This window comes from Heterodontus francisci, chromosome 4 (assembly GCF_036365525.1).
Source record: "Heterodontus francisci isolate sHetFra1 chromosome 4, sHetFra1.hap1, whole genome shotgun sequence".
Lineage (NCBI taxonomy): Eukaryota > Metazoa > Chordata > Chondrichthyes > Heterodontiformes > Heterodontidae > Heterodontus > Heterodontus francisci.
Window position 1 is genome coordinate 172,449,914 of NC_090374.1, and position 71,740 is coordinate 172,521,653.

The 71,740-nt window shown below is 43.6% G+C and overlaps 1 protein-coding gene across 2 annotated transcripts; it reads right to left on the reverse strand.

The window, feature by feature from the left end:
• Window positions 1-15,370: 15,370 nt before the first annotated feature.
• On the reverse strand, window positions 15,371-45,051 carry hemgn (hemogen). 2 transcript variants are annotated; one of them, XM_068030544.1, is made up of 4 exons: window positions 44,771-45,051; window positions 35,234-35,312; window positions 19,367-19,602; window positions 15,371-18,749 (listed from the first exon to the last, which is right to left on the reverse strand). In XM_068030544.1, the coding sequence occupies exons 1-4, from the start codon at window positions 44,817-44,819 to the stop codon at window positions 18,631-18,633; spliced, it is 483 nt and encodes a 160-aa protein (XP_067886645.1). In that variant the 5' UTR covers window positions 44,820-45,051; the 3' UTR covers window positions 15,371-18,630. The 2 variants fall into 2 exon arrangements, with proteins under 2 accessions (XP_067886645.1, XP_067886644.1); XM_068030543.1 differs by having other exon boundaries at window positions 35,222-35,312; window positions 44,771-45,050.
• Window positions 45,052-71,740: the final 26,689 nt, after the last annotated feature.

Below are 71,740 nucleotides of genomic sequence, written 5' to 3' on the forward strand. Positions count from 1 at the left end.
TATTTATGTCCTTGGAGTTCAATGTGGAGACTTTAGTTGCCAGTAAGTCCTGCTATTCGTTGGGGCCCACGCTTCAACTTGTTTTGATGTCGGAGTCTTTTCTCTCTTGAGGTGTATGTGTCTTCCCTGGGTCCAGTGACTTAGGAGAAGGCAAGAGAGAGAGAGTCAGGAAAGAGGCTTCCTTGTTCCAGCTTCAGTTGCAAAATATTCTTCTGAATTCTTTTCTGTGTGGCACAAATAAAAACCCAAGTTTGCCAGCAGGTCAGTCATGCGACTAACTGGCTTAACCACTTCAGTGTATGTGGATTGTATTGTATTAGCAGGCCCTGGAAAGCACTTCCTTACTCCTTCAATGTCTGCTGATCAAAATCTACATAATATTCAATGTCTGTCTTATTTTGAGTAAGCCCCTTGTACAAAATCTCACCTAAAATATTTGACAAATAAAAATCCAAATTTACTACCGCCACAAAAGTCAGTGTTTCTGCAGCTAAAGTACTTTTAACAACCCTTTTTATTTTCTTAACTTCCCAAGCTGTAGGACAACATTGCCCATTTTCACCCATCAAAAATATTATGAAACCAGCTGCATTCAAATACCCGTCAGCAAGATTAGCATGTGAAGCATCACTAATCTAATTTTATTAATACCACATTTTTCAAATTCTATTGTACCACTCCATAATGAATATAGGAACATAGGAATTTGGTTCCAGTTTGGAGCTTGGTGGTGGTAGGGTTATTCAGAAACCAAATTCAACAACAAAAGCTGGTGGTGGAAAATATTATCAAAGTTAAAGCAGTCCCTACATTTTTTTCCTCCACAGGATTTAAATAGGTAAATTTTCCTCTTTACTTCATTTTTAATAGTTTCAGGCCAGGCTCATTTAGTCTAAGCTTGCTTATTCTAGGTGTATATTTGTTTTGCATGCTCAACTTTATGTCTTTAAATGTATCCCACTTGCCCCCTGCTAAGTATTGTTGAACAATTGTTTCCAAGCTACTACATATCCATATTTACATCTTTCAAATCGATCAAGTGACTAACATCTGAAAGTGTTGCTGAGTTAAATGAAATGGATGCTCATACAGTTTCTCCAGGGTTTCTGCTGAATGATGGGTGATCGGGAGAACCAACACAGAAACTCCAGGTGATAATCATTGGTAAGATGGGTTTAGGTTTATATCACAGTCACAATTAGAATAAGTACACGCTGTGAACCTGAGCTATGGGGTTTATCTGCACTTTTTAAAAGCATAAATTATTGCAAAATTGAAATGAGATTTGTTTTCTTTTGAAATTACAGAACTAAATATGTAAGTATTTTATTGGTGCAACCTTAATATGAAGCTGGCGGGGAAATCAGGAGAGCAGGGGTAATTTCTCTGTTGTGACGACTGACCGCTCCTGTCAAAGCCCCCAATCTAAGTATACAATTCTGATTGTGGTGGGACCAACGCACTGATGATTCAATCCCGTCGCTCCACAGATCACCTAACATATCATTTAAAACTTTCCAAATTAAAGACCCAGCCAAATTCTACCATCTAATAACCCCCAAATGAGGCTAACCAAACTAGGTGTCTTTAAAGGAATAAATTAACTCTTTAATTAGAAGAACTAAATTCTTAAACACTATGAAGATAGAAACAACATTTAAAATAGAAAAAATTAGAGTCCTTGCAAATTTACAGTCTAATGTTGCTTGACGTCCTCACAGGATATTGCTCAAAGTCTTCACAGGATGTTGCTCGAAGTCCTCACAGAATGTTGCTTTCCTTCTCCAGCAAATTTCAACAGTGAATGACTTGCAAACACTTTCACCAGAATCAATCTGACTTTAGAGTATTTGAGGGATAAAAGATTGTCACAGTCTAACTTCCCTTCCTTCAGTTTAAATTACCAGAGATCCCTGTCTTGCCTTGATGTTTTAGAATTTTGAGAGATAATAATTAAACAGACTAAATTCCTATTCCTTCAGTTTAAATGGTTGAGAGCTCTTTTTCCAAGTGCTGACACCACAGCTGTGTCTTCTGTGTCTCTGTCAGCGTGTGTCTGTTAGAACAACTGTCTTCCACTAACAGCCAGTTCAAAACTGAATTGTAACAAATGTATCGCATGAAATTCACTCCCAGTGGCTGTTTCCATGGTATCGAGAATGGACCCTTTGAATCCCAGTCTCCAAATGGCTGTTTCTAAGGTAATGAAAATGCACCTTCCTATAATTCCTGAGGCTTGCTGATTATTACAGCAATACTGATCCCTTGCAAGCCTGAAAGGCAAACCACATATTCCAAAAAAAAACTACAGGACCATGACATCTCCACCCCTAGTGGAATGAAACTCCATTCCTGAAATGCATTTCATTACAACGGGTAAAAAAATACAAATTGAAAAAACGCTAACATTTTTTTCAGCATTTACAGATATACACATTTCTAAAAAAAATGTTTCGACTACAGCAACAAGTTCCACCAGAACATTTCAGCTTTAAATTTTCAAACAGTTGTTCCAGTAACCTATTTTCAATTTCCAAGCAGTCTTCCAATTGTTTTGTGTTTTCCATCCAAGTGTTCTTATTGTCCATCACCTCAGCCAGGTGAGCTACACAGCTAGGAGCACTGACCACTACTGGGTTCACTATTCTCTGAGACGTTTCTCGAGTACCCCTTAACCTATGTAGCATCACTTGACACTGGAAAACCCTGTCCAATGTAAGAGAAGCTGATTTCTTCTTACCCTGGGGTATCAAAGGAATTTTACAGTATCCTTCCAACACATCTGTCTCTTTAAGACACATTGTGTTGCCCACTCTGTCCATACAGTTCTTTAAATGAGAATTTGGGTAGGAATCTGCCTTTTTTACCACAGTGGCTTTTCTAGAATCTATGCAAATTTGAGTCATTCCACCAGGTTTAGTCATCAAGACCATCTGCGAATTCCAGCTGTCCTAACTAGGTTCATCTAAGCTGCCCTTCAGCATGCATTGTACCTCTGCTTCCACTTGGGCCTGTCTGTCTGGACCCAAGCAACAAGGATGTTGTTTTAAAGGAATGGCTCCTCCTTTTCCCACATCATGTGTGGCTAAGGTTGTACATCCTGGTTTATCCCTACAAACTTTTTGAAACATTGTGAAAACCCTAGTTAGGACTTCACACTGTTTTGCCTCTAAGTGTAAAAGCCTATTGTTTAATTTTCCTAGCCATTCTGCATTCACTAATGGGATAGTCGGAGGTTCAATCTGAAAATTTCCTAGGCCTACTTCTGCCTCATCCTCACTATCCTTTTCCTTCTTCACAGTCCCAATTACCTGACATACCTGTACTGGCTTACCCTCCTCCCTGCGGTAATATGTTTTGAGCAAATTAATGTGACACAATCAGTTCTTCATCTGGCGATCAGGGGTGTCAATCAAGTAATTTACCTTACCCCCTCTTCTGATCACTCTATATGGGCCACTGAACAATGCTTTCACTGGTTCTCTCTGTGATGGTAATAACAGTGCCGCAGTGGCTAGCTCTGCAGCCTCACAGCTCCAGCGACCCGGGTTCAGTTCTAGGTAATGCCTGTGCGGAGTTTGCAAGTTCCTCCTGTGACTGCACAGGTTTCCTCCAGGTGCTCTGGTTTCCTCCTACATGCCAAAGACTTGCAGGTTGACAGGTAAATTGGCCATTGTAAAAAATTGCCCCTAGTGTAGGTAGGTGGTAGGAGAATTGAGGGAAGGTGGAGATGTGAGAGGGAAATATGGGATTAGTATAAATGGGTGGTTGATGGTCAGCACAGACTTGGTGGGCCGAAGGGCCTGTTTCGGTGCTGTATTTCTCTATGACTCTAACACTGATACCTCATCCCCTGGTTTTATGGCAGCTTGTGGTTTTCCCACCATTTGACAGGTGTGGCATGCCCTATAAAATTGTCTCACATCCTTTGTGAGACCTGGTCATAAATAATGTTTGCTTATGCGTGATTTGGTCTTCTGAATTCCCCTATGTCCTGAAAAGGGAATGTCGTGTGCTAACCTTAATAATCCTTGTCGATATTTAGGTGGTACCACTATCTGTTCAACAACTGTCCAGTCTTCGTCGGCAGGTCTATGAGGCAGTCTCCATTTCCTCCTCAAAACCCCGTTTGCCATATAATAGCCTTCTGGAACTCCTTTCACCTCAGCTTCTGACAGAGCCATCTGTGCTGTTTGGTAGATCTCTGGATCAGCTTGCTGTGCTGCAATGATAGACGATCTGTTAAACATATAATTTGGATTATCTAAATCCCCAAATAAGATTTCAGATGCCTGATTATCTATTTGTAGTGCCCCTTTTATCTCCGACAATGGATCCTGTTTAGCCATTACTCGGGTAACTAAACACGCAGGAAATATTCTCGGAACTTGCTTCTGTAATTGCTCCGTTTCCTTAATTTCACATGGTTCCTCTGTAACCATAGGAGAGACTGATATTTTTGATCCTGCCAAATAATTTCCTAAGAGTAAATCAATTCCTTTTACTGGTAAACTGTGGACAACACCTACAGTTACTACCCCAGTTATTAAGTCACTCTCTTGGCGTACTTTATATAAAGGTATGGGTATACACACCCCGCCAATTACATTAACTAAAACTTTAGCGTTCAAGGCGCTCTCTGGTGGAAACCTCATATCTTTCCCCAGCAAGACTGTTTGGGTTGCTCCTGTGTCCCTGAGTAAAATGATAGGTTTTCCTGCCTCACTTACAGGATACGGAGTTACTCTCCCCTTTAACAAAAAATCATTATAACTGTCAGGTATTTTATTCTTAACCTCTATGCTCCTCTTAGTTTTAGTATCTGGTTTCACATTCAAAGCTGTCATTAAAGCTATAGCCTGGTCTGCTATACTCGCAGTCAGAGTCTTTTCCTCTGCACTAACTTTGCATACCCCAACAAGTCCTATGGGTTTACCTTGCAATTTCCAGCATTCTGAACGAAGATGACTCATTTTGTTGCAATAATAACACTTTGGCTTGCGAACCTCACCTCTACCCTCAACACCTTCCTTTCTGACCTGAGGAGGTGATCCTGGGGCATTCCCAGCTGTTCCTTCTTGTCCCCGGCTACTTGCCTTCCTTTCACTCTCCTACTTTCTATCCTTCTCGGGTTTATGGGGGTGACAGACAAAATAGGTTGGCTTATTCACAAGCTCAAAATCATCAGCAATCTCTGCTGCTTGACTAACTTTCAAAACTTTCAGTTTATCTATATGAGTTCTCACTACTGAAGGAATGGAGTTTTTAAACTCTTCTAAGAGAATCAATTCTCAAAGGTTCTCATATGTGGTTTCTATGTTTAATGCCTGTATCCAACAGTCAAAATTCATTTGCTTCACCCTCTCAAATTCTAAATATGTCTGCCCAGTCAATCTCTGTAAGTTCCTAAACTTCTGACGGTAAGCTTCAGGGACTAACTCATACGCGGAGAGAATAGCCTTTTTTGCCATCTCATAATCTGCAGAAGCCTCTTCAGAAAGCATGGCATAAGCTTCATGAACTCTGCCTACCAGTCTGCCCTGCATGAGCAATGTCCAGCTTTCTTTCGGCCATTTCATCTATTTGGCTATTTTTTCAAAAGATATGAAAAATGCCTCTACGTCCCTTTCCTCGAACTTAGGAAGAGCCTGTATAAATTTAAACAACTTCTTGTTGGGTCCTGATCTAAATTCAGATTCTTCCTGACCCGAATTTTCCCTGGATTTAAGACTACCCCTTTGTCTTAGTTCCATCTCTTTTAACTTAAATTCCCTCTCTTCTCTTTCACTCTCTCTCTGACGTTCAAGTTTCCTTATTTCTAACTGAATCCTAGCCAATACCATTGCATCACTCTCGGACCTACTACTTTCATGTCTTTCGTATTTGCTTTCTTGTTCCCCGTATTGTCCCTCATCTGTATTACCACCATCATCTTCTTCCACCAATTCCAGATGTTCGGCTATTATTTCAATTATCTCTGCTTTTTTGGCACCTGATTTCAATTCCAACCCCAATTCTGCTGCCAATTCTTTTAATTTGTTCTTAGTTAGTTATCAAGTCACTCAGGGAAACATTCTGCTAAACCAACAACTCTGCTACAACCACGAATGCCATTACAATGGTATAGATTGTACCTTATTATACAAGACACCTGGTTCTTTTAATTTCTTTGTAATTGGTGTCAGATTTAGATCTCATCAAGTTTCCAATTGATAAGATTCCAGACTTGAGAGCAGTTAATCTGATGCCAAATGCAAGACCCCAATTTAAATATGTTATCCCAGAGACAAGTAATTACTATGATTCCAAATGTAAGCCCTCCAAATTTGTCTGATTCTGACCCCAGATGCGAGGCACCGAATTAAATATGATTCAACTGCAAGCGAGCCCCCAATTAAGATATGATTCAAATCCAGAAACCCAATTAATATGTGATTCAAATCTTGAGTGAGCCCCCAATTAATATGTTATTCAAATCCCGGACGAGTCCCCAATAAATATGAAGTGTGAGGTGATGCATTTTGGGAGGACTAACAAGGCAAGGGAATATACAATGGATGGTAGGACCCTAGGCAGTACAGAAGGCCAGAGGGACCTTGGTGTACTTGTCCATAGATCACTGAAGGCAGCAGCACAGGCAGATAAGGTGGTTAGGAAGGCATATGGGATACTTGCCTTTATTAGCCGAGGCATAGAATATAAGAGCAAGGAGGTTATTATGGAGCTGTATAAAACGCTAGTTAGGCCACAGCTGGGGTACTGTGTACAGTTCTGGGCACCACACTATAGGAAGGATGTGATTGCACTGGAGAGGGTGCAGTGACGATTCACCAGGATGTTGCCTGGGCTGGAGCGTTTCAGCTATGAAGAGAAACTGTAAAGGCTAGACTTGTTTTCCTTAGAGCAGAGAAGGCTGAGGGGGGACATGATTGAGATATACAAAATTATGAGGGGCATTGAAAGATTAGATAGGAAGAAACTTTTTCCCTTAGCGGAGGTTTTTAGTTTTAGTTTTAGAGATACAGCACTGAAACAGGCCCTTCGGCCCACCGAGTCTGTGCCGAACATCAACCACCCATTTATACTAATCCTACACGAATCCCATATTCCAATAACATCCCCACCGGTCCCTATATATTTCCCTACCACCTACCTATACTAGGGGCAATTTATAATGGCCAATTAACCTATCAACCTGCAAGTCTTTGGCATGTGGGAGGAAACCGGAGCACCCGGAGGAAACCCACGCAGACACAGGGAGAACTTGCAAACTCCGCACAGGCAGAACCCAGAATCGAACCCGGGTCCCTGGAGCTGTGAGGCTGCAGTGCTAACCACTGTGCCACTGTGTCGCCCAAGTCAATAACCAGGGTGCATAGATTTAAGGTAAGGGGCAGGAGGTTTAGAGGGGATTTGAAGAAAAATCTTTTCACCCAAAGGGTGTTTGGAATCTGGAATGCACTGCCTGAAGAGGTGGTCGAGGCAGGAACCATCACAACATTTAAGAAATATTTAGATGAGCACTTGAAACGCCATAGCATACAAGGCTATGGGCCAAGTGCTAGAAAATGGGATTAGAATAGTTAGGTGCTTGATGGCTGGCACATACACGATGGGCTGAAGGGCCAGTTTCTGTGCTGTATGATATGAACCATTTCTGTCAAAGCCCCCAATCTAAGTATATGATTCTGATTGTGGTAGGAGAGAGACACTGATGATTCAATCACGTCGCTCCACAGATCACCTAACATATCATTTAAAACTTTCCAAATTAAAGAAAGACCCAGCCAAATTGTACCATCTATTAACCCCCGAATGAGGCTTATCAATCCAGGTGTATTTCAATCAATAAATTAACTCTTTAATTAGAAGAACTAAATTCTTAAACACTATGAAAATATAAACAACATTTAAAATAGAAAAAATTTGAGTTCTTGCAAATTTACAGTCCAATGTTGCACATTGGATGTTGCACAGGATGTTGCTTGAAGTCCTCACAGAACGTTGCTTTCCTTCTCCAGCAAATTTCAACAGTTAACGACTTTCAAACACTTTCAACAGAATCAATCTGACTTTAGAGTATTTGAGGGATAAAAGATTGTCACAGTCTAACTTCCCTTCCTTCAGTTTAAATTACCAGAGATCTGTTTGGTTTGATGTTTTAGAATTTTGAGAGATAATAATTAAACAGACTAAATTCCTATTCCTTCAGTTTAAATGGTTGAGAGCTCTTTTTCCAGGAGCTGACACCACAGCTGTGTCTTCTGTGTTTCTCGAACAAACTGTCTTCCACTAACAGCCAGTTCAAAACTGAATTGTAACAAATGTATCGCATGAAATTCACTCTCAGTGGCTGTTTCCATGGTATCGAGAATGTACCCTTTGAATCCCAGTCTCCAAATGGCTGTTTCTAAGGCAATGAAAGTGCAACTTTCTATAACTCGTGAGGCTTGCTGGTTCTTAGAGCAATACTGATCCCTTGCAAACCTTAAAGGCAAACCGCATATTCCGAAAAAAAACTACAGGACCATGACACTATCTCAAGGTGATAAAGGCCGGGGTTAGGATTTTCATACCAGTGTGGAGAGATGAGGAAGGGGGAATGAACAATATTTCAGTAGTCGGGTGTGAGTTTTTGCAAGCTATAGATAGCATCACAGCCAAGGCTTTGTTCTCTCCTGATGTCTATGCATGTGCGTTTCAAGCAGTGGTCACTGTTGGCGATTTTTCTATCCCCAATCCAGGAGGATTGAGCCAAACACGAGTGCTCCTTCTGCCATACCAGCCAACAGTAACCAACTCAGCATCCTGGGGATCAAATCTGGTTTTTTTCTGGGCTGTCTTGGCTATTCTTTGCTAAGGCATCAAGAAGCACTTTTAAAATATTTAAATAGCTGATTATGGTTTATTAACCGTTTAAATCTTTCTTTTGGAAAGCATAATAGAACTGAATTGACATGGCTAATTGAAATGACAAGCTTGCTTAAGCACCCAAAGTTAACTGTTGCCACCTGCACAGATTCTCTCTCTTCTTTCAGTTCAGTATTACTGTATTCGCTGCTCACTATACAGCCTCCTCTACACTGGAGAGACCAATTGCAGATCTGATGATCACATGGCTGAACAGCTCTGTTCAGTCTGCAAGCATGACCCTGAGCTTCTGGTCGCCTGTCATTTTAATTCTCCCCACTCCAAACCAACTCTGACATCTCTGTCCGTGGTGTCCTGCACAATTCCAAAGAAGCTCAAAGTAAGCTCCAGAAACAGCACCAACTATTTCCATTCAGCGCTTTACAACTTTCTGGACTCAACATTGAGTTCAACAATTTCAGATCATAACTACCGCTCCCATTTTTTTGGACTGCAGCTGTTGATAATGGTTCTGCTATTGTCATTTACACCTCCACTAGACCATCTTTTCTTTCTTGGCCCATTACCACCCACTTTTTGCACCATCATCCCTTTTGTCATTTAATCACTCCTGCATTCCACCCTATTACAGACCTTCCTTTTTTTTTTAACTCTCCTCCCTTTCCCTGCCTCTGTATATCTAAAACCTTTTATACCTCTAACGTTTGCCAGGTTTGACGATAGATTATCAACCTGAAACAGTAACTCTGTTTCTCTCTCCACAGCTGCTGCCTAACCTGCTGAGTATCTTCCAGTATTTTCTTGTTTTATTTCAGCTCCTTTACCTTGTCAGACTCAGAACTCCTTCAAGGTAGCACTTTCTCAATAATGTTAGTATGCACAGACTAAACATAAATATTAAAATAATCAATGTAAAAGCAGACATAATTAAAGTATGTTAAATGTAATTATAATTCTTTGTATTGTTGGATCTTTTTAAAGGTACTAATGGTGAGAATCCCATTTATGGGGCTGAACTTTACAAATGCACCACCAATCTTGCCGTCCGCTTTAAAGATGGCGGTACACATGCGCAGACTGCCTTTCGTGGAGCCTCCATGATATTTAGCGCGGCAGCTCATTTTAATAGACAAGGCACGCCACCACCCCCCCCCCCACCCCCCCACCCCCCAAACCCCAAATGACGTGGAGGGGGCGGGATTTCCAGCACCGGTATCGGTGTTGGGTCAGGTGAGCATCAAGTGCTGGTGCCCTATTTAAAGGGCAGCTAGCAAATGATTGATGCTTCCACTGCCAGAACAGAGCTACTGAGAGAGCTCCTTGTCTGCAGAAGACTGATCTATGTGTGGACATCCCAAAAGTTTGAAGATTGTGTCAGAGGGGTGCTCCAGGGTGGCCCCATGGTTCAGTAATGCCTCCATGCTCACTCTGCTCCAGGCTGTGCAGGCAAGGTGGGAGGTCCTCTTCCCCAGCGATGGCAAGAAGAGGCCCACTTGCCTGACCAAAGCATCCTGGCTGGAGGTGGTAAAGGAGGTCAGCAGCCGTGGGGCCATTAGGCACGATTGGGTCCAGTGCCGAAAGAGGATGAATGATCTGCTGCGCTCCGCAAAGGTAAATGGCACTTTAGATCAGGGCTCCACTGAACCTGGGTGTGCCAACAGAGAGTGGCATATGTGTGCCACTGACAAGCCAAAGACATGGCAGTTGGGCAGGAAGGAGTGACAAGAATGGAAGAATGTATGATAGAACTTACCCTTGCCTGCTGCTCAGAGAATGGCATCTACGTGAGTGGCTCAGTCAGTAGTGCACACCAAGAATCTCCCACCTTTGTGTCCAGCATCCCTCTTGTGACCTGTGTCGTGCTGTTGATTTGCCATTCTTAATATCTGCCTCCTTGCTCCTCCAGGCGAAGAGGGCACACAATGCAAGGGAGGCCATTCATACCAGTGGAGGCATGCCAAACATCAGAAGGCTCACAGACGCTGAGAAGGAGGCCATGGAGACATTGGCTAGCCATGTGGAATGCTCATTCGGTGACACAAACCTCGGGGTCCTGGGTGAACATACATCCATCTGATATAAACAATGATCACCGTGAAATTGTTGTTGTGTGATACAATGCTGTTATAATTGTGAGATGTGCAACATCAAGACTGACAGTGTGCTCTTCCCATTGTATCTTCCAGTTCAATGTTCTAACCCAACCCAGATGGCCCACAACACCTCCCACACCTCGGAGGAAGAGACATCTTCCGAGGAAGCAGCGTCCCATGACACTAACCCACCTTGCACCAACGCAGATACTGTCACCTCGGTAGGTATCCGTTTGACCTTAGAGTCCGGGTCAAAGCTGGTGAGAGCACTGCACACGTGCCTGAGCAACTGACTGAGGCTGAGAAAGCCGATGCCCCTGAGTGGCCAGGCCCATGCTGAGCACCAGGCTACTGATGATCCTCTATTGTCGACAGCACAGGGCATGCCGGAGCTTCTGCAGCAGTCTTAGCAACATCTAGCGGAGATGCTACAGGCCGTGCACAGCCTTGAGCAGACGATTGGGGAGTCCATCCAGGCCATGACAGTTGCCATGTCCCAGGCGTATGAGTGCATGGCTTCATCCATTGAGATGGCAGCGGCCCTCTTGGTGAGCCAGATTCCAGTAATACGTGCTGACCTGCAATCCCTTACCGCAGTCATGACATCCGATCAGCAATGGCAAGGCGAGAGATGGACCAGGGGCATGGAGACTGTCCTTGTCCCTGGTCCTTTCTGAGAGAGGAGAGGGGTCCAGATGAGCCCTGAAATGGAGGAGGCGAGCCTACGCACCATATCTGGCCTCCCCCTCCACGTGATGCTAATGTAAATGCCCGTCCATCAGCCGATGAGTCAAGCTCCAGCAGCCACAACGTCTGAGGAGAATTCTGCGCTGACACAGGATTGCCCCAGCCAGCCGAGCCCTCCAGGCCTTGTGCGCACAGAGGATGACTGGCAAAGTCATCCACAGCCAGAGGGCAATCAGATCAGCAGCCTTCCTCCAGTCAGGTTGCTAGCACAGAGGTGACACCGTGAAGGAACACCTACAAGCGTTTAAAAAAAACAGACACATGGGAATGCATGGGTGGCACAACAATGTAAATAAGTATATCATTAAATGTTCTTCACTAACATGTGTGTCGTTTTTACTGTGTGAATGTGTGTGCCAGCATGTCTCATCCCTTTATATCATTGGCATTTCAGAACTGCCAATATATGGAATAATATCTTCGCCATGCCACCATTACTCATCTGCGTATCCACGGATGCAGTAACATGGACAATGGCTCAGTCTGCTGCTATCTCTAATGGTTGAGACAAAGATGGAGCAGATGTGAACTGCTGCACAACGGGTGAGTGAGGGTGCTGTGTGACTTTCAGAGCTCATGGTGCTTCCTATGGAGTGGAGAACCTTTGATCAATAAGACGCTAACGTGCATCCCTAGCTCACTGCTCAACCTGTATGCGGTGCCTGGATGCTTTCTGTCCTCCCATGTGTCTTTCATGCTGTAACTCCTCAGCATCCTCATCATCTGAGGAGGAGTCCTGCTGATGTCTCTCCTCATCTTGCAAGGCCTCACCCATGTTGAGTGCGTAGTTGTGCAGAGCACAGCAAACAGTAACAATACAAGCTACCCTTTCTGGCTTGTACTGCAGGGCACCACCCGATATATCCAGGCATCAGAAGCGTATTTTCAGCATGCCGATCACCTGCTCAATGGTGGCTGTGGCTCTGTGGCTGGTGTTGTATCTCTCTTCTGCAGCAGTGGTGGGGTGTCTCACTGATGTCAGGAGCCATGTCTGCAAGGGGTTGCCCTTGTCTCCAAGAAGCCACCACTCCAGCTGAGCCAGTTAAGTGAACAGCAATGACACCTGGGATTGGCACAGGATGAAGGCGTCATGGCAGCTGCCTGGAAAGCAGGCACAGATCTGCATGAAGCACTTCCGATGATCACATACCAGCTGTATGTTGATTGAGTGGAATCCCTTATGGTTTATGTATTTAGCTGGTCGCCCGGCGGGAGCCTTGATGGCCACATGGGTGCAGTCTATGACCCCTTGTACCCGTGGGAATCCTGCGATGGAGCTGAAACCGATGGCCCTCTGGGCCTGGCTCTCAGGGTCCATCATGAGGCCAACATAGTCACCAGCCCTCCAGAACAGGGTATCCCACACTTCAAAAGGCCATTTCCCGCCCTCCGGTGGGTGCCTGAAATGATGCAGAGGTGTAGAAACTGAGAGCCGCTGTTACTTTGAGGGCCACAGGCATAGGATGCCCATTGAATCCCATGGGCTTCAGGTCATCGTTGAGCAGGGCACAGAGATGTGTCACCGCGCTCTTGACACCCGCAGTCGCGTCTGACACTGGCGCACTGACATCTGCAGGTATGTCATGCAAGACCTGTAGATGCGTGGCGATCTGTAGTGGCGAGCTCTCCTTGGGGGCTGTTGCTGCTCACAACTGGGGGCCTGCACGTGGGCTGCACCTGCCTGTTGGTTTTGTCTGTCGTGCATATGGATCCTCACGACAAGCAAAACAACAAATATAGAGTGAAACATCTCCATCTGCAAGTTGCAATTGCACTCGGTTCCTTCACTTCTTCGAAAGTACCTAACAGGGCAGAGATTGATGTTGACTGGTACATCAGGTGCTTTCATGCAGCAACTATGTGGCATGGCATGGCATGGCATTGCCCGTCTTAGCTCCCAATAAGAGTGGCACAGCATGACCACATTCAGTTGTAACAGCTGCATCGATTGGCCCACCAGCCAGATAACCTTTACAGGCCTACCGTTTCTGGCACTCTCCCCACATACATGTAACTGGAGTGCCTTGCTCCTTCACTCACACAATCAATGGTACAGAGCGGACAACCTTTACGGAGGATGGGTACCCAGTACCTCCCTACACATCTGCAGAGTCGTGCACCCGGTAATACCACTCACGCCCCACCTCCCTTCATGCTTGCAGAGCTGCGCCCCCTGTAATACTATCTCCCCTCCCACCTCCGTGAAAACGTTTGAAGAGTTGTGACCCATCTCGCAACACTTAACTGCAAAGGCTCTGTTGACTGCAACCGCTGTCCCGCCGGTTTTTATAAGTCGGGAATGAGACGGCATGTGAGAAACGCCCGTTCACTGGAAGATGCTGAACAGAGATGTTAGAGGCAGCAGGATACATAATGAGGTGAGGTAAGTAGCACTTTGAATATCTAAATTGGGGTACCACCACCGAGCGGTGGGGGGGCCGTTCTGAGGTCCTGCCACCATCAGGAAATGGGGCGGCGCCTTCCCGGCGTCAGGGAACGTGGCGGGTCTCTACCGGAAGTATTTTCCAGGCCCTCCTGCAATGGCCGCTGACATCATGGGGGGCTGGTAAAATTCAGCCCATGATTTTTGGTTCTGTGTTCTATACGACTTCACATTGATAAATGCACTTTCGCAACAGCTGTGGTAATTTTTGGAGCTGATGTACAGTATGACTGCAACATGAAGCTTCCATTCATAGGCGTAGAATATATCAGTTATATCACCAATAAAGATACCTTTCCAGACATTTCAAAATTATAAAGGGAAGTAGCTATCTTGTCTGATCAAGAAAAGTCAATGGGCTGAATTTTATTTCCCTGCCGCCAAGAGCAGCGGCGGGCAAAAAAAAAGCGGCCCGCACACATGGGCTGTGCGCTGCCACACCACCACGATCTAGCATACGGCGGCTCATTTAAATACGCAGGGCGGCGGTCCGCCACCACGTGGCAGGGCTGTCTCGGCGATGCCGTGAATGGCGTCGTCTGCCTCTGCGCAGGTGCTGGCGCCATTTTTAAAGGGCTGCCAGACTGCATAGTCGAACCCTGTACCCTCCCTACCCACTACACTGTAAATAAATTTCTGACCCGTACCCCGCAATACAATGAAAGTAAATGATTGTCCCATTAACCCCCCCCCCACCCCACCCCCACCACTTCTCCCCCCACAACTGCACAAAGTGCAGAGGTCACCCCTTCCCCCACCACACTAGAAATGCAGAGTTGACCCCGTTCCCCCCACCACTACCTTAAAGATCCTAAGTTCTCCCCTTCCCCACCTCGGTAGTGCCAGCTTTCCCTGGACGGGAAAGTAAAGGTGCGTGAGTCCTGCCCATCGCGCGCAGGATCGCTGGTAAGATCGCAGTGAATGGTATTTAAATTTATTCATATCATTTATTATGATATTTAAAGTTGAGTTCCGTCGCTGAGCAGTGGGGGATGGTGGGCCGCCATGGAGCTTCGCCGCCACTAGGAGGATCGGGCCCAGCAATCCCGGCTTCGGGTTCCGTGGTGGGCTGCTGTGAGCTTCCGGCACCCACCACCCACCCCCCCACCCCCCCACCCACCCACAGAGCCTGACGTCGGGAGCTCAACAAAATCCCGGCCTATGTGTGAAGTTTTTCTGTGGGATAATCTTCCAACAATCCATTGAAACACAGAGGTAAATAATTTTTTTATTTTCCTGAACTGTTTCACATAATTTCAAAGATTGTCTTCCTTTCTTTTCATGACCATTACACAGTACAAAAACTAACATATTGTCTTGCGGGACACAAATCATTTGGTGAAACTGAATTACTTCAATGGGGAATGCCTTGTAACATCTAGAAAGTTAGCAGGAAATCTCAGTTGCCAATTAAGCATTATTGACAATCCCGGAATGTTAACATAGAGAGACACTCACAGTTGCTGATAGAATTATTACTCCTCAGTTCTATATTTTCTAGCAAGGGAGTCATCATAAGAATTCTACACCCTTCCGACAGTTTTGTAATTGGGCTCTATCTAGGAAGTTCAAACTAATTCTATCTAACTTGCACAAAGTCCCGTTCATCTATCACCCCTGTGCTCGCTGACATTGGCTCCCAGTCAAGAATATCTTGATTTTTAAAATTCTCATCCTTGTTTTCAAATCCCTCCATGGCCTCACCTCTCCCTATCTCTGTAATCTCCTCCAGCCTGACAACATTCCGAGATATCTGCGCTCCTCGAATTCTGGCCTCTTGAGCATTCCCATTTTTAATTCCTCCACCATTGGTGGCTATGCCTTCTGCTTCCTAGGCCCCAAGCTCTGGAATTCCCTCCCTAAACCTCTCCACCTCTCTTTCTCCCTTTAAAACACTCCTTAAAAGCTACCTCTTTGACCAAGTTTTTGGTCATTGGACCTAATAACTCCTTATGTGGCTTGGTGTCATTTTTCTAATGTAATGCTTCTGTGAAGTGCCTTGGGATGTTTTATTGCATTAAAGATGCTATATAGATATAAATTGTTGTTATTGAAGTTAAACTGTCAGTATCATTTCAAACTGGGTCATGCATCCAAACTGATCATACTTCCTTGAGGGAGAAAAGTAACTAAAGTTTCAGTATCTATTGATGAATCGGGGAATTTTTGGATAAAACCAAAAATTTAGGAATATTTCTATTTAATAAAGCCTTGTATGCTGGACATACACATGCATAAATAGAATCAGGTATGGTGAGAGTAAATGTAAGTATTTGCAGGTGAACTTTCCCAACAGGTGAAGATTGTTGACAAGTGCATTGTGTCATGCAGACCCCCACCTGCCAAGAATGAGGCATATTAATTTTGTCATATGAATATTGATTTTAAATTGTTGCTGGAGTGAGGAAATGACTTGTTAAACAGATCAGCCGTGGCTGGAAAACACATTTACATACTAAACACAATGCTTGTGCAGACAAAGGACCATTCCCTGACACATTCAACCTGACTTTCATCACCAGACCTCGAAGGTGAGGAAGCTCACATTCCAGGATGACTGCTAAGATGGCCAAATCCATAAAGAGACGTGGTCAAACCAGCTAGTCACATGATTAACCTGCTGGACAACCTTTTTTTTAACTCAGAGAGACTGTTTGCTCCTGGACTGAGAAGACCTCTCCTGCCTGCTCCCATCTCTTTCTCACAAGCCTCTGGACTCACTGAGGACACATGAACCGCTAGAGAGAAAGGTCTCCTATATCAAACAAGGTTTAAGAAGAATACTGGGCCCCAATGAAAAGCAAGACCTACCTACAATCAAGGACTCTACAGTGAGCTCTAAGAACCACAACCAAAACCATCTTCAGATATTGCCTCAAACTTTTCCACTTTATTTCTTCTGCTCTTTTCTGTCTCTATCTGCATGCGTGTATCGTGTATGCATGCTAGCGTGGGCGTGTCATGTATCCATAGGCGTTAACTGAATTCGGGTTAAGTTTAATAAAGTTCAACCATTTTTCTTTAAACCTAAGAAAATCTGTTTGGCCAGTTTCTTTGCCTTACAATTGGAAAGCAGTGAACAAGGATTCACTAAGGGGCAGCTAAAAACACACTGTGTTTAAAATTAAACCTTGTTACAGTAAGACCAGGTAAAGGCTGAGAGGGAACCCTAGACCCCTTCTCACCTGGTCATAACAATTGGAAAAAGAAAAGTATAAAGCAGAGCTGTCTGCATTTGTTCTCTACTTATCCCGCTCACTAATAAATCCAATATGAAATTCAGGAGAAACCTCTTGGCTAAAAAAATGTGGAACTTGCTACCAAAGGAAATAGCTGAGGTGGTACACTGAAGGTTCACTGGATTGGTTCCTGGGACAAGAGGGTTGTCCTATGATGAGAGGCTGAGTAAATTGGGCCCATACTCTCTGGAGTTTAGAAGAATGAGAGGTGATTTCATTGAAACATATAAAATTCTGAAGTAGCTTGACAGGGTAGACACTGAGTGGTTGTTTCCCCTGGTTGGGGAATCTAGAACAACAGGGACACAGTCTCAGGATAAAAGGCCAATCATTTAGAACTGAGATGAGGAAACATTTCTTCACTCAGAGGGTTGTGAATCTTTGGAATTCTCTATCCCAGAGGGCTGTTGATTCTCCATCGTTGAGCATATTCATGGTTAAGATAGACAGACTTTGGATCTCTCAGGGAATCAAGGGATATGGGGAGCAGGTAGGAAAGTGCAGTTAAGGCAGAAGATCAACCATGATCGTGTTGAACGGTGGAGCAGGCACGAAGGGCAGTATAGTCTCCTACTCCTACTCCTTATGTTCTTATTTAAGGGAATCTAAATAAGTACATGAAGGAGAAAAAAATAGGATACACTGATAGGGTAATATGAAATAAGAATGAGCTTTTTTTGTGAATCAAAGGTATTCTCAGAGATATTGGGGGGATGGGGCAAAAGCATGTGTATGGAGTTAGGCCACAGATCAGCTATGATCTCATTCAATGGCAGAACAGGCTTGAGGGGCTAAATAGTCTTATGTTCCTATGACGGAAGAGGCTTGCGTTGAGCATAAACACCAGCATAAACTAGTTGGGCCGAATGGTCTGTTTCTGTGCTGTACATTCTATGTAATTCTTTGAAACTTTCTGGTCTGCAGGGAGAGTTTCCCTCTTACTTTAAAAATGCTCTTTCCCCTTTCTTGGGTTTCCCTGTATTATGCTTCATTAATGAGTGGGAGATTGCAGGGGTTCAATTTCACATCCTGCCACTATATGGCACATTGCTACATCAAGAAAAACAAAGCAAGACGTCAATGTGTATTGAAGCTCTGATGTGTTGTACCATATACTGACAGGACGTGAGTTTACACCTGCAATAATGAGTGCTTTGGCCTGATAAGGGTACTATCATTATCTTTCCTGTGTAATAACAACTTAAAGAATTCTATGAACTTCAAATGCGTTGATATTTTACAAGTGCAGAACCATTTGTTGTTCGAATGCTGCATTTTCCCCGGGCACATCTTCTGCTTGGAGTTGCAGAATCTCTGGTATTTCCACACCAGCTGGCTTTGATTCTCCAGGTTCATCTAGAATAAGGGGGAATAAATGCAGTATTTTAATCTCATTGCCAAGGTACAGTACAATAAGCTACCTCCTGAGGAATGTTATAGGAATTTCAAATGCTTTTGTTGATTCTTGTAAGAAAGTGCCGTAATTATTTCAGGAGCTGTACAGTCCACCACATTGGATTCCTATGGGTTTTATTCTGTAAATTTTACCGAGTGATCCTAAAGGGTTCACAGACCTGTAAGTATGCAAGAACATAAAAAATAGGAGCTGCAGTAGGCCATTTGGCCCTTCGAGCCTGCTGCACCGTTCAACAAGATCATGGCTGATCTTCTACATCATATCCATCTTCCCGCACTGTCCCCTTATCTCTTGACTCTCTTGGTACATAAAAATCTATCGACTGCTGACTTGAATATACTCAATGACTGAGCATTCACAGCTCTCTAGGGTAGACAATTCCAAAAAACAAGATAAGTACTCAGACATTCACATTTGGCACACTTTACTCGAAGTGCAATGACTGCTGTCTGATTGGACTAATTATGTTGAGTGTTGGTTGAGCATGCCCTGAAATAAAGTAGACGGAATCTTTGACAGTAAGCTGATCAACTCATAGCTGAACATATTGGAATACCTGTTGAAGTAGTGGGAGTCTCCCCAATTAATGAAAGCTTTGCACTTTCCTCCAGAGGTGCAGGCCTCTCACTTTCAGGATCAGGATGAGCTGGTTTGTCTTTGATGTCCTCTTTGTGTTCTTGTGTAAGCACTGGTTTTGGGCTAGGTTCAGGCTTGGCTTCTGGCTTTGGAGTATGCTTGTTACTTGTTCCACCAGCCTTTGCCTTTCCTCCTCTTTTTCCCTTTGATTCTGCCCTGTGAATCAGTGTGATATGGAATACAAAAAGGACATTTTTACTTTTTTTTGAAGCTGGTGAAATCTTGATGTATATAACAACACTCAGAAGTTTTTTTAAAAATAACAAACTTAAGGAAAGATTTGTTATCAACAATTGGTTGAGATCTTAGGAGAAATAGAGGTAGAAATTTATTTAAGGCGGAGGCACAAAACAGGCAGTATCGGATTGGTGGCCCATTATACAGAGCGCTTGATATTAAGTTCCATTGCGGTCAATGGAATTTACAATGTTGAGGTCACTTGAGGGGTAGAGATTTTAGTGTTAGAGGGAAATTCAGTGAAACTAAATCTTAGTAAAATGGGAGCAGTAAAACATGAAACAAAGATCTTAATATTCTGACAGAAAGGCGAGGACTCATGCCTCAGATGTTGAACAATGCAGACTAATTTGGTAAAAAACGCAAAATACTACAGATGCTAGAAATCTGAAATAAAAACAGAAAATACTGAAATATCATCAGGTCAGGCACCATCTCTGGAGAGAGAAACAGAGTTAACCTTTCAGGTCAATGACTAGAACTCATTCCAACGAAAGATCAACAACCTGAAACAGTTAACTGTTTCTCTTGCCATAGATGCTGCCTGACCTGTTGAGTATTTCCAGATTAACTTGGTACCTTTACCATATGTAAGATATTTGACTTACATTAAGTTAATTAATTAATAAATAAAACACAGGATTGGTTCCTTTTAACTAATTGTTGCTCCAAAAATATCTCAGGTGAAGAACCTTAGCTAAGGATTCACTGCAGAAGAAAATTAATGTTAATTGACTGGAGATCATTTCACCCTCTTGGTACATTACACACTCTGTAGTGAGCTTTTCCTTCTTCTGAAGACTTGAACGCATGTGAGAGCAGCAGGGAGAAGAAGATCCCAAACAGTGTAGGTGCGAGAACACAGCCCTGTTTCACGCCACTCAGGATAGGAAAGGGGTCTGATGAGGCGCCGCTATGCTGAATTGTACCTTTCATATTCTCATGGAATGAGGTGATGATACTTAGTAGCTTTGGTGGACATCCGATCTTTTGCAGTAGTCTGAAGAGATCACGTCTGCTGACGAGGTCAAAGGCTTTGGTGAGATCAATGAAAGCAACGTAGAGGGGCATCTGTTGTTCACGGCATTTCTCCTGTAGCTGGCGAAGGGAGAACAGCATGTTAATGGTCGATCTCTCTGCTCGAAAGCCACACTGTGCCTCAGGGTAGACACGCTTAGCCAGCTTCTGGAGCCTGTTTAAAGCGACTTGAGCGAAGACTTTCCCCACTATGCTGAGCAGGGAGATTCCACGGTAGTTGTTGCAGTCACCGTGGTCACCCTTGTTCTTATAGAAGGTGATGATATTGGCACCGCGTATGTCCTGAGGTACTGCTCCCTCATCCCAGCACAGGCAAAGCAGTTCGTAGAGTGCTGAAAGTATAGCAGGCTTGGCACTCTTGATTATTTCAGGGGTAATGCCGTCCTTCCCAGGCGCTTTTCCGCTGACTAGAGAATCAATGGCATCACTGAGTTCCGATTTTGTTGGCTGTACATCCAGCTCGTCCATGACTGGCAGAGACTGGGCTGCATTGAGGGCGGTCTCAGTGACAACATTTTCCCTGGAGTACAGTTCTAGATGGTGTTCCACCCAGCGGTCCATTTGCTTGCGTTGGTCAGTGATTGTGTCCCCTGATTTAGATTTGAGGGGGGCGATCTTCTTGATGGTTGGCCCAAAAGCTCTCTTAATGCCATCATACATTCCTCTGATGTTTCCGGTGTCAGAGGCCAGCTGAATATGACTGCATAGGTGTTGCCAGTAGTCATTTGCACAGCGCCTGGCTGTTCTTTGTGCAGCGCTTCTGGCTGCTTTAAGTGCTACGGATGTTAACTCACTGGGGGCTTTCTTGTAGTTCAGCAGTGCAATGCGCTTAGCGGCGATGACAGGTTCCAGCTCTTCAAAGTGAGACTGAAACCAGTCTGCATTCTGCTTCACACGTTTGCCAAAGGTGGTTATTGCTGAGTCATAGATGGCGTCTCTGATGTGGGCCCACTTGGTCTCTGCATCCCCTGTGGGAGTGTTTTGAAGGGCTTTTTCAAGTGAATTTAGAAACTTATATAACAGCTGTGGATGAGAAATTCTGTTAGTGTTGATGCGCGGGTGGCCCTTCTGCTTGGAGTGATGCAGCTTCTTTGGTTTGAGTCTAACCTTGCTGCACACCAGGGAGTGGTCGGTGTCGCAGTCCACACTGTGGAAACTGCGTGTGATTTGAACGCTTTTTAAAGAGGCTCGCCTTGTGACGATGAGGTCCAGCTGGTGCCAACGACGTGATCTTGGGTGCCTCCAAGAAACCTGACAGGGTTTAGTGTGAAAGAACGAGTTGGTGATGCAGAGGTTATGATAGGTACACAACTCAAGCAGTCTCTGTCCATTCTCATTCATTCTTCCAATGCCATAGCACCCAAGGCAGGAGGGCCATGAGTCATGGTCGGCCCCAACCCTGGCATTAAAGTCCCCCAGCAGGAACAGGTGTTCGGTATTGGGGATGCTACTAATGATATTATGGAGTTCCTCGTAGAACTGGTCTTTAGCTTCATGTGGGGAGCAGAGTGTTGGTGCATAGATGCTGAGTAGGTGTACTGGACCAGAGGCGGTGAACAGTCGGATGGACAGTATGCGTTCTGAGCCATTTGAAGGTGGCTCTATCATGCTGAGCAAAGAGTTTCTGATGGCGAAGCCCACTCCATGCTGTCTTGGTTCTTCAGGATCCCTACCCTGCTAGAAGAAGGTGTAGTCTTGCTCTCTTAGAGACCCACTCGCAGGGAGGCGTGTCTCCTGAAGTGCTGCAATGTCCACATTGAGTCTGCTGAGCTCGTTGTTAATGATGGCGGTCTTCTGAGAATCGTTGATTTGTGTAAGGTCTTCCAACAGGCCAGGATACATAGTTCTGATGTTCCAGCTTGCAAAATGAAGGGCTGGTACTTTCTTTCCTTTTTTTGTCGTGCTGTTTGGTGCGGTGTTACAGTCCATTTGTCGGGCAATGACCCTGAGCTCCAAACACCCATTGAAGCAGGTGGACTGTGGCGGGACCTTACTGACCAGGGGCTGTCTGGTTTGAGGCGGGCGGTAGCTGTCCAGTGAGATGCGATGACGTCTCCCACCGACAAAGGCAACCCGTGGCGCCCAATCTCTACGCCAATTGAGCTGGACTTATAACCCATAACTGCTGCCTTCCGTGTTGTTTTGGTCGCTGTGAGGCGACTATGGAGTGACCTCTCCATGGTGCATGCCTGGGCGGATGTATGGAGGTTGTGAGTTGCCCAAGCGTCAAAACCCCTCGCTCGGCCTTTCTGGTACCAAAATACGGAAAGTCCTCATCAGGGAACTCCTCTTTGCTGACGATGCTGCATTAACATCTCACACTGAACAGTGTCTGCAGAAACTCATCAACAGGATTGCGGCTGCCTGCAACGACTTTGGCCTAACCATCAGCCTCAAGAAAACGAACATCATGCGACAGGACGTCAGAAATGCTCCATCCGCCCTTGTTCGGTGGAGAGAAACATCTGTTGACTTTTTTTATTAAAATAAAACCACACAGTTTGTATATGCTCTGGAAGTGGTTCAAGAGTTCACCTACCTAGGCTCAACTATCACCAGTAACCTGTCTCTCGATGCAGAAATCAACAAGCGCATGGGAAAACCTTCCACTGCTATGTCCAGACTGGCCAAGAGAGTGTGGGAAAATGGTGCACTGACACGGAACACAAAAGTCCGAGTGTATCAAGCCTGTGCCCTCAGTACCTTGCTCTATGGCAGCGAGGCCTGGACAATGTATGTCAGCCAAGAGCGACGTCTCAATTCATTCCATCTTCGCTGCCTCCGGAGAATCCTTGGCATCAGGTGGCAGGACCGTATCTCCAACACAGAAGTCCTCGAGGCGACCAACATCCCCAGCATATACACCCTACTGAGCCAGTGGCGCTTGAGATGGCTTGGCCATGTGAGCCGCATCGAAGATGGCAGGATTCCCAAGGACACATTGTACAGCGAGCTCGTCACTGGTATCAGACCCACCGGCCGTCCATGTCTCCGCTTTAAAGATGTCTGCAAATGCAACATGAAGTGCTGTGACATTGATCACAAGTCATGGGAGTCAGTTGCCAGTGATCGCCAGAGCTGGCGGGCAGCCATAAAGGCGGGGCTAAAGTGTGGCGAGTCAAAGAGACTTAGCAGTTGGCAGGAAAAAAGACAGAAGCGCAAGGGGAGAGCCAACTGTGTAACAGCCCCGACAACCAATTTTATCTGCAGCACCTGTGGAAGAGTCTGTCACTCTAGAATTGGCCTTTCTAGCCACTCCAGGCGCTGCTTCACAAACCACAGACCACCTCCAGGCGCTTACCCATTGTCTCTCGAGACAAGGAGGCCAAAGAAGAAGAAGGAGTGAGCTTTTAATTGGATGATAGAAAGGTAATCAAAACACAGTAGGAAAAATGCAAACAAACTAAAATAAATATTTATTCAGATTAAATGTGTCTGGTTTGTATTCTGCATATTTAATTGTGTAATGTATTTGACTCTACCATATCACTAAACACAAAAAGTAGTGATGCAGGTTATTCTTACTTACTTATGCAACTACTCACCAATAACCTGCTCACCGATGCTCAGTTTGGGTTTTGCCAAGGCCACTCAACTCCAGACCTCATTGCAGGGTTGGTCCAAACAGGGACAAAAGAGCTGAATTCCCAAGGTGAGGTGAGAGTGACTGCTCTTGACATCAAGGCAGCATTTGACATAGTGTGGCATCAAGGAGCCTTAACAAAATTCAAGTTAATGGAAACTGGGGGAAAACTCTCCACTGGTTGGAGTCATACCTAGCACAAAGGAAGATGGTTGTGGTTGCTTGAGGCCAATCATCTCGGCCCCAGGACATTGCTGCAAGAGTTCCTCAGGATAGTACTCTGGGCCCAAACCTTCACCTGCTTCATCAGTGACCTTCCCTCCAACATTGTTCTATTCCAGAAAGCCAGTTGGTGAAGGATGATACTGGAGCCAATCTTTACTCAGTCTTACATTTATTTGCAGTGTGAAACATTACAAGCATATACCTCCTACTCAAACACACCACAGTTTCAGTAAGTGACTCTTTAAATGCGCTCAAGTGAAATCCCAATTAATGTCCTCCACCTGCATATAATTAAACACAATTGATATACAATTAATAAACATAAGGTCAGAAGTGGAGATGTTTACTGATTATTGCACAGTGTTCAGCACCATTCACAACTCTTCAGATACTGAAACAGTCCATGCCCACATGGAGCAAGAGCTGGATAACATTCAGGCTTGGGCTGTTAAATGGCAGGTAACATTCGCACCACGCAAGTGCCAGGGAATGACCATCTCCAACAAGAGAGAATCTAACCATCTCCCCTTGACATTCAATGGCATTACCATCGCTGAATCCCGCACTATCAACATCCTGGGGGTTACCACTGACCAGAAACTGAACTGGAGGAGCTATATAAATATCGTGGCTACAAGAGCAGGTCAGAGGCTAGGAATTCTGCAGCCTGACCTCTTGACTCCCCAAAGCCTGTCCACTATCTACAAGACACAAGTCAGAAGTGTGTTGGAATGCTCTCCACTTGCCTGGATGAGTGCAGCTCCAGCAACACTCAAAAAGCTTGGAACCATGCTTTATTAGCAGCCCATCCACCACCTTAAATATTCACTCCCTCCACCATCAGTGCACAATGGCAGAAGTGTGTACCATCTACAAGATGCATTTCAGAAACTTGCCAAGGCACCTTCGACAGCACCTTTCCAAACCCGCGACCTCTACCACCTAGAAGAACAAGGGCAACAGACAAAGGGAACACCATCACCTGCAAGTTCCCCTCCAAGTTACAAAACATCCTGACTTGGAACTATACTGCTGTTCCTTCACTGTCGCTGGGTCAAAATCCTGGAACTCCCTCCCGCACCGCACTGTGGGTGTACCTACACCACATGCACTGCAGCAGTTGAAGAAGGCAGTTCACCACCACCTTCTCAAGGGCAATTAGGGCCAGGCAATAAATGCTGACCTTGCCAACGACGCTCACATCCCATGGATTAATTTTAAAAAAGTCGCAAGCCCCATTTGGAGCACTGCATGCAATTCTGGTTGCCATGTTAAGAAAAGGATTTCGAGACACTGGAGAAGGCGTAAAAATATTTACAGAGGTGATACCAGAACTGTGAGGTTATACGTATCAGGAAAGGAAGAACAGTGACTGGGACCCTTTTCTCTTGAAAAGAGAAGTCTAAAGGATGACCTAATCGGGGACTCACAAAATTATGAAAGGTTTTGACAGAGTTGACACAGAGTGGGTGTTTCTACTTGTGCGGAAGAGCAAAACTACAGGCAATCAATATGATAGTCACCAAGAAATCAAATAGGGAATTCAGGAGGAATTTTATGACCCAGAGAGTGGTGAGAATATGGAACTCGCTAACACATGGAGTGATTGAGCCAAATAGCATAGATGCACTTAAGGGGAAGCTAGATAAGCATTTGAGGGAGAAGGGAATAGAGGTTTATGCTGATAGATTTAGATGAGGAAGGATGGGAGGAGGCTCGAGTGAAGCATAAATGCCAACATGGACTAGTTAGGCTGAATGGCCATTTTTTGTGCTCTATATTCTATGCAATTTTATGTTATATGATATCTTTGTAGACTTTGGGTTACAAAGTATTTAAGGGTCCTTGATGTAGTATAAGGATCTGAAAGGATTAATGTTGAGAGAGTCTAAAGAATACCTCCTACCATGATGATGTAAGAGATCACATGTGAGAGAGACTCAAAGATAGATGCAGTGTGGCTTTGGAGGAGTCACACAGACTGGTGTGAATTGTAAATAGTTATAATGCAATAAAGGTTAATGTTCTAACAACTCCAGCTTAAAAACCTCTCTCGCTAGACTAACTAAGGTGGCAGCATACCGAACAAGCATATAATATGGTGATCAGTGGCGAGATCGAGAACAACAGTAGTTCTTATCATCCTGCACCCTGAAGAAGAATTTGAAGCAACTAACTGAAAAAGGGCTGCCCCGAAAAAAGCGCAAAAATAAAACTGCAGAACCTGAGAAGAGCCTGTGGAAGACTCCAGACACGGGAATCAGGGAATCGGTGGTTAGAAACCTGGTCCAGCGTTCTCAGGTTTCCAGTCAGAGAACCAAGCAACATTCCAGGATCTGGTGAGAAACCCTGAAAGAAAGTAAAAGATTTTGTCCCTAATGGCATTAGTCAGGCATCACCAGGAAAGTCCTTAGCGAGGGCTGATCCGAGATTGGTGCCATTACATGTGGCATCTGGAGCGAGAGAAATAAAAATCAAGCAACAAGGCTGCAAATACTTGATTCTCCATGAGAAGGGAGTTAAAGGAGTATAGCAGTAACGCTATACAACTGAGTTTAATACAAGGAGCAAATTAATCCTTAGTCTAGTGGCGAGATTTCAAAGGCTGAAAAATTGGCTATAGTGGGAATCAACGCAGAGCTGAAAAAGCGTGGGAAACTTCCACTACTGGAGGGAAAAGCTCAAAAGTGAAAGCAGAATAAATTGAAGCAATGAAGCTTACATTCTCAATTCCAGATCGATTAGGATACATGGAAGGGCCAAATCAAACTCAAAATTGGTCGCTCTGGCTAAAAGGTTTTCTCAGATACTGAATTGCTTCGAAGTTAGACAGCCAGTCTAAGCAGAGCAAGTGACGACATTGTTGTACTCTATTGGGGCTATAGCAGATGATGTGATTGCAAGACAAGGTATGAATGAGATATCTGCCAAATTCAAGGAAGTTTTAAAAGCTTTTAATTCTTATTTCAACTTGCAGAGGAATAAAATTCTACAAAGACCAAGATTCAACAAAAGGGTCCAGAAGCCAGGAGAAACAGTCGATAATTTTATCACTGCCCTTCACAGGCTAGCTGAAGGATGTGAATATGGAGTCCATAAAGCTGAATTGATAAGAGATCACTGTGAGAACAAAATAAAGCTACAGTCGGACTTCGTCTCTCTTTGTGCAACTAATGGGATCCAACAGTCGCATTGTTGTGGGTATTGCTGATGAATCTCTAATTCAATTTATTATAATTAATGAAGATCTCACCCTGGACAAAGCTATTCAGCTGGTGAGACAAGCAGAGGGCCAGAGGAACAACAGAGCAATCTTGCGAGGTGAAGAAAGAAGCTTGGTTCAGGAAACCTCCGGCAATCGTACAGTTCCTTAAGAAGCGGGCTGAAAAAGAGGTACCATGAGAAAAGGTACACTGGGGGGGGTGGGGGGTGGGAGGGGGGAGGAAGTGGGTGGGGAAGCAAAAAACATCATTAAACCCTGCCAGCGATGTGGTGCCTAAAGTACCCACAGGTGCAAACAGTGTCCCGCCAATAGAGAAGAATGCTTCCACTGTAGGAAAATAGGGCATTTTGGTAAAATCTCGACTCCCTCAAATTTTAAAGAAAAAGTATTCAAGAACAGAGTGATTAACAAATTTAAACAACTTCCTTCAGGAGAGCAATCGAAACACTTTCTTGGTGAGATCAATGATCCGAATCAGACATTTTGGTCTGCAGATATATATGTCACTAATTTAAAACTCGACACCAGAGCAAGTGTAACAGTCTTATCAGACAAAGAGCTGTGGTTATCAACACACTTTCTGCAACCTACAGAAACTCAGATACATGGCTCAGGAGGGGTTGCACTTGAAGTAAAATGTAAGTTACAGGTAACACTTCAGTACAAGGGAAAGCAGATATTAGAAACACTGTATGTCCTAAGAAATCAGGAGTTCTCTCTCTTAAGTCGAAGAGCTTGTATTGACCTTCATCTTATAAAGAAAGTAGAAGAAGTTAAGCAACAAGAATCGGGGAGTCACTTCCAAGAGGAATTCCTGAAATTGTTTGCTGGTCTAGGGAGACTGAAGACCAAATATAGTATTAATTTCAGAGAGATGCTAAATCAGTTTGTCTTTTCATGCCTAGGAAGATTTGGAGCAAGTCCAACATCAAATAGAAGACATGGCCAGGATGGGAGTCATTTATCCTATTACTGAACCTACAGAATGATGTTCGGGAATGGTTCCAGTTCCTAAACCTAACCATGATCTTCACGCTTGTGTAAACTTAACTCAATAAGGCTGTGACATGAGAAGCCCATCCAATGTCCTCAGTGGACGTAAGTTTGGCAAAGTTACCCAAAAGTACTGTCTTCATGAAGCTTGATGCGAATAGTGCAAGTGCAAATTGGCAAGTTCCATTCAATATGAAGTCAGGATTATTGACTATCTTCATTACTCCATTTGAAAGATATTGTTTAACTGTCTTCCATTTGGCATCATATCAGCACTGGAAATATTACAGAACTATGTTGAATATTCTACAGGGCCTTGAAGGTGAAATCTGCCATATGAACGACATCTTAGTTCATGGGGAGTCCATTGAAGAACATAACATAAGGGGTAGAGTGGTTTTGATTCATCTGCAGGATGAGAAGTGTGAGTTTTCAAAAATGTCCATTCGTTTTTTAGGACATTTCATCAGCAATAGTGGCATAATGGCAGACCTGCAAAAGACAAGAGCCATTAGCGAATTCCCACTTCCAACTTCTGTCCATGATCTTCAACAGTTTATTGGCATGGTCAATAAGTTGGCAAAATTCCTACCTAATTTAGCACAAGTTACTGAGTTTTTATGACAACTATAAAGGAAAGTTCAAGCATGGTGCTGGGATGCACATCAGAAACAAGCATTTCAAAGGATCAAGGAGATGCTGATTTCGCCGGATGTTTAGCTCATTATAACCCTTCACTTCCAACCAAAACAGCAGCTGATGCTTCATCCACATGGATTGGGGCAGTCCTTTTCCAAGAATAGCCAGATGGAAATCGAAGACCTGTTTATTATGCGTCACGAGCATTGTCTGACACGGAGATGAGAGACGCTATGATAGAGAAATAAGCTCTCGCAGTCACCTGGGCTTGTGAGAAGTTTTCAAACTACATTATCGGCTTAAAGGTTATTATAGAGACAGACCACAAACCTCTAGTTTCCTTACTCGATGAAAAGGAACTCGCTGGGATGCCACCACGGAATCCAGAGATTCCGGTTGAGGTTAATGAGGTTCATGTACGAAACGGGATACATACAGGGTAAGCAACAAATGACAGCAGGTGCATTGTCCAGAGCTATGGTCAACTATCCTACTTAACAGGATGTCAACTTTATTAACGAAATTGAGTCATGTTCCCAGGTCACTGCATCACAATGACCAGCAAGTTCAAATAGACTCCAACAAATAGACTCAATAGGCGCAGAGGCAAGATGAAGAATGTATCTATATCCACCAGTATTGCAAGCAAGATTGGCCACAAGAGTCCCAAGGGGAAGAGAATGAAAATCTTCTTCGAACACAGAAAACAGTTTACCTTAGTGGATGATTTGCTGGTATATGACGAGAGATTGATGATTCCACAGTCACTGCAGGAAGATATCTTGGAGAAAACACACCAGGGTCATATGGGCATAACTAAATGTAGAGCACGGGCTCAGGCGTCTATGTGGTGGCCAAGAATATCGAAAGATATAGAAGAAATGATCTCAAATTGTGATGTATATGCATTTCACAGACAAGATCAGAGAGAACTCTTACTTTGACCCAATTCCCAACTGGATCGTGAGAACGGTTGGAGATGGATTTATTCTTCTTTGATGGAAAATCCTATCTAATTATAGTCGATTACTTTTCAAGGTGGATTGAGGATAAACGTATGTACACAACAAAAATTGAAGAAGTCATCAGAGTTTTCCAGGAAATTTTCACAGCACAAGGTTTACCTGATCAGATAGTATCTGATAATGGACCAGAATTTGCAAACGATTACTTTATGCACTTTGCAGAAAACTGTGGATTTGTACATCTAACAAATTTCCCTAGATAGCCACAATCTAATGGAAAGCTGAGCAAGGAGTCAGAGCTATTGTGTTAAGGAAAAATCTAAATTTTCAAACAGCACTTCTGAACTACAGAATTACTCAATTGTTATGCAGATTAGCACCATCCGAACTGTTAATGGGAAGAAAACATAGAACACAACTTCCAATCCTACCCAATAAGTTACTTCCAGGATTACAAAGCAAGGATTATCAAAGAGTTCAAGACAAAGAAAAGTCTTACCGAAAGAGACAAACTCATAATTATAACAGGAAATACCGTACCAGGAACCTACCAAAGTTGTCAGAAGGGCAAAAGGTATGGGTACGAAACCAAAGCAGAGAAGGAGCAATTCTCCAATGAGAGGAAAATCAAGAGCGATCTTATTTATTAAGAACTTCAGAAGGTACTATAAGAAGAAACAGGAGCAATCTTATTCCTATTCATCAAAGACATCAATCGGTCATGCATTTGGACGAGTCAGATGTTGAAACTGAAATTCAGAAAGCGCCGGATACTACAAACTTCAATGATAGCCTTCCAAGTCAAGAGACACAAAATCAGAGAAAGATTACTAATCTGTGGTGTCAAATGGGATGCTGATTCACTATTACTGGTTTCTGTACTATTGGTGCTAACTGATTTCATCCCCCTTCTATCCTGATGGTGGTTGATGAAATTGAGGGCTGAATTTTACACCCCCCCACCCCCCCGCAAAGAGCGGGATGGTGGTGGGGGTGTAAAATGGAGTGGGAGGCTCTGGGGGCCCCTCCTGACCCACTCCCACCTCCACCGCCACTTTACACAGGGCGGCGGTGGCGAAAAATGGCCTGCCTGCCCCAGGCCAATCAAGACCCTTAAGTGGCCACTTAACATCCACTTAAGGGCCATCGCCCGCCTCCATGGGGATTTTATGCGTGGCAAGCGGGCATCCTAGACCCGAGAAAAGCCACCTGACAAAAGCAGACGACTTTCTGACGGCCTGGGGGGGACCCTCATGATCGAGCACCCTGTGCCTGACACAGGGTCACCCCCAATGCCCCAACCACCCAACACACCCCCGCCCTGCCCCGTCCCCCCATCAACCACCTTTGCCTCGCCGGGGCCCGAGTGATCACCCCGGCGAGGCAACCAAAACTTACCTGGGCCCCAACATCTTCTTCACAATGCTGGGTGCAGTCCCAGCAGTGGCCACTGCTACCGGTGGCACTGTTGGGACAGAGAGCTGCTGGCCCGCTGATTGGCTGGCAGCTCTATTAGGCAGGACTTCCTACCTCAAGCAGGTGGCAGTCCCACCTCAGACCAATTAAAGCCCAGGGACCCGCAAAATACAGGTCAGATCCCCAGGCCAGGCAGAAGCGGGTTCACCACCGACCTTCAGTTGGTGGACGGTTCCCATCTGCCTAGTGTAAAATCCTGGCCTGAGATACGGTTACATGGATACCAGTAGCTTGCAGTTAAATGACCCACATAAAAGGCTGGTTAACAAAATGGAATAGGAGGGTCAGTGTCCGATTGGATAAAAAATTGACTTCAGGATAGAAAACAGTGAGTTGTCGTAAATGGTTGTTTTTCAGACTGGAGGATGGTCGACAGTGGTGCTCCCCAATGATCAGTGCTGGGACCACAGCTTTTTTTTCTAAATATAAATGACTTGGATCTTGGAATACAGAGTAGAATCTCAAAATTTGCTGATGACACCAAACTTGGAGGCAAGGCAAACAGTGAGGATGATATGAACCACCTGCAACAGAACATAGATAGGCTCGCAGAATGGGCAGAGAGGTGGCAGATGGAATTTAATACTGACAAATGTGAGGTGATGCATTTTGGCAGAAGGAATAGGCAGAGGCAATATATACTTCATGGCATAGGTCTAAAGAGTGTGTAGGAAGAGAGGGGCCTGAGGGTGCTTGTGAATCGATCTTTGAAGATTTGGGACATATTGAGAGAGGGGTTAGTAAAGCATATGGGATCTTGTGCTTTATAAATAGAGGCATTGAGTACAAAAGCAGGGAGGTTATGCTGAACCTTCATAAAGCTCTGGTTAGGCCCCAACCGGAGTATTGCATTGGTTAGGCCCCAACCGAAATATTGTATCCAGTTCTGGTCACCACACTTCAGGAAGGATGTGAGGGCCCTTGAGAAGGTACAGAGGAGATTTACCAGAATGGTTCCAGGGATGGAGGATTTTAGTTACAAGGTTAGGTTGGAAAAGCTGGGTTTGTTCTCCTTAGAACAAAGGAGATTGAGGGGACATTTAATAGAACTATACAAGAACTATACTAGATAAGTAAGACAAGGAATAACTGCTCCCATTAACAAATAGTGCAAGGATTAGGGGACACAGATTGAAAGTTTTGGGTAAAATATGCAAGGGGAATATGAGGAAGCACTTTTCTGCACAGCAGGTGGTATTGACCTGGAACTCGCTGCCCACAAGGGTGGTGGAAGCGGAGGCGATCAATGACTTCAAGAGGAAGTTGGATGGCTACCTGAGAGAAATAGACTTGCAGTTCTATGGGGATTGAATGGGGGAGTGGGACAGACTGCATAACTCCATGAAGAGCCGGAATGAACTCAAAGGGCCGAATGGCCTTCTTCGGTCCTGTAAATGACTCTATGACTCTTCTGCATCTGACAACAACAAGATCAGGTTGAGTTGTGAAGCTTCCTGACAGAGTGAATCTATGAATTCAGAGACTTGGGGGGAGATGGAGTAGTATGGAAATAAAAAAGTGAATGTATGTAAGGATCTGAAAGGGTTAATGTTGAGACAATGTAAAGAATACCTCCTATCACAATGATGTAAGAGATCACATGTGAGAGAGACTTGAAGATAGATGCAGCGTGGCTTTGGAGCAGTCATACAGACTGGTGTGAAGTGTAAATAGTTATCATGCAAAAAAGGTTAATCTTCTAACTACTCCAGACTAAAGAATCTCTCTAGCTAGACTAAGGTGGCAGCATGCTGAACAAACATATAACACCTGATATTTTTATATATATTGCCAAGATATGTAATCTCCCTTTCCTGGTCACTTCAGAAAAATAGTTCAACGGTCATGAATTATTTTCATACGAGTCTGTAATATGTCAAGGGAAAGACATTAAATTGGATATCAATGTAACTATCTTTCAATGGAATATCTTCAGAATTCTGATAAAACAATTTCAACATATTTTCCCCAAGTGTCATAAATAAAATATTTCTGCCCTTGCTTAAAAAACATAGGGGGGGATTTTTATCCTGGTGGCAGGGGTCTCGACATCTGTAGATCTTTGCGTCACCTGTTCGAAGAAGGCCTGCTGAATTTAGTGACAATCAGACACATAAGTGGACAGCAGGGGGCCTTCCACGGGATCAAGGACCCCGTCGCTGGAAGTCCCACACTTGCAGAGCTGCCAGCCAATCAGAGGCTTTCACAGGCCTTCCCGCCCCAGACTAAATTTTGGCAGAGGCAGGATGGTGGTGGGAACAGCCCCCTCGCACCACCCCCCCCCCCACCCAACCCCACCATCCCACCCAATTTTATGCTGTCCCCGCCTCCAAACCCCCCATAGATGCTGTAAATACAGCTCTTGAAAATCAGCAACAACTTTCAAAAACTATAACTTAAGAAAAGAATTAATAGCATGTTTTTAAAAACCAGGACTTCTGAAAGCATGCCCTAATTTCAAATAGTTTGTAAATTTACTTTTATAGCTGCATATACTCAAGACTGAACCTAGAATCTAAGTCTGCGCATTCTTCTATTTGTGAATCAAACCCCTTTATTGTCCCTTTATACCACTGGCTGGTTCAGCCAGCATGAAGAAATAAAATATGGATATGGGAATGGTAGCACAGGAATTATGTTCCTAGACTAGTAATCTGAATGCATGGACGAATGAACAAGAGATGTGCATTCAAATCCCACCACGGTAGCTGGGGGATTTAAGCTCAGTTATTAAATAAATCTGGTATGGAAAGCTAGTATCAGTAATGATGACCATGAAGCTACTGGATTGTCATAAAAACCCATCTGGTTCACTAATATCCTTTAGGGAAGGAAATCTTCTGTACTTACCTGGTCTGGGCTATAGGTGACTCCAGCCCCACTGCAACACTCTTAACTACCAAATGAAATGGCCTGGCAAGCCACTCAGTTGTATTCAAGAAGGTGGCTCACCACCACCCTCTCAAGGGCAATTAGAGATGGGCAATAAATGCTGTTAGTGATGCCCACAACCCATGAACAAATAAAAAAAAGTTTTCAAAAATCTCCTGTTACTTGCCCTCCTTTTTAAGTGGAAGGCTATTTGCATGCATTGGTTCAAGAGAAAAAAATACTCTTTTCACCCTCCTTTCACCTTCCTGAGGAAAGAAGCAGGTTGAATGAATACAAACAGCTATGAGATCAGCATGCCTACAATTTTTCCCATAAAAAATTCATCCATGAATCTCACTTTGGGACTGATTTTGGGCTGTGAGCTCACACTCATCAGGAATTGGCTGACATTTGTTTCACATGGGACGCTTCCAGCCATCAGAGAGTGTAGACTTTCATCTGGTTAACTCAGATGGCTGTAAATCATCTTTCTTCATATCTCATGGTTAGTACATCACGCCTTACTTAATCACCCACTGTGAGGTTTTCTTCTCTTGAGCTTCCAGCTTCCTTTTCCTGAGCTTTTCACGGTCTCTCAAACGATGTGGAAGAACTCCTAGTGGGAAAAGAAATAAACTTTTCATGTGCTGTAAATTTTCTTATTCACATAACTTCTTGTTTCATGTGCTGTATTTTTCTCCGATATAGTCTTACATTTGGAGAGTGGGAACTCGTGTAATAAAAAATTACTCAATACCATTATGTTATCTTGCTAGCTTACCATTATAAATTGAATAATCTACCCTACTTTTTATGAAACTCCATCGTAATGCTTGATTTTGTATATAGTTTTGTGTGTAATTTTCTGATGTTGGTTACAAACTAAAATTGTCAATGCTTCAATACACCCATGAAATTCTGTTTTCTAGAAGCTGCTTGAGTATGATATAAATGCTTTGTTATTATTGTGTTCCATTCAAAATATGTATGAAGTCAAGTAGTACAGGACCAGAATATGATATCCCAAAGAAACAAAGGCTTGGATTTCACAGTCAGTGGCAAAATGACGGTGCTTGCCAATGACCTTGAAGAAAACTGCCCACAAAGATTTAGTAACAATTTCATTCTTTCATGATGTTAATTTCATTCTGGCATCTGCTATAGGGGATCTTTGGAGTCCAGTAAGAGTGATGTCATCAAAAAGGCTAAGCAGCCAATCACATTGAAGAATTCTCACAGACAGCAAGCCAGGAAATAGCAAGCAGGTTTTAGCATTCACTTTTTATAATTTTACAAAAAACGAATTAAAGGTTAGAACATACACATGGGATCAAAGTAGCAGTTAAAATATCATAAATAAACTTTAAAAAAAATTATTACTTTAAAAAGCGAAGGAAATTTTATCATGGAACGGAAAATTTGACATTTCACAAATATAAAATTAGATTTTCAGGACTTGAGAGGTTGTTCAGCAGTGGTTATGACTTTGTACACCATTAAAAACCTGGTTACACCTCATACAACAAGGCGTAAGTTTTTAGAAGGTTTTTGTAGTGAGACTACGAGTGTAATAGGTGGAAGTTCACGTCAATTCAGTGATTTCTAATTGATTTCCCTTTGCAAGAATGTGACAGTGCATCCTGTGGAGGAGTGGGGAATACTGACAGCAAAGTCTGGATTTCTGCGTTTAACTGCATGTGCGTATGCCAGAAGTTGCTGTCAGTTTCACAGCGTATTGACGGTGAATGTTGACTGTTTTGCCATATTTGCAACTGCAAAATCCAGGCCTCTGAAAACATCTGTTGCATATTAGAAGAGCTTGTGCTGCTCATTTCTTCTTGAGTGCAGGGAGAAAGCGTTAAACAATATGCTAAGTGAATGCTAATATGTAGATATTTAGATGCTTCACTGTATGGTCCAAATGGTAGTTAGCATTAAATTCCTAACACTTTGGGCCGAATTTTACCAGCCCCTCAACGCCGTGTCATGGCGCGGGAGCTGGTAAAGTTCTGCGGGGAGAGACCTGCCTCGAGAAGGGCCCACCGCATATTTCCGGCAGTGGGAGGATCACGGTGCGACCACACCTTCCCCCCCCACCCCCCCACCCCCACTGTTGCATGGCGGCAGGCCCTTCATCTAAATATGTAAATGAAGAATAATGTACTTACTGGCAGGCGGTAGCTGTCCCACACCGATTTTACGGCTGCCATTCATGCTCCATGCGCCTTCGGAACTCCATGCGGAGTTCCGAGGCAAGAACTTGGTGGGGAGGGGGAGTAATAAAATTTTCAGGGTGGGACGGGTGGAGGAGTGGGGAAATCAATTTTTATTGGATGAGGGGATGGAGGGAAGGGGTTACAGGCCAAATGTTAGACGTTTGGGGGGGTAAAGTTCGGGAAGGGAATAAAGTTTTTTCCGACATTAAGTGCCACTTAAATGACCATTGGGGGGATTTGGGAGGGGCCATCCACATCTATTATTTTTTAATAAAAATGTAACAATCCTGCACCTTTAAAAATTAAAAATAATTGTAAGGGCTTAAAGCCCTTTAAAAATGGTGCTGTCGCCTGTGTGGTGGCGCCGGACGCCGTTGCCTGGGACGCGGTGGTTGCACTCAACACGTCATTGGGGGCTGCCGCTCTGTCCCCTCTATTTAAATGAGACCCCGCGCGTTATATCCTGGTGGCTCCTCGGCGGCACTTCCGTGTCGGAAGGCAAGGGATTTGGGGAGTCAGGAGGTGAGTTACTCACCGCAGGATTCCTAGCCTCTGACCTGCTCTTGTAGCCATGGTATTCATATGGCTACTCCAGTTCAGTTTCTGGTTAATGGTAACCCCCAGGATGTTGATAGTGGGGGATTCAGCAATCGTAATGCCATTGAATGTCAAGAGGAGATGATTAGATTCTCCCTTGTTGGAGATGGTCATTGCCTGGCACTTGTGTGGCGCAAATGTTACTTGCCACCTATTAGCCTAAGCCTGGATATTGTCCAGCTCTTGCTGCATTTCTACACGGACTGCTTCAGTATTGGAGGAGTCCTGAATGGTGCTGAACATTGTGCAATCGTCAGCAAACATCTCCACTTCTGACCTTATGATTGAAGGAAGGTCATTGGTGAAGCAGCTGAAGATGGTTGGGCCTAGGACACTATCCTGAGAAACTCCTGCAGTGATGTCCTGGAGCTGAGATGATTGACCTCCAACAACCACAACCATCTTCCTTTTCACTGGGTACGATTCCAACCAATGGGCAGTTTTCTCCCTGATTTCCATTGACTTCAGTTTTGCTAGGGCTCCTTAATGCCATACTTAGTCAAATGCTGCCTTGATGTCAAGGGCAATCACTATCACCTCACTTCTTGAGTTCAGCTCTTTTGTCCATGTTTGAACCAAGGCTGTAATGAGGTCTGGAACTGAGTGACCCTGGGGGAAACCAAACTGAGCATCAGTGGGCAGGTTATTGCTAAACAAGTGCTGCTTGATAGCACTGTTAACCACACCTTCCTTCACTTTACTGATAATTGGGAGTAGACTGATGGAGTAGTCATAGGCCCGGTTGGATTTTTCCTGCTTTTTGTGTACGGGACATACCTAGGCAATTTTCCACAGTGCTGGATAGATGTCAGTGTTGTAGCTGTACTGGAACAGCTTGGCTAGGTTTGCAGCAAGTTCTGGAGCACAGGTCGAATGTTGTCAGGGCCCATAGCCTTTGCAGGATCCAGTGCCTTCAGTCGTTTCTTGGTATCACACGGAGTGAATCGAATTGGCTGATGTTTATGTTCCATGTTATCTTCTCAAGGGCAATTAGGGATGGGTAATAAATACCAGCCTTGCTAGCAATGCACACTTTCCGGGAATTAATAAATGAAGGTACTGAGGACAGTCCTCAGTACCTTGCTCTATGGCAGCGAGGCCTGGACAACGTATGCCAGCCAAGAGCGACGTTTCAATTCATTCCATCTTCGCTGCCTTCGGAGAATACTTGGCATCAGGTGGCAGGACTATATCTCCAACACAGAAATCCTTGAAGCGGCCAACACCTCCAGCTTATACACACTACTGAGTCAGCGGCGCTTGAGATGGCTTGGCCATGTGAGCCGCATGGAAGATGGCAGGATCCCCAAAGACACATTGTACAGCGAGCTCGCCACTGGTATCAGACCCACCGGCCGTCCATGTCTCTGCTATAAAGACGTCTGCAAACGCGACATGAAATCGTGTGACATTGATCACAAGTCGTGGGAGTCAGTTGCCAGCATTCGCCAGAGCTGGCGGGCAGCCATAAAGACAGGGCTAAATTGTGGCGAGTCGAAGAGACTTAGTAGTTGGCAGGAAAAAAGACAGAGGCGCAAGGGGAGAGCCAACTGTGCAACAGCCCCGACAAACAAATTTCTCTGCAGCACCTGTGGAAGAGCCTGTCACTCCAGAATTGGCCTTTATAGCCACTCCAGGCACTGCTTCACAAACCACTGACCACCTCCAGGCGCGTATCCATTGTCTCTCGAGATAAGGAGGCCCAAAAGAAAAAAAAAGAAAAAGAAAGAAATAAATGAAATAAATTTTAATGGATGTGAGGTTTTGCCAATCAGCAGGTGATGTGGTAGTTCCACCAGCTACCTCCCTGCACTCTGAAATCTGATTATCCAATTATCTTTGGACACGGAACAAGGGCCTTCCTGAAATGTTAGATATGAGGGACATGTACATATATCAAAATCAGCAATCTCCTACTCCTCCGTAGCTTCAACACTCACCATCTTACAGCTCACTGCATAACTTTGCACTGGCACTGTCCCAGAGGTTTATGCTACCAAAAGGGGACCAATGACGCCTTTGGCATGAGTATAGAATCCCTCAACTTTCTGCCGAAGATATGACAGCAAAGTGTAAGAAGTTCCAGGGAATTTCCATGCACCCACCCCCCAGCCCCTGAGGTTTATCATCAATGGCTCCTCTGTGCCAGTCAACAAAAAGGGTCTAGCTGGTGCTAGTGATGAGAATTCCATGTCCAAGTACAATAAGAATCAATGGTGTTCCCATCAGAGAATGCTTACATTTCTAGAGCACTTTCATGACATCAGGACATCCCAAAGCACTGTACAGCCAGAATAACTTTCCAACTTGCTGTAATGTAAGAAATGCACCAGCCATTTTGTGCACAGCAAGATCTCACAGACAGCAATGTGATAATGCCAGACCATCTGTTTTACTGATGTTGGTTAAGGGATAAATATTGGCCAGGAAACTGGGGAGAACTCCTCTAATCTTCTTCAAAAGAGTGCCATGGAATCTTTTATGACCACTTGAGAGGGTAGATGGGGCCCCAGTTTAACATCTTATTCAAAAGACAGCACTTCCAACAGTACAGCACTCTCTCAGTATTTCACTGGAAGTGTCAGCCATGATTTTTGTGCTTATGGCTCTCGAGCATGACTTGAATACACAACCTTCTAACTCTGAGGCAAAAAGCACTACTCACTGAGCCACAGCATAGCTAACTGTACCAGTCAACACCAAGTTAACCAATATTGCCTGAACCCTCATAATGGCTCATACAGTCAACTTCACTTGCATCAGAAACCTAGGTGGGGTGATACTAGCAAAAAGTCAAGTATGGGTGTGGCAACATTTTTGAAGTTATCTTGCTTTTCAGATAATTGCCACAAAATGCTACTGGTAGCACGAGGCAAGATCCCCTTCAGCATATTTTATATGTGTATTGTCATTATCCAACAAGCATCTGTGAAAATTATTTTGCTTAGAAAAGATTTAATCCTCCAAAACTAACGTATTTATTGAAAAGTATTCCTTGGTCACATTATTTATAATCTCTGTAACATATGTAACATTCTCTTTGAATAACACTGCATTTTATCTACATTAATACAATCCAAATTTTAACCCGGGCAAGTCCAAGGAATTCCAGATTCCTTTAGACAAGCATTTTAAAGTTTTTTAATCATACAGAAATTTCGTGAAAAGCTTCAGTGTGATAACGGCGTAAGAGCACAGTTGCACTCCCCATGCCGAGAAATTCGAACATAACTGATTTATGCAAAACATCACTACGTGTAAATTTCTTCAGTCAGCAGCACCGCTCCTGAGTTAGTTCCGCCGAAACCCCACTTGGCCCCTCGCCCATGTAATAGACCAGAGAATGCAAGTTTCCTGCATTTACGTCACTTTTGAATACGAATGAACTTACACCAAAAATTTTAGGTGCAGCAGGACCTGAAGCAGGGAGATGGAAACAGGGTGGGTAAATGGGAGGAAATATTTCTAATCACGTGGAGGATAAACATCAACATAGATTGATTAGGCCGAATGGCCTGTTTCCATGTTGTCACCTCATTGTCTTTCAATGTAAGTGACTATTTCTGGCACTTTATAACAATGTTTTAAAATTTCTTTTCACTGAGACCTGCACTGTATTTTCTCTATCTTTGAATGCTTTTTTAAAGGCACCAATATCTGTTATATTGTTACAATTCTGGGCACCACACTTTAGGAAATGTGTCAAGGCCTTGGAGACGGTGCAGAGGAGATTTAGATTAGATTAGATTAGATTAGAGATACAGCAGTGAAACAGGCCCTTCGGCCCACCGAGTCTGTGCCGAACATCAACCACCCATTTATACTAATCCTACACTAATCCCATATTCCTACCAAACATCCCCACCTGTCCCTATATTTCCCTACCACCTACCTATACTAGTGACAATTTATAATGGCCAATTTACCTATCAACCTGCAAGTCTTTTGGCTTGTGGGAGGAAACCGGAGCACCCGGAGAAAACCCACGCAGACACAGGGAGAACTTGCAAACTCCACACAGGCAGTACCCGGAATCGAACCCGGGTCCCTGGAGCTGTGAGGCTGCGGTGCTAACCACTGCGCCACTGTGCCGCCCAATACTAGGGTGATTTCATGGGTGAGGGACTTCAGTTATGTGTAGAGACTGGAGAAAGTGGCATTATTCTCCTTCGAGCAGGGAAGGTTAATAGAGGTGTCCTTTAAAATTATGATAGGGCAAGTAAGGAGAAACTGTTTCCTCTGGCATGAGAATCCCTAACAAGAGGTTATAGATTTAAAATAATTGTTATAGCAACTCGAGGGGAAATGAGGAGAAACTTCTTCACCCAGAGGGTTGTGAAGATCTGGAATGCACTGCCTGAAAGGATGATGGAATCAGATTCCACAGGAACTTTTAAAAGATAATTGGACATGCAGCTAAAGAGGATAAATTTGCAGGGTTATGGGGAAAAAGCTGGGGTGTGGAATTACATTGGATAGCTCTTTCAAAGAACCAACACAGGCACAATGGGCCGAATGGCCTCCTTCTGTGCTGTAACATTCTACAACTCTACTTTAAAAAGAGAAAAACTTTCACAATTGCATTTTCGCCTACATGCTGTGCATTTTGTGCGTCAATGCTGACGTGACAGCTTCAAACTTAAATTTCATAACAGGAAGATAAGGAAGAACCTAAAGGAGGAAGGTGACACATTTTCCACACTTTCTCCAGGCCCTGAATATTTATGCTGATTTCTGCTTCTTTTAAGCCAGCTTTTACACTGACCTAGGCGAATACAATTCTCAGAAAATTTCGAACTTGCCATCAGGAAGATCGCTGTAAACTGGGGCGTAAACTTTGTCAAAATTCCATCTATTTAGTTATTTTTATTCTTTCGTTGGATGCGAGTGTCACTGGCAAGGCCAGCATTTGTTGCCCATCCCTAATTGCTAGGCCATTTTTCAGAGGGCAGTTAAGAGTCAACCACATTGCTGTGGGTCTGGAGTCACATGTAGGCCCCTCAAGGTAAGGATGGCAGATTTCCTTCCCTAAAGGACATTAGTGAACCAGATGGGCTTTTATGAGAATGAATGATAGTTTCATGGCACCATTACTGAGATTAGCTTTCAATTCCAGATTTTTAAAAATTAATTAATTGAATTTAAATTCCTCCAGCTGTCATGGTGAGATTTGAACCCATGTCCCCACAGCACTAGCCTAGGCTTCTGGAATACTAGCTCAGTGACATTATCACCACACCACCATCTCCCCTATCATCACCATCTCAATGGAACAAAATGCACAGCAAGTCAAATTGGATGCAGCAGTTGAGATATCACCCTTGATGGGTTAGATGGCTTTTTTAAAGAATAGTACACCACAGAAGGAAGCCATTCGGCCCATCGAGTCTGTGCCAGCTCTTTCAAAGAACAATCCAGTTAGTCCCACTCCACCGCTCATTCACTATATCCCTGAAATTTCTTCCCCTTCAAATATTTTTCTCCTTTTAATAGAGCAGTAGTGAAAGGCAAAGCAACATCGGCAACATAAAATTGTAGGTGTATTCAAGATATGTAGAATCAGTCAATGACAAAATTCAAAAACTTGCATTTATATAGCACCTTTTAATGTAGTAAAACATCCTGAGGTGCTTCACAGTAGTGTTATCAAACAAAATGTGATAGCAAGCCACATAAGGACATTACAGAACAGCTTGGTCAAAGAGGTAGGTTTTAAGGAGTGTCTTAAAGGAGGACAGAGAAGTAGAGAGGTGGAGAGGTTTAGAGAGTGAATTCCAGAGCTTAGGGCCTGGGCAGCTGAAGCCACAGCTGCCAATAGTGGAGCAATTAAAATCGGGGATATGCAAGAATCCAGAATTAGATGAGTGCAAAGGGTTATGGGGCTGGAAGAGATTATAGAGGTAGGGAGGGGTAAGACCAATGAGGGCTTTGAAAACAAGAATGAGAATTTTAAAATCAAGATGTTGCTTGACTGGAAACCAACGTAGGTCATTGAGCACAGGGCTGATGGGTGAAGGGGACTTGGTGCGTGTTAAGACATGGACAGCAAAGTTTAGTTGACCTCAAGTTTACGGAGGCTAGAATGCAATTAAAATCAGGGATGTATAAAAGGCCAGAATCGGAGGAGCAAGGAAATCTCAGAGGGTTGGAGGGCTGCAGGAGGTTACAGAGTTGGGGATGGGTGATCAGACAATGAAAGCTGGGAAACCCAGAGGCCACTTGCTGCCACCAATTGAAAGGTGCCAGCAGCAAGATCTGACGTGGGGGTGGAGGGTGCGGTATTGCAAGGGTCTCGTGACTGGGTAGTAGGGGCAGAATCGAGGAGTAGCAGAAGCCTGGACATTCCTTCTGGATGGAGTATGGAGGAGCACTAACGTAAAGGTTCTGCTAAGGAAAGGTTTCCACTTAACCTTCAGTGGCCTCGATGGCTTCCCAACAGTTTTACCTGGGAAGGCACACGAAGTAGGCTTATTCAGGTGCAGGCTAAATATCATTGGGCTGCCAGTCACATCTAAACCGCAACGCTAAAATGGGGAATGGGTGGGATTGGAGACTCGCCATTTTAATTACTCCCTCACTCCTTTCCTGCCAACCAAGGAGAGGTAAAATCTTCCCCTGAAGATGTTGGCATTATCAATTGTGAAAGGATCAATCCTTATTTTAGATGATTGCTTTCCAGTAGGTTTCCTTTACTTTTAAATTAAAAGTGCGCCAGTGCTAATTTTACATTGTTAATTTTAACTAACGTTTATATAGCACACAACACAGTTTACTAAAACAGTACTATTTGTGCACAATCCTGCCACATATTTGCCATTATGTAGAAATATTATCACTAAGACTGAATTTTCCTCCTTGAAGTATCAGACATGATATAATTGTTATTACGTGAGTCTGGTGAAAACAATTAGTTATGTCCATTGCAATTAGTTGCATAGAATGGGACTGTACTACAACACATATTTCAAAATAACTCGTAGACTCAGAAATTAAAACCAACTAAACCACATCTAGCTTCCATTGTGACCATCAGAACTATGTGAAACCAGTTTTTGTTAGAAATCACCATTATTAACTAGATTATTATTCATTTTCATACTGCATATGCTCTCAAAATATTGTAAAATATTTGTGTTACTTCTACTGTATTGAACTTTGGAAGTATTTAACAACTAACGGAGGATCCAAAAGAACTAAATACCCAATGTGCTTTACTGCAGTAACAGCTACTGTCACTTTCTGTCATGAACAACTATATTACCTGGAATCTCCTGACCAGTGGTGTTCTGGCTACACTCAATTGTGTCCATTTCTCCACGTGCTGAGAATTCCTTTTCTTTTTGAAATTTCGAAGTAGAAATGTTTGAACAAGGTAGCGATGTCCTTTTTTCAAAATTGCATTAGGCGGTTTCAATGTTGACACCCACACAGACGTTGTTATCTAATGTGCACAAGCAGGATCGTAGCAGCATCCAATAACAATTTTTTTTATCACATGATGAAGGTATATTCTAGTGGCCCCATGATGAACGTCAAAATGAAAATGAATGTGGAAAAAGTGTCCACCAAAATATAAACTGCTTTAAGGCAGAGTTCGCCAATAGCTGTTGTTGTCTGGTGTACTGACCTCTACCTTGCAGAGGCTGAGCACTAACTCTCAGACACTTCTTCCTACCTCCCCCTGGACCATGACCCCACCACCGAACATCAAGCTACTGTCCACAGGACTCACTGACCTTATCTCCTCCGGAGATCTTCCCTCGACAGCTTCCAACCTCATAATCCCGCAAGCCTGGACAGCCCGCTTCTACCTCCTTTCTAAAATCCACAAACAGGACTGTCCTGGCAGACCCATCGTTTCAGCCTGTTCCTGCCCTACTGAACTTATTTCTTCCTATCTTGACAATATCTTTTCTCCCCTGATCCAGTCTCTTCCCACCTACATCTGTGACTCTTCTGACACCCTACCTCATTTTGACAATTTCCAGTTTCCTGGCCCTAACCGCCTCCTCTTCATTAAGGTGGACGTTCAATCTCTCTACACCTCCATCCCCCACCAGGACGGTTTGAGGGCTCACCACTTCTTCCACCCCATCCACCACCACCCTCCTCCGCCTGGCTGAACTTGTTCTCACATTGAAAACTTCTCCTTCAACTCCACTCACTTCCTTCAAGTAAAAGGTGTTGCTATGGGTACTCGCATGGGTCCTAGTTATGTCTGTCTTTTTGTGGGATACGTCGAACATTCCTTGTTCCAGTCCTACTCAGGCCCCCTCCCCCAACTCTTTTTCCGGTACATTGATGACTGTATTGGTGTCGTTTCCTGCTCCCGCCCCGAAATGGAAAACTATCAACTTTGCTTCCAATTTCCACCCTTCTCTCACCTTTACATGATCCATCTCCAACACTTCCCGTCCCTTCCTCAACTTCTCTGTCTCCATATCTGGGGATAGGCTGTCTACTAATATTCATTATAAGCCCACTGACTCCTACAGCTAGCTCGATTACACTTCCTCACTTCCTGCTTCCTGTAAAGACTCCATTCCATTCTCCCAGTTTCTGTCTCTGCGCATCTGCTCTGATGATGCAACCTTCCACAACAGTGCTTCTGATATGTCTTCCTTTTTATTTAACTGAGGATTCCCCCCCACTGTGGTTGACAGGGCTCTCAACCGTGTCTGGCCCATTTCCTGCACCTCTGCCCTCACCTCTTCCCCTCCCTCCCAGAACCGCGACAGGGTTCTCCTTGTCCTCACTTTCTAACCGACCAGCCTCCACATCCAAAGGAGCATCCTCTGCCATCTCCGCCACATCCAGCAGGATGCCTGTACCAAACGCATCTCCACCCGCCACCCCCCCCCCACCCCCCCACCCCACTGTCAGCATTCGGAAGGGATTGTTCCTTCCGCGACACCCTGGTCCACTCCTCCATTACCCCTGACACCTCGTCCCCTTCCTATGGCACCAACCTGCACTTTTACCTCCTCTCTCCTCACTATCCAAGGCCCAAAACAATTCTTTCAGGTGAAGCAGCGATTTACTTGTGCATCTTTCAATGTAATATACTGTATTTGCTGCTCACAATGCGGTTGCCTCTACATTGGGGAGGGCAAACGCAGATTGGGTGACCGCTTTGCGGAACACCTCCGCTCAGTTCGAAAAAACATGACACCAAGCTTTCTGTCGCTTGCCATTTCAACACACCCCCCTGCTCTCATGCCCACATCTTGGTCCTGGGCTTGCTGTAGTGTTCCAGTGAACATCACCGCAAGCTCGAGGAACAGCACCTCATTTACCGATTAGGCAGGCTACAGCCTACAGGACTGAACATTGAGTTCTATAATTTCAGAGCATGAGTGACCACCCTTTTTTATTTTTACTTTTTATTTTTTTAAAGTTATTTCATTTTATTTTAGTTTGTTTCATCATTAATTTTTTTTTTACCATGCGCCTGCCCACTTTTTTTTTTCATGTTTGTGCTTTTAGCTCTGGCTTTCATTATTCTGTCATTTAACACCCTCTCTGCACTAATGCTTTGTCTTTCACCACACTATTAACACACTCTTTGCCTTTGCCCCATGACCTCCTTGTCAGTTATTCTCTGTGACCCTATGTCCTAGAAACACCTTCCCTTTTGTTCTCTTTTGCCCCACCCCCACTTTATTTGCTTAAAATCTATTACATTTCTAAACTTTGCCAGTTCTGATGAAAGGTCACTTTGCTTCTCTCTTCACAGATGCTGCCAGACCTGCAGAGTATTTTCCTGCACTTTTTGTTTTTATTTCAGATTTCCAGCATCTGCAGTATTTTGCTTTTATTTTAGTACATTAGTCCATGTTTATTTCCTGTAACTCTTAGGGAAGTTTAATGTTGAGAACTAGATTTGATTTGAGAATTTCGCTTACAAAATTAAACATATTAATTGCTTTATATATGATTGTTGGTTTGCTTTTTTAAAGTAGTATTTGATTTGATTTTGCGCTTCTTCTTTTCCTTTGAAAAATTACAATATTTCATTGTTTCCCCTAAGATGTGCACATGCACGGCCATGCAGCAATCTGGAATGCTTTTTATTATTCATTCAGGGGATGTGGGTGTCGCTGGCTAGCATTTATTGCCCATACTTAATTGTCCTTGAGAAGGTGCTAAAGAGGTGCCTTCTTGAACTGCTGCATTCCTTGGGGTGTAGGTACAGCCACAGTGCTGTTAGGAAGGGAGTTCTGAGTTTTTGACCTAGTGACAGTGAAGGAACAGCGATATAGTTCCAAGTTGGGATAGGGTGTGGCTTGGGGGTAACTTGCAGGAGGTGGTGTTTCCATGTATCTGCTGCCCTTGTCCTTCAAGGTGGTAGAGATCGCGGGTTTGGAAGGTGCTGTCGAAGGAACCTTGGTGAGTTGCTGCAGTGCATCTTGTAGATGGTACACACTGCTGATACTGCTATGATAATGGAGTGAGTGAAGGTGTTGGATGGGGAGCCAATCAAGCGGGCTGCTTTGTCCTGGATGGTGTCAAGCTTCTTGAGTGTTGTTGGAGCTGCACCCATCCAGGCAAGTGGAATGTATACAATCACACTCGTGACTGTGTCTTGTAGATGATGGACAGGCTTTGGGGAGTCAGGAGGTGAGTTACTCGCCGCAGAATTCCCGGCCTCTGACCTGCTCCTGGAGCCACAGCATTTATGTGGCTAATCCAGTTCAGTTTCTGGTCAATGGTGACCCCCCCAGGATGTTGATAGTGGGGGAATTCAGCAATGGAGCGCCATTGAACGTCAAGGGGGGATGGTTAGATTCTCTCTTGTTTGAGATAGTCATTGCCTGGCACTTGTGTGACACGACTGTTACTTGCCACTTATCAGCCCAAGCCTGGATGTTGTCCAAGTCTTGCTGCATATGGACGCAGACTGCTTCAGTATCTGAGGAGTCACGAATGGTGCTGAACATTGTGCAATCATCAGCAAACATCCCCACTTATGACCTTATGATGGAGGGAAGGTCATTGATGAAGCAGCTGAAGATGGTTGGGCCTAGGACACTATCCTGAGGAACTCCTGCAGTGATGTCCTGGGACTGAGATGATTGACCTCCAACAACTGCAACCATCTTCCTTTGTGCTAGGTACGACTCTAACCAATGGAGAGTTTTCCCCCTGATTCCCATTGATTCCAGTTTTACTAGGGCTCCTTGATGCCATACTCAGTCAAATGCTGCCTTGATGTCAAGGACAGTCACTCTCACCTCACCTCTGGAGTTCAGCTCTTCTGTCCATGTTTGGACCAAGGTCAGGAGCTGAGTGGCCTGGTGGAACCCAAACTTAGCATCAGTAAGCAGATTATTGCTAAGCAAGTGCCACTTGATAGCACTCTCAACGACCCCTTCCATCACTTTACTGCTGATTGAGAGTAGGCTGATGGGGCGGTAATTGGCCGGGTTGGATTTGTCCTGTTTTTGTGCACAGGACGTACCTGGGCAATTTTCCACATTGCCGGGTAGATGCCAGTGTTGTAGCTGTACTGGAACAGCTTGGCTAGGGGCGCAGCTAGTTCTGGAGCACAAGTCTTCAGTATTATTGCCGGAATGTTGTCAGGGCCCACAGCCTTTGCAGTATCCAGTGCCTTCAGCCGTTTCTTGATATCACATGGAGTGAGTCAGATTGTCTGAAGACTGGCATTTGTGATGCGGAGAACCTCAGGAGGAGGCCAAGATGAAACATCCACTTGGCACTTCTGCCTGAAGATGGATGCAAATTCTTCAGCCTTATCTTTTGCACTGATGTACTGGGCTCCCCCATCATTGAGGATGGGGATATTTGTGCACCATCGTCCTCCTGTCAGTTGTTTCGTTGTTCACCACTATTCACGGCTGGATGTTGAAGGACTGCAGAGCTTAGATCTGATCCATTGGTTGTGATATCACTTAGCTCTGTCTATTTCATGCTGCTTCTGCTGTTTGGCATGCAATTAGTCCTGTGTTGTAGCTTCACCAGGTTGACACCTCATTTTGAAGTACGCCTGGTGCTGCTCCTGGCATGTCCTCCAGCACTCTTCATTGAACCAGGGTTGGTCCCCTGGGTTGATGGTAATGGTAGAGTGCCAGATATGCCGGGCATGAGGTTACAGATCGTGGTTGAATACAATTCTGTTGCTGCTGATGGCCCACAGTGCCTCATGGATGCCCAGTTTTGAGTTGCTAGACCTGCTCAAAGTCTATCCCATTTCACATGGTGGTAGTACCACAACACAACATGATGGTGGGTACCCTCAGTGTGAAGACGGAACTTCACATAAGTCTCCATAAGGACTGCATGGTGGTCAGTCTTACCAATACGGTCATCGACAGATGTATCTGCGACAGGTGGCTTGGTCAGTATGAGGCCAAGTATGTTTTTCCCTCTTGTTGGTTCCCTAACCACCTGCTGCAGATCCAGACTAGCAGCTATTTCCTTTAGGACTCGGCCAGTTTGGTCAGTCGTGGTGCTACCCCCCACCTGGAGTACATTTTGTGCCCTTGCTACCCTTAGTGCTTCTTCCAATTGGTGTTCAACATGGAGAAGCACCAATTCTTCAGCTGAGGGGTGGGGGGCAGTGCTGGTGATAGGTGGTAATTAGCAGGAGGTTTCCTTGCCCATTTCTGACCTGATGCCATGAGACTTTGTGGGTTCCAGCGTCAATGTTGAGGACTCCCAGGGCAACTCCCTCCCGCCGTATACCACTGTGCTGCCACCTCTGGTGGGTCTGTCCTGCTGGTGGGACAGGACATACCCAGGGATGGAGATGGTGGTGTCTGGGACATTGTCTGCAAGGTATGATTCCGTTATTATAACTAAGTCAGCTGTTGCTTGACTAGTCTCTGGGACAGCTCTCCCAATTTTTGTTGTTAGTAAGGTCTTTTCAGGGCCAACAGTGCTGGGTTTGCCATTGTCATTTCTGGTGCCTAGGTCGATGCCGGGTGGTCCGTCTGGTTTAATTCATCTTCTTAGATTTTGTAGCGGTTTGATACAACTTGCTAGGTCATTTCAGAGGGCAGTTAAGAGTCAACCACATTGCTCTGGGTCTGGAGACACATGTAGGCCAGACCAGGTAAGGACAGTAGATTTCCTTCCCGAAAGGACATTAGTGAACCAGATGGATTTTTACAACAATCAACAATGGTTTCATGGTCACCATTAGACTAGCCTTTTAAGTCCAGATTTATTAATTGAATTCAAATTCCACCATCTGCCATGGTGGGATTCGAAACCATGTCTCTAGAACATTAGCCTGAGGTTCAGGGTTACTCGTCCAGTGACATTACCACTGCACCACCACCACCTCCCCTGAATTGAAATAAACAGGCCACTCACAACATTATCAGATTGTCGGGAGACATTTCCATCAGAATGCAAGTCATGACTTTTTAAATGCCCATGGACAATAAAGGAATGCTCAGTGGAATTTGTAGCCTTCCCAGCAGAAAGTTCAGAGGGAACATTGCAAGAAAGTTAAAATGTTAAAAAAATTCAAGCTTTACTAATTAATTATTGCAATAACAAACACCGTTGGCTAGGATTTTAAAGTAGTGATGATGGCAAAACTGTAAGTGTTTGCTGCTATTACACCTCTGAAACTGACAGCAGCTTTGGGAGTCCACACATCAACAGTTAAACACAGAAATCCAGAAATTGTTGCCAGTGATTCCATACTTCACCACAACGTGCACTTTTGAAGTTCTCTCCCAAACAGCAATCAATTAGAAATCACTGAACTGATGAAAAAGTGTCCTCTTAACACGCTTGGGCTCACTGTAAAAATACTTGAAAAAGTTACACTCTGTTGAATGAGGTGTAACTGGGTCTTTAATGACGTAATATGTTCACAATTACTGCTGAAAAAGCTCTGTCCCTAAAAAACTAATTTTATGTTTTGGAATATCAAATTTCCCCATTATGATAAAACAAGGTGCACACATTTTTAAATAATTTTTTTAACACAAGAGTAGGCCATTCAGCCACTTGAGCCCGCTCCACCATTCAATAAGATCATGGCTGATCTGATCGTGGCTTCCGTTCCATTTTCCTGCCTGCCCCCACCCCCCTCAACCCTTGACTCCCTTGTTTGTAGATGACATTTCAGCTTCCAGATTAATCCCATGTGTATATCACAATCATTTATTTCACCCTCTGTTAAATTTTCATTAGAAGTGAAAGATTCTGTGCATCTTACTTCCTGGTTTGCTGTCTATGAGAATACTTTGATGTGATTGCTGCTGACTCTGACAGATGACATCACTGTTGCTCCATGCCTGGAAATCCCCTGGACTTGTCACCAGATTCAAGCTGACATTGGGAAAAGGGAAATCCATGCCACAGAGACTGCTGGATCTTTATGGGTATCTTTCTTCGAGGTCAGCAACAAGCGGTGTCACTTCACCACTGACCATGAAATCTGGGCCAGTGTTTTTAGAGCATTGCTAGGGTTACAATCAGTGGCCACATAATTTGATTCCAGATCAAAGATCTTGCTTGGAACCCATGCAAATTATTTTGTGATCATTGCAAACAATACAGTTATAGGCATCCACAATCTAACAAGAGGTATTATCACCTATTAAGCTGAAGAGAAACAATAAGACATATAAAATAAAGGCCTGCATTTACATAGTGACTTCCACGAACTCTGGACGTCCCAAAGTGCTTTACAACCAATGAAGCACTTTTTGAGGTATGGTCACTGTTCTAATGTATCAGATGACTGTATTCTAGATGAAGGCTTCAAGGGGACTTGGACAGGCTAAGTGAATGGGCAAGAACATGGCAGATTGATTCTAACAGAAGGACAGAATATTTCTTAAATGGTGAGAGGTTGAGAAATGTTGATGTCCAAAGAGACCTGGGTGTTCTTGTACATGTGTCACTAAAAGTTAGCATGCAGGTGCAGCAAGCAATTAGGAAGGCAAATGGTATGTTGGCCTTCATTGCAAGGGGATTTGAGTACAGGAGTAAAAATGTTTTGCTGCAATTGTATAGAGCCTTGGTGAGACTGCACCTGAAATATTGTGTACAGTTTTGGTCTCCTTATCTCAGGAAGGATATACTTGCCATGGAAGGAGTGCAAAGGAGGTTCACCAGACTAATCCCTGGGGTGGTGAGATTGGCATACGAGGAGAGATTGAGGAAACGGTACCTGTATTCTCTAGAGTTTCCAAGAATGAGAGGTGATTTTATTGAAACCTACAAAATCTTACAGGGGGTGACAGGATGGATGTAGTTAGGATGTTCTCCTCACTGGTGAGTCTAGAACCAGGGGACATAGTCTCAGAATAAGGTGTAGTCTGTTTAAGACTGAGATGAGGACGAATTTCTTCACTCAGAGGGTGGTGAATCTTGGAATTCCCTACCCCAGTGGGCTGTGGAAGCTCAATCATTGAGCATGTCCAAGACAGAAATCAATAGCTATCTGGATACTAATGACATCAACGGATATGGGGATAGCATAGGAAAGTGGATTCCTATTCCTGATCACTATTTAGTGATCTCAACTGGAAAGTGCACATGTGATGCTAGGATTGATGGTGATTCTTGATTGATGATTAATGTTTCCTACATTACAACAGTGACTATGCGTCAAAAAGTGCTTCATCCACTGTAAAGAGCTTTGAAGTTGTGAAAGGTGCTATATAAATGCAAGTCTTTCCCTTTTTCATACATAGTAAGGAGTAAAGTGTCAGCATATTCTTCAGATGAAAACAATAAATTTATTAAAGTGAACATGGATTGTCAGCATTTATTTTGTGTAATAAAGGAAGTGTATATATTCCAGTTAACAGCAATAGCTGAAGAGAATAGTTATCCTCAATATTGCTGTGTGATGATAAGCATGCAGTCTGCTTCCATAACAATAAATCAATTCCAGTCATAAGTGCTACTTTTCTTTATTAAAGTAGTAAAGATAAATGTGTATTTATATCCTAGATCGCTCTGCGATGACTTTATTGAAAATGAATTGTATTTATGATATTAAATCCTTTCTTCTTGTGTTTATTTCCCATACCATCACTGTGGGAAGTAAATCAAGTGCTGTTGAATGCTGGTTCTGGGCCCATTCTTTAAACTGTTGGTCTACAGAGTGATTTTCAGTGTGAATGGTAGTTGGATGAAAATTGTCCCCAGAATGACAATAATTGCAGATATGGAGAAGTCCATGGTTTGGACTATCTAAGTTTTCCAACTAAAGCTGCTGTACAACAACTTGCATTCATATTAGCATATTAGTAGTAAAACTTCTCAAGATGTCTCAAAGGAGCGTTATCAAACCATAAGCATACAGTACTAACGGTGAAGTTAGAATATGCATTCAGAAAACTCAGTTTCAAATCTCAACCTTAAATTTTACAAATTGCTACAGTGAGCAACCTGCACTAGTATATGTCAGCACTCTTCTCTCAGTCACAAGATTGTAGGTTCAAGTCCCACCGCAAGGACTTGAGCACACATCAGAGGCTGACACTCCAGTGCAGTACTGAGAGAGTGCTGCCCTGATGCAGATGGTATCTTTTGGATGGGATGTTAAACCGAGGCCCCGTCTGCCCTCTCAGCTAGCTGTAAAAGATCCTTTGGGCACTATTCGAGGAACAGCAGGGGCATTCTTCTCATTTATCCCTCAACCAACATCTAAAAACAGATTACTCGGTAATTATCTCATTGCAGTTACTGTGTGCAAATTAGCTGCTGCGTTTCCAAAATTACAACAATGGCTATACCTCAGAAGTACTTCTTTGGCTGTAAAACCCTTTGTGACGTCTTGAGGTTATGAAAGGGTGGTATATAAATGCCTGTCTTTCTTTCAGAACACTTTCAGGTCAGTGGAAGTGCAAGACAACCTAATGGAGCAACCCAATTCCATCTCAACTTACTTGTTAGCAAGATATGAAAGTTCTGGTAAGTGAATCAACGCTTTCCCTATTGAACGCTTCCTTCTCTAATTGATACTGGTTGACCCAGTGAACTTTGCCAACTCATTCTGCTTTAATTTCAGACCTGACACAGCTCCCCAGGTTTTCAATTTTCTTCATATCTCACATTCTCTTTCATTTTCCTGACACCTCCACTGCCTTGAGTTCTTCACACAGCCTTTGTTTCTTCATTTTTTTATTTTGTGCATGGTTCCCTTACTTGACTGAAATGATTCAAACAATTACTCCACTGATACCTTTGCTCTGTATTTGTTCATCAGTTTATGTTTTATTTTTTCCTTCCCCTTTTTTGATTCTATGAATATGTTTTTCAGCCTCATTGTTTTTCAGTTTGAACAAAAGCGCAAGCCTAAAATTTTGCGACAGGATAAATAATATTGACCACAGATGCCAATTGATCTACTGCATGTCTGACTATTCCTGTTTCTGTTGAAGATTGATAAAGGCGATGCTAGTTTTATCTGTTCTATAAGACGCAGCAGAAAATGTCAAGCTCACTGTAGCTTTGGTGCTACTTTTCTCAGCCAACATGCAGGAGTCTTCTCTCAAAGTTCTCTGAAAGGACCATTCTGCAAGCGTTCAGTAAACATTGCTGTTTTGCAGCTCCAGACGAATGCTTCAACTTAGCTGTGCCTCAAATTGCCCTCAAACTCCTACCAGCAGTTTCTGCACACTATGTTAGTGTACTAATACTTATATGTGGAGGTTAAATAAATTAAGATGAATGCTATATTACTGTAGGTGCACCCTCCCTCATTCTTTGAGACTTGAGCACAAAATCGATACTGCAGTCCCAATGCGCAGTGTCTGAGGTGCTGTATTTCGGAAAAAACTTTAAACTGGGGCCCTGTCTGCCCTCTCAGCTGAATATAAAAAAGTCCATTGTTCTATTTTGAAGAAGAGCGAGGAAATTCTCCCCACTGTCCTGGCCAATATTTATCCCTTGACCAACGTCACCAAAAAAAGTTATCTGGTCATTATCACATTGCTATTTGTGGCAGTCTGTGCACATACTGGCTGCAATATTTCGTGCATTACAACAGTGACTACACTTCAAAAAGTACTTCATTGGCTGGAAGGTGCTGTGAGACATCCTGAGGTTGTTTAAAGGCACTATATAAATGCAAGTCTTTCCGCTCTTCTTTCTTTACAAGAAGATCAGCCTCCACCTACAAAATTCTCTACACTCCTCATTTTCCTTCCAACTTGGCACACAGCAGTTTTATTATAGACTGGAGATGTTTCAATGCTCCCATTGTTTTACAATAATCGACATTTGATCGTTTGGTCATTCAGATTGCATTCACAACAAGGCTTTGGGCCGCGATATTAAGAGAGGCAGCTCATTTAAATAGCCGGGGCAGCCTGCCCACCCAGATGATGTGGAAGGGGCGGGCTGCCCGTCCCCAGCAATGGCATCAGCCATCTTTGCGCAGGCGCCGACGCCATTTTTAAAGGGCTTTGAGCCCAACATTTTAATTTAAATATTTAAAGCTAGATAGATTTTTTAAAAATTAAATAAATTGATCTTCACCCTCTCCCATCCCTCTCCCATAACCATAGAATTCCTTGCCCTCTCCCCACCATAAAAACACCTACCTTGTGCACCTGACCTCCCCCCACATTCTGCAAAGTTCATAAACTTTGCACTGTAACCCTTCCCACCATCCCCTACACCAATGAGATGAGTTTGACCCCATTCCCCATCACCACCCCCCACCTCGCACTGAAAAACTTTCTTGCACCCCCTTCCCCACCAGTGTTCTGCCTTGGATCCACGGATGGGGATCCACGGAGTGCTGGCCACCGGCACCAATATCACACCAGACTGATGACGGGAGTGTGAAGGTACTTAATTTGTTTATTTAAATTAATTTACATATTTAAATTGGGCTCCCATCACCGAACGGCCGGTGGGGGTTGGCCACCACGAGGCCTTGCTGCTGCCGGCAATATTGGGCAGGGCCTTCCTGGCGTCAAGGTCTGTGGCGGGCCTCTCCCAGAGGCATTTTCCACCCCCATCACCAACTCCCCACCTCCCACGACCCCCGACGTCCGTTGTGGGGGGGGGGGGGGGGTGTCTGTAAAATTCGCCCCTTTATGTCTAGAGGTTTGTCAGGAATGTTTGCTAACTGCACATAGTGCAGCGTGCTTAAAGCACCTCCCCCCCCCCACCCCCCCCGCCCTCCAGGCAATTTTGTACCTTGGAATGATAGAAGATCCTATCATTTTAAATAATGTGGTACTGTCACATCTATTTGTGATGCAGTTGGGTATTGTTTTGTGAAAAGCTTTGCAAATACTTGAATCTATATCACAGGACAGGACAACAAAAAGATATACATTTATTCAAGACTGGAACTTGGTGATAAGAGAAAATGGAGACATCTGCATCTGCCACACCTTCATCCTTATCTCCTGAACTGTTACATGACTAATCAAAAAACGTACTCCTCAGAGAGCAAACTGCACAGACTGCTGCTTCCAGATAATTCTTTTAAACACTACAATCTTAATATTTTCTTCAAAATGTCAGATGAAATTTTGTGCTCATCAACATGAGGAATCTTAACACCTGAAGATGAAATATTTTTCCATAATTTGATGGGAGGAGAGGCTCACGTCGAGTATAGATATGTTGGACTGAATGATGGTGCTTCTTTGGTCTGTACTGTGTGTACATTTCAGCTGTCCAAGTGTTCCCATATCACACATAATACAGATTAGACACAGAAGTCCACATCTGCTGCAACAATATGCCTTAACCACAAATTCAGAACATTAATTCTACTTTGCTGCATTCCTTTATTCATGCTCAGAATGTGGGCCCCCTTGGCAAGGCCAGCATTTACCTTGAAGGAAGGGCAATCAGGACAGGGAGGGGTGATCAGGAAAGTGAGGGGGCAATTTGAAGAGGGAATAGGCGATCAGGAGGGGGGCTGAGCGGAGGTCAGTAACGCTCTCCGTCACTGCAGTGGAGCTGGATCATTTCTGCAATTCATGGCTCCACACTCATAAGTATTCTTTAAAAACTTGTTTTTGATAGATCATCCACCTGGTCTGCAGCAAAATAATTGTTGTGTTATGGCCACATAGTGCGATGTGGGTGGTTCCCACTATTCAACTTCGCACCTGACCGCAAGTGTTTTATTAGGGGTTAACCCCTTGGTGTTTTATTTTTCAAATAATCAGACAGTGACAGGCTTTCTTGTAGGTTGAAAAAGAACAGAAAATCAGTTTTTTATTGATCAATACACCATATCCCGAAATTGTCACAACGGCATACGCACGCACACACACATGCCTGAAATGATTGTAGATTTCTGTTTTGATTGAAAATTCAGTTGAAGATGGTGGACACTTCTAGTTCACTACTGTTGAGTGTAGATGTAGGTTTCTGCAGCAGGGCAAGCCTCCTGGCTTGCTAGAAAACAAGCTGCTTTTCTCTCTTCCTCTTTGGCTGGCTCTCTCTCTCTTTAAGCTGTCTTTTTTTTAAGGTAAAGCTGTGCTACATCTCACCTCCTGGTAGGAGATGTTCTCATCTCATCCCCATGGTGATCGCACAATGGCTCAGGCTACTTCACACTCTTTTGTTTCAGAAGAAGACATTCAATTCTCGAATGTTTTAGGATGGGTGAATTGAAACCTCTTAGTTTTGAAGATTTTTCCTTTGTCTCTGTGTCACGATCTTGTGTTAATTTCTTTCTCTCCTTGGGAAATATTGCAGTGCGCCTTTAAGACTGTAAAAAGATCAGTGCATCTTTAAGGCAGAAAGTTCCAGAGGCTCAATGAGCCAGAGTGCATCCTGGTTGCCAAGCAACAGCCACAGAGAGAGAGGACACGAGATTCAATGTTGCAGTTTCTTTTAAAATTAGCTGAGCAGTAGTCAGTTGAGAGCTGAGACAATTTAAACTAAAGGAAAGAAAGCTGTGATATTTCTCTCTCAAAATTCTACAAAGCTTCCAGCCGATTTAAATCCATAAAAAAATAAGGAAAAGCTTTTTTCTTTCACAACTAATTATTGATATCTGCTGTGTTCATCATTGGGAAAAAAACAGTTTAATACTACAACAGTCGAACTGTTGAACCCCTATCTTTGGAAGGACCTTCTGTTTTCATCAGACCTTGGAAGACTGCAAGTGAACTTTGGCTGTGTTTTATTGGAAGACCATTCGTCAGGAACCTAATTCGCAAAGACTTTATTTTTTTCTATATTGTCACTCAGCTAATTTAAAACAGAGTATATGTATGCAAATGCGGGAGTTAGATTTTTTAAAAATAAGAATTATAAGATCTTTAGATATTGGTTTAACTTAGCAGTGTTTAAGATTTTAGTTTTTTAAAAATTAAATAGATAATTTGTTGGTATCTAAAGATAACTGGTTTGGTTCGCTTTTTTCGGGGGTTACTAGATTGTTCAATTTGGCTGTTTTTCCAATTTGAAAAGCTTAAAGAAATATGATGCAACCTGTGGAGCGATGGGACTGAATTGACAGTGCATTACTCATATCATGATCAGAATCATATATTTTGATTGGGGGCTTTGTCTTGAGCGATTGTAACATATTTTAATTAGGGGCTCGTCCACAGTCGAATCATATTTTAATATTTGGCTTACATCCAGGATCAGAATCAGACGAATTTGGAGGTCTCACCTTTGGAATAATATCAATTGCTCACCTCTGGGATAACATATAAATTGGGCTAAAAACAAGAAATGCTGGAACCACTCAGCAGGTCTGGCAGCATCTGTGGAAAGAGAAGCAGAGTTAACGTTTCTGGTCAGTGACCCTTCTTCGGACCCGAAGAAGGGTCACTGACCAGAAATGTTAACTCTGCTTCTCTTTCCACAGATGCTGCCAGACCTGCTGAGTGGTTCCAGCATTTCTTGTTCTTATTTCAGATTTCCAGCATCCGCAGTATTTTGCTTTTATATAAATTGGGCTCTCGTGTCTGGGATCATATCAATTGGAAACTCGATTGTTGGGATCCAAACCTAATGCCAATTACAAAGAAATAAAAGGAATCAGGTCCCTTATGTAATAAGGTACAGTCTATACCATTGTTCTGGCATTAGCAGTTACAGCAGAGTTTTTGGGCTGGAGAATGTTTCCCTCAATGACTTGATAACATTAACTAAGAACAAACAAAGAATTGGCAGCAAAATTGGGGTTAGAATTGAACTCTGGTGCCAAAAAAGCAGAGATAAGTGACATAATAGCCCAACATCTGGAATTAGAAGAAGGCGAAGACGAGAGACAAGAAGGTAGTAACGCAGAGAGTGATGCAGTAGAATTGGCTCGAATTGAATTAGAAATGAAAAAACTTGAATTGGAGGAAAGGGAGAAAGAGAGAGCATTTCAGAGAGAAAGTGAAAGAGAAGAGAAGAGATGGAATTGAAGTTAAAAGAGATGGAACTAACACAAAAGGGCAGTGTTGAATCTAGAGAAAATTCGGGTTAGGAAGAATCTGAATTGAGCTCAGGACCCAGCAAAAAGCTGTTTAAATTTATTCAAGCTCTTGCTAAGTTCAAGGAAAGGGACGTAGAGGCATTTTTCACATCGTTTGAAAATATAGCCAAACAGATGAAATGGCCAAAGGAAAGTTGGACACTACTTATACAAAGCAGGTTGGTAGGCAGAGCTCATAGCTCATGAAGTTTATGCCATGCTTCCTGAAGAGGCTTCTGCAGATTATGATATGGCAAAAAAGGCTATTCTCGCTGCATATGTTAGTCTCTGAAGCTTATCGTCAGAATTTTTGGAACTTACAGAGATTGGCTGGTAGATATATGTAGAATTTGAGAGGGTGAAGCAAATTAATTTTGACTGTTGGATATGGGCATTAAAAATGGAAAACTAAAAGGAGTGTAGAGGTTAAGAATAAAATACCCAAAAGTTATAATGAATTTTTGGCAAAGGGGAAAGTAACTCCATATCCTTTAATTGAGGCAGCAAAACCTATTATTATACTCAGGGATACAGGAGCAACCCAAACAGTCTTGCTGGGGAAAGATTTAAGGTTTCCACCAGAGAGCACTTTGAACGTTGAAGTTTTAATTAATGGAATTGGTGGGGAATATATACCCATACCTTTATATAAAGTACACCTAGAGAGTGATTTAATATCTGGTATAGTGACTGTAGAAGTTGTCCACAGTTTGCCAGGGAATTGATATCCTCCGAAGAAATGATTTGGTCAGATCAAAAGTATCAGTTTTTCCTATAATTACAGAGGAACCAAGTGAAATTAAGGAAACGGAGCAATTACAGGAACAAGTTCCAGGAATATTTCCTGCGTGTGTAGTTACCCAAGCAATGGCTAAACAGGATCCATTGTCAGAGGTAAAAGTGGCACCACAGATAGCCCAGTATTTGAAACCTTATTTGGGGATATAGATAGTAAATTGAGATGTTTAACAGATCTTCTATCATTGTAGCACAGCAAGCTGATCCAGAGATATACCAAATGGCACAGACAGCTCTGACGGAAGCTGAGGCGAAAGGTGTTCCAGAAGGCTATTATATGGCAAACATGGTTTTGAGGAGGAAATGGAGCCCACCTCATAGACCTGCAGATGAAGACTGGACAGTTGTTGAACAGATAGTGATACCACCTAAATATCGCCAAGGATTATTAAGGTCCTTTTGCAGGACATAGAGGAATTCAGAAGACCAAATCATGCATTAGCCAACATTATTACTGACCAGGTCTTAAAAGGATGTGAGACAATTTTGTAGGACATGCCATACATGTCAAATGGTGGGAAAACCACAACCTACCATAAAACCGGCACCACTAGTTCCCGTACCAGTGATTGAGGAACTATTTAGCAGGGTATTAGTAGACTGTGCAGGACCCTTGCCAAAAACAAAAGTGGGGCATCAATACATACTTACTATCGTGGATACGGCTACTCGATTTCTAGAGGTCATTCCTTTGAGGACAATTACTGCTAAAATAGTAGTAGAAAAGTTAACCAATTCTTGACAAGATATGGATTACCACTTGAAGTTCAATCAGATCAAGATTCTAATTTCATGTCGAGGATATTTCAAGAAGTCATGGGCAATTTGGGGATTAGACAGTTGAAATCTTCAGCATATCACCCACAGTCACAGGGAGCTTTAGAGAGATTTCACCAAACTTTCAAAACAATGATTAGAACATACTGTCACGAATATCCACAAGACTGGGATAAAGGACTAGATTTTCTTTTATTTGCCACCAGAGACTCACTGAATGAGTCTACAGGCTTCAGTCCTTTCGAATTGGTTTACCGACATGAAGTAAAAGGTCCTCTAAAACTTGTAAAAGACAGATTCTTGGAACAAAAGAATTAATCTTCGATATTAGACTACGTATCTGTGTTACAGGAAAGGCTCACGAAAGCTTGTGGTGTGGTTCAGGAACACCTTAAAACATCCCAAGCAGATATGAAAAATTGGGCAGACAAGAATGCAAAAGCCTGCGATTTTCAACCTGGGAATGAAGTATTAGTGCTGTTACCATTACATGGAGAACCATTAAAAGCATGGTTCAGTGGCCCATATAAAGTGATCAAAAGAGTGGGTAAGGTAGATTACTTGATTGACACCCCTGATCGCCGGAAGAACCGTTGTGTCACATCAATAGTGCTAAAGCAATATCATTGCAGGGAGGAGGATAAGCTAGTACAGGTATGTAAGGTAATTGGGGCTGTTGATAAAAGGATAGGGAGGATAAGGCAGAAGCAGGCCTCGGAAATTCTCAGATTGAACTTCCAACTAACAGATTAACGAATACAGAATGGCGAGGAAAACAAGACAATATGCTTTTGCACTTAGAGGCAAAACAACGTGAAGATCTAACCAGGGTTTTCACAACGTTTAAAAGAGTTTGTCGGGATAAGCCGGGATTTACAACCTTAGCCACACATGATGTGGATATCGGGGGCAACATTCCTTTAAAAAAACATCCTTACTGCTCGAGTCCAGACAAACAGGCCCAAGTAAAAACAGAGGTCCAGTACATGCTGGAAAACAATTTGATTGAACCTAGGCAAAGTAGCTGGAGTTCACCAATACTTCTAGTACCTAAACCTGACGGGTCAACCCGATTTTGTATAGATTACAGAAAAGTCAATGCGGTAACGAAGGCAGATTCCTACCCAATTCCGCATTTAAAAGTCTGTATCGACAGAGTGGGCAGTGCTAGGTTTCCTACCAAGATGGACTTGTTAAAGGGATACTGGCAAGTTCCTTTGCCTCCTCGAGCCAAAGAGATATCAGCTTTTGTAATACCTAACAGTCTTTATCAGTGCCGCATGATGCCATTCAGGCTAAAAAATGCCCCAGCCACTTTTGAAAGATTAATGAATCAGGTGTAGCCAGTGCTCCCAACTGTGTAGTGTATCTCGATGATGTACTAATATACAGTAACACTTGGCAAGAGCACTTAAACCAGCTAAAAATTCTGTTTAAGAAGTTACAAGCCGTGGACTTACTCATAAATTAGGAAAAAAGTGTATTTGGAAAGGCAAGAGTAACTTACCTCAGACACATAGTGGGGCAAGGACAGGTATTGCCAAAAATGGCAAAGGTACAAGCCTTAATGGAGTTCCCTATTCCGAAATCTAAATGGGAAGTGAGGTTTTTAGGGATGTGCGGTTTTTACTGGAAATGTGTATGAAATTTTAGCACTGTGGCTGCTCTGTTAACCGATTTGCTACAAAAAAAGAAAAATAAAGTAGTATGGTCAGATGAATGTCAGGCAGCTGTTGAAAAGTTAAAGGCGATCTTAACTAATGAACCAGTGTTGGCTGCTCCAAATTTTGCTAAACCCTTTAAAATAGTGATCGATGCTAGTGACCTGGAGGTTGGTGCGGTCCTATTGCAGGATGACTGGCATACAGAAGCCAGTAGCGTACTTTTCAAGAAAACTAAATTACCATCAAAAAAGTATCACACTGTGAAAAAAGAAACATTGGGACTTTTATTGGCTCTCAAACATTTTGAAGCTTATGTCCGCCAGGACTATAAAGAAACATTAATATACACTGACCAGAACCCATTAACATTTGTGGAAAAGTTGAAACACCAAAATGCTAGAATTTTTAGAAGGAGTCTGTTGTTACAACCTTATCATCTAAGAGTTGTATATATTTCGGGGAAAAAATAATGTTATCGTCGATGCATTCTCATGGATTTAACCATGTTAACTCATAGATGGCAATGGTACAAAGAAAATACTGTAAATTATTAGTAGAGGGAATGGTGCGTAAATACGGGAGAAAAAATGTTAGTGTTTTTTCAATTTCTACATTGTAATGAAACACATTTCTGGAATGGCATTTCATCTCGCCAGGGCCAGAGGTATCATGGTCTTGTGTTTTTTTTCTCACCTCGGGAAATATTGTGGTGCACCTTTAAGGACTGTAAAAAGATCAGTGCATCTTTAAGGTAGAAAGTTTAGGAGGCTCAGTGAGCCAGAGTGCATCCTGGTTACGAAGCAACAGTCAGAGAGAGAGAGAGAGAGGACACGAAATTCAATGTTGCAGTTTCTTTTAAAATTTGTTGAGCAGCAGTCAGTTGAGAGCTGAGACAATTTAAACTGAAGGAAAGAAAGCAGTGTTATTTCTCAAAATTCTACAAAGCTTCAAGCCGAATTAATTCCATAAAAAAATAAGAAAAAAGCTTTTTTCTTTCGCAACAAATTATTGATATCTGCTGTGTTCATTGTTGGGAAAAAAGATTTTAATACTACAACAGCCGAACTGTTTGGAAGGACCTTCTGTTTTCATTGGACCTTGGAAGACTGCAAGTGAACTTTGACTGTGTTGAATTGGAAGACCATCAGGAACGTGATTTGCAAAGACTTTATTTTTACTATTTTGTCGGTCAGCTAATTTAAAACCGAACCGATGTATGCGAATACTGGAGTTAGATTTTTTTAAGTAAGAAGTTATAAGGTCTTTAGATTATTGATTTATCTTAGTAGTATTTAAGATTTTCGTTTTTTTAATAAATAGTTAATTTGTTGATATCTAAAGATATCTGGTTTGGTTCGTTTCATTCGGGGGTGACTAGATTGTTCAATTTGGCTGTTTTTCCCAATTTGGAAAGCTTAAAGAAATATGATGCGACCTGTGGAGCGACGGGACAGAATTGACAGTGTGTTGCTCCCACCGCGATCAGAATCGTATTTTGATTGGGGGCTTCGTCCTGAGCGATCGTAACATATGTCAGACAGTTTGAATACACAAAGGTCAATCCTTTTTTCTTCACTGGCCATTTTGGACTAATGTTCACTTTTAAAATAAAGGTTAATTTTTAAAAGACAAAGTCACTTTTTTATAACTCTTCAGAACAAAGAACAAAGAACAGTACAGCACAGGAACAGGCCATTCGGCCCTCCAAGCCTGCGCCGATCTTGATGCCTGCCTAAACTAAAACCTTCTGCACTTCCGGGGACCGTATCCCTCTATTCCCATCCTATTCATGTATTTGTCAAGATGCCTCTTAAACGTCATTATCGTACCTGCTTCCACCACCTCCCCCGGCAGCAAGTTCCAGGCACTCAGCACCCTCTGTGTAAAGAACTTGCCTCGCACATCCCCTCTAAACTTTACCCCTCTCACCTTAAACCTATGTCCCCTAGTAACTGACTCTTCCACCCTGGGAAAAAGCTTCTGACTATCCACTCTGTCCATGCCGCTCATAACTTTATAAACCTCTATCATGTCACCCCTCCACCTCCGTCATTCCCGTGAAAACAATCCGAGTTTATCCAACCTCTCCTCATTGCTAATGCCCTCCAGACCAGGCAACATCCTGGTAAACCTCTTCTGTACCCTCTCCAAAGCCTCCACGTCCTTCTGGTAGTGTGGCGTCCAGAATTGCACGCAATATTCTAAGTGTGGCCTAAATAAAGCTCTGTACAGCTGCAGCATGACTTGCCAATTTTTATACTCTATGCCCCGACCGATGAAGACAAGCATGCTGTATGCCTTCTTGACTACCTTATCCACCTGCGTTGCCACTTTCAGTGACCTGTGGGCCTGTACACCCAGATATCTCTGCCTGTCAATACTCCTAAGGGTTCTGCCATTTACTGTATACTTCCCACCTGCATTAGACCTTCCAAAATGCATTACCTCACATTTGTCCGGATTAAACTCCATCTGCCATTTCTCTGCCCAAGTCTCCAACCGATCTATATCCTGTTGTATCCTCTGACAATCTTCATCACTATCCGCAACTCCACCAACCTTTGTGTCGTCCGCAAACTTACGAATCAGACCAGCTACATTTTCCTCCAAATCATTTATATATACTACAAAGAGCAAAGGTCCCAGCACTGATCCCTGCAGAACACCACTAGTCACATCCCTCCATTCAGAAAAGCACCCTATTTGTTCTGATTTTGGGAAGCATTTCTGTCAATTTGGCTGCCAATAGGGTTTGAAAACAATAGTATCCCTGAGGATGGTTATCTCATTGTCTGTTGCCTGGGACACAAAAGGAGTTATTTTCCCTTTGTGTAAAAAGTTCTGGTATTAGAACACAGGCTTACCACTTTCAAAGCCACAGACAGGGGCTTGACTGCAGCACCTCCTGCTGGCTTATTAGAATACCAACAATTTGCCTGGACGTGCCCAGATTTGCCACACTGGAAACATGGGTTGAATTTTACGCCACCACAAAAGTGCGGGATGGTGGCAGAGTGGGGTAAAATGGAGCAGGAGGCTCCGGGAGCCCTTCCCGATCCACTCCTCCCTCCGCCGCTACTTTATGCAGGGCGGCGGTGGCAAAAAACGGCCCACCTGCCCCAGGCCAATCAAGGCCCTTAAGTGGCCACTTAACAGCCACTTAAGGGCCTTTGCTCACCTCCATGGGGTTTTACCCGTGGCTGGTCAGGCAGCCGAGGACCGAGAGAAGCCGCCTGACAAAACCAGGCAGCTCTCGACCGGCATGGAGGGGGGCCTCATGAACAGGCACCCTGTGCCCGATGGAGGGCCACCCCCACTACCCCAACCATCAACACGCACCCCCCCTCCCCACCAATCCACCACCCTTGCCTCGAAGGGGCACGACCGATTACCCCCAGCTAGGCAACCAAAACGTACTTTGCTCCAGGCTCCCCGACATCTTTTCTTCACGCTGGGCTGTGGTCCTAGCAGCGGCCACCGCTCCCGGTGACGCTGCTGGCACTAAGAGCTGCAGGCTGGTTGATTGGCCAGCAGCTCTATTAGGCGGGACTTCCTACCTCAAGCGGGTAGAAGTCCCACCTCACACCAGTTGAAGCCCAGCGACCTGCAAAACATGGGTCGGATCCCCAGCTGAGGCGGAAGCGGGTTCACCACCAACTTTTCAGTCATTAGCTGGCTCCCATCTGCCTAGGGTAAAATCCTGGCCCATGTCAGGTGTATCCCTACTGGTTTATCACCTAAGTTCCTTCTTTTAAAAGTTGGAGACAGGTCTCATTTTCATTCCCTAGTCTCCTTTTCTCTCGAGCTCACTTCTGCTTCCTTTGCATCCCTGCTATCTCCCCATAGCTTTTCAGAGTTACTAGACCCAAATTTATCATGAGTTAGGGATTTGTGTATTAATTCATAATTGTCAGCCATTTTAGCTGCTTGTGACTCTTTGTTCTTCGATGTTGGTCCTTATGCTACTGGGGATGCTGTTTTTATATTCTTCCAGCAACATTTATTCTCTCAAATTTTCATATGAGGGTTCTAGCTTGAGAGATGGTATTCAGCAATCAAAAGCCATATGTTTAATTCTTTCGAATTCAATGTAAGTCTGTTCAGGTCTTTTCCAGGTGTGTCAGAATTTCTGTGTATATGGATCTGGTACCAGCTCATATGCATTTAGAATTGCAGTTTTAGTTTCTTCATAATCAAAGGATCTTTCTTGATAACAAGGAAAAAGCTTCAGCAGCCTTACCCATGAACTAGCCTTGTTGGAGTCCAAAATTCTTTCAGCCAATTTAGTCTGATAGCTATTTTCTCAAATGAGATGAAGTATGACTCAACCTCCTCCTCATTAAATTTTGGCACTAGTCTTGAGTGTCTCAGCACATCAAAGTTTTACCCTGAATTGGGGATAAGACTTGAGTGGCTGCTAGCATGCTCACCTTGGGCTTGTAGCCTTTCTAGCTCTAACTTTCTGGCTCCTTCCTCTCATTGCATCTCTGTTTCCTCTCTTTTCTTCTAAAACTGCATCTCTTCCCTCACACATTCACTCACACACATACACACAAGAGACAGAAACAGAGCATGGAAAAAAGGAAAGTGATTTTTAGTGGGGGGAGGCCACAATAAACCTATTGAATTCTCTTGGATATCCAGTTCTCGATGAGTGCAGGCCTGAGATGATTGTAGATTTCTCTCTTGATTGAAAGGTCAGTTGAAGACGGTGGGACACTTTTAGTTCACTGCTGTCTAATGTAGATGTAGGATTCTACAGCAGGGCATGTGCCTTCTGGCTTTCTGGTAAACAAGCTGCTGGATGTCGCTTCCCTCTCCTTCTCTCTAACTGGCTCTCTCTCTTTAGGCTGACCTTTTTTAAGGTAAGGCTGTGTTATTTCTCACCTCCTGGTGTTATACAATTGCCTTTAAGAGTGATATCCCTTTAAGATCTTAGTATGCTTATGAGCCAAGTACCAGGATGCAGTCACGTGACTACAAGGAAGAGTCACTCTACAACTGTAACTCCTAGAGTAAGGTTCTGTAAATAATTTGCTCTGTGCATATGAACGTATGAAATACAAATTAGGTACAGGAGTAGACCATTTGGCCCTTACAGCCTGCACCGCCATTCAATTTCCACCAGCCCCGATAACCTTCCACCCTCTTGCTTATCAAGAATCTATCTACCTCTGCCTTAAAATATGCATCTGTACTGTGTATAATAGTTCAGCTGTAAAAAACTGTCACGCGAAACCCCCACCTGCCAAGAATGAGGCATATTAATTTTGCCATATGGCCATTAAATTTCAAATTGTTGCTGGGAAGAAGAGAAGGCCTGTTGTAAGACTTGGATGGAGGACATTTGCATACCAATAGGGACATGAGAGGTTACTTCCCATTTCCACTTATCCTAAAATGGATTTTGATCACCAGGTATTGTGTGTAAGATGAGTATTCCAGAAACTGCTAAAGTGATACAATCCACATACTGGTTAAACCAGCTGGTCACATGACTAGCTGTCTGGTCCAAGGTGTTTTGAACTAGCCACAGAATCTGAACAGAGAGTGTCTGTTTGCTCCTGGACTGAAAAGACCTCTCCTGGCTGGCTCGCCGCAGCCTCCTGTCTGTCTGCTCCCATCTCTTTCTCACGGAACTTCAAATTCACTGAAGACACATGAATCCCAAGAGAGAAAAGTCTCCTACAGCGAATAAGGTTTAAGAACAACACTGGGCCCCAACGAAAAGCAAGATTTACCTGCAATCAGGGATTCTATAGTGAGCTCCAAGAACCATAACAAAAACCCTCTTCAGAGATTGCCTCAAACTTTTCCACTTTATTCTTCTCTTTTCTGTCTCTAACCGCACGTGTGTATCGGGTATGCATGCTAGCGTGGGCACATTGTGTATCCATAGGCAGTAACCAAATTAGAGTTTAAGTTTAATAAATTTCAACCTTCTTTTCTTTAAACCTGACAAAACCTGTTTGTGCTGGTTTCTTTGCCTTATAATTGGAAAGCGGTGAACAGGGATTCACCAAGGGGGAGCTAAAAACAGTGTGTTTAAAATTTAACCCTGTTACGGTAAGACCAGGTGAAGGCTGAGAGGGACCCCTTTCTCACTGGGTCATAACACCTGTATGAGATCTTCAACTAACTTGATGCTATGCATCTCATTTATGTTGCATCAGACAACATAAAGAACTCATTACATGCAGGCAGCTGTAGTGAGAAGACAAAGTCTAAGTTTGAAGACGGCAGGTAAAACAGCTTTGCAAATGACCTTCCTACAGCCAAAATTGAAAGTTCCACAGAAATACTGGCCCAAACAGTAGAAAGAGAAAAGAGATCTTACCTCCAGCTATAGAAGACAGAGCTCTGAACGACAGGCTGCAAGTAAATTGGTGAGTCATTGTACCATCGGGTGAGGGACACTCACATAAAAAAAACAAGCTTGGAAAAGCCTTAAAAGATTGATTTTTTTTCTAACGTCTCCCTGCAAAAAAAACCAGGAAGACCCGACTCCTCTCCCAGGCTGATCGAGGTCGGCGCCATTACAGGAGGTGCCTGACTGAAAAAAGCACTGAAAAACCCCGATCACTGCAGAGTAGCCACAGTTTAAAAAGAAACTCATTGAACCACTCAGGCATGAAGCGGAGCTTCCATTCATGCAGCCACAGCTATAAAATACTATTAAACCACTCGTGAGTGAAGAACATAAACAAACTAGCAAAAAAAGCAATTGAAGGGCCTATTGAACAGCTGTGTAAACAGACAAGCTTAAGTACTGCAAGCAAGATAAACACAGAACACTGACAAACACCTGCTCTTCTCAATCCAAGCAGCTAGTCTAAATAACAGACAGTTTCTTAAAGGGGAAACAGTGCAGAGTCACAGAACAAGTCTTAAGCAAGTTTTAAGCAAAAGAACAGCAGGAAGATGGATACCAAATTTCCCAGCATGAACTGGAAGGCCATGGATATCCTATCTGAGCTCCAACTTTTCAAACAAAGAATGCAGTTCTGCTTCACCGACCAAGTGATTGCAGAACCAGAAAAACAGGCTGTAAAAATACTAATAGCAGTTAGAAATGAGGGATTACACAGAATCAACACTGCAGGCTTATCTGAAGAGGACCAGAAAGATCCCGCAAAGATATGGAAAACGCTAGAAGATCAGCTCTGACTAAGAGTTAAGTTTTGAATTCACCACCTGGAATTGATGTCCGACAGGCAACGGCCACAGGATTCAACAGACCAGTTCATCAGTAGATGCTGTAACAAGGGCAACAAATGCGATTTTTTAGAAGCTGAGCCGTCAGACCAAATAATGGAGCTGGTAATTGTATTAACCCCATTGAAGTGTTTCAGAAAGAACTCCTGGGGAAAAAGAAAGGTCACAGCATTGATACACTCTAGAAGATGACAGGACATACAAAGCCATTGCAGCTGGACAACAGCATTTGCAAGCACTAGATGCAGCCAACAGTATTGACACAATAACCAGGTCGAAAAGAGCAAGCAAACTGTGTGGTAAGTGTGGTTTGTCCCATTCACGGTGAAGTTGTCCTGCATTTCAAGACCTGTGAAAGGCATGTGGTGCAAAACAACACTGGGCCCATCTATGCAAGAAATCTGGCTCCAAAGACGCAGCCAGAAGTCATAATAGAATATAAGCAAACAGAAAACAGGGCAACAGCAGCAAGAAAAGCACCAGAGAGCTGCATAAACACAAGCCCATACACGAAGTCCAGAGCGAAACAGACCTGAGACAAGACTCAGAGCAATAATTGTCAGTCAGAAGATGAGCAGGCATTCCACATTGTGAACCTGACACATCATGTGGATGAAGTCAAATCACTGGAAGCTTTTGCTACTATTAACATCACGTGCCCAAAGAAAGCTGGCAAACACACACTCAGGGTTAAGATTGACACTGGCACTAGTGCAAATATCCTACCAGTCCAAATTCTGAAGGATATGTACTGGAGTCAATGGAAATCAATGATACAACCAACAATTGCCAAGCTATCTGCATACAGCGGGTCACCCATCCCTTGTAGTGGCACACTAACAATGCAATGCAGCTATGGCAAGTCGGCATGGAAACCACAAATATTCTACCTGGTAGACATGAGCAGACCAGCAGTGGCAGGACTACCAGTGTATAAGGAGCTCAACATCGTGACCATCCATGAGGTCACCTAGGTACCCATTCAGCAGAAGAGACCAAGGGTGCCCACATTGAGTCACAGTTCCTCCAGGATCTCAGTGGTTCTGGTTTGGAGAGTATTAGGCCATTCTCAAAGATGCCACACCAAGAGAATGACAATCCAAACTCAGATGGTGAAAGTTCTTTGGCAACAGGCAGTGTCTCTTTGCACTCCAGTGATTCAGAAGAATAGACTGACATTGTCACTACTGAGAAGCAAAGGCTGGCAGTAGGGAACATTCCCAAGGGGAAATCTCCAAGGACCAGAATCAACTTGCAGACTCTGGCCAGCATCAAACAGTGCAGTCTGAAAGCCCAGCAACATGATAACTATGTCTTCACTTCTACCATTTAGAGAACTGCAAGCACCACAATTAGCCAGAACAGACAGGTACTGCCATGA

Coding starts and splice junctions, on each gene's coding strand:
- hemgn (XM_068030543.1), bottom strand. CDS start 44,819: ATGGACACAATTGAGTGTAGCCAGAACACCACTGGTCAGGAGATTCCA. Junction 35,313..44,770: donor CACTGGTCAGGAGATTCCAG/GTAATATAGTTG, acceptor TTTTCCCACTAG/GAGTTCTTCCACATCGTTTG. Junction 18,750..19,366: donor GACTCCCACTACTTCAACAG/GTATTCCAATAT, acceptor CCCTTATTCTAG/ATGAACCTGGAGAATCAAAG.